The sequence below is a fragment of the Camellia sinensis genome, chromosome 9, assembly GCF_055761805.1.
Source record: "Camellia sinensis isolate YWXY chromosome 9, ASM5576180v1, whole genome shotgun sequence".
Lineage (NCBI taxonomy): Eukaryota > Viridiplantae > Streptophyta > Magnoliopsida > Ericales > Theaceae > Camellia > Camellia sinensis.
This window is the reverse complement of record NC_138969.1, coordinates 105,489,548-105,561,636: the sequence shown is the minus strand read 5'-3', so window position 1 is coordinate 105,561,636 and position 72,089 is coordinate 105,489,548. Positions and strand designations below refer to the sequence as shown.

Genomic DNA, 72,089 nt, shown 5'->3' with positions numbered 1-72,089 from the left:
CTGCCATGCCATTGTTGCCTCTGTTTGCACTGTCATATACCTCTGAGGACTGTGAAAATCCTGGAGATGCCTCTGAATTGCTCCCTGAGCATTGTGAGATGCCACCGGCCAAGGCATAAGATCACCGGCCATTGATAAATGGTCATCGACCAATTGTTGAGCCATCGGCTAATTATTTTTGGTCGGTCGATACTGTAGGTAGCCGGTCGGCCAAATCTTCCTGTAGAAACCTGTTTTGACAGCAGCAGAGGACAAACAAGGCATGACATAGAATTTCCAAGCAAATGTGCACATGTCCACTCTCCCTATCATGTTATTGACTCAAGGGAGTGTGGCCCTTGGTCCTCGGGCCACCAATCAACCAAGCTAGTTAGGATGCTTGAACTAAGGCATATCAACCAAGCCCCGCAAGGCCAAGATGACTAAAAATAGACTTAGGGCAGACCAAAATAAGACTAGAACATGCATGGAACATGGTCAAAACATGCCAAGAAATGGGCCCAAAACAAAGGGCATTCAAAGCCACAAGGAGGGCACTCTACTACAACCACCCCAACCGCTCATGGCATGGACTAGACAACCAAAAACAGAGTTTCAATACATCAAAATGCACCCCAAAACCCACGGATATGGCAGTCCAAAGCCTCAAACACATAGGCATACACCAAGGCCCTAACATGGAGCATAAGATCATATCTCTTCAAGGCATCGAAAGGGTAGCAAATACAAGGATGTAAGCACAAAACATGGACTGGAATGGCATAATAAGTGATTTCAAATCACTAAAATAGCCTAGATAATTCAAGCTAATGACACACACTCAAGGCTCACAAGCCAAAATGCAAAGAGGCTATACCAAACATGGCAAACATGATCAAATCAGCACCCAACAGACCTTAAGCATGATGAAATATGACCAAAAGCTTCATGAAGTCAAGCTAGAACATGCAAGCATGGAGGTCTAAAGGCAAGATGCATTTCTAGGCAAATAAAGGAATACAAGGCAAGTATATTATGCATGCAAGGGGTCAATAAACCAACATAGAACAGAGGTAAAACATGCTAAATATACTCCAAATAACCTTTGAAACAAGACCAAACAAAACTAAGCATGCATGCTACCCTTATGAGCCAAAAACATGAACAAATGAGATACAAAGGGAGAGGGGTGTCCCCCCCTATGAAAGACTTCAAAACCGCTTCTTCGCCGCTGAAAATCCTCTGGATTTCAGTGGTGAGAAGGCCAATGTACAAAAGTATTCAAAGCTCAACCAAAGAAGGCACAAAAGGGGCCAAACAAGGCTTAAGAGGAGGAGGTCAACCCCAAACACAAAAGAGACCTTAATAAAACATCTTAAGCACGAAAAATTAGAGTTTTTATCAGTTATACACAAAGCTTAAAACAACATGCAAAGTAGGTTAAAAGCTAGTGCAAGATTGGGGAATATAAAGCAATAGTGTTTACCCTGGAAGAACACTTCAAGAATAGCAAGTCCAGCTCCCTTTTTCTGATCAAAACGAACTCAAAACTCCAAGAACAAACTCTCAACACCTCCAAAACCAAAGTATGGTGTAATACTAGGTGTCTTAGTGCAAAACTAAGAACAAAACACCCTTTTAAGCCCTCTAACACACACAAATGAAGAGAAAGGGGGAGATATAGAGAGAGAATGGTGTATATATGCTATATAACTCTGATTTGCCGAACCTCTTCAAAGGAGAAGAGATGTCTCCTTTTATAGAGGAAGACAAAGGCCTAAGCTTCTTAAAGATGCTACGGTAAAAGGGTCAACGAGGTCAAGCTTCTAAGAGAAGCTAAGGCAAAAGGTATAAGCTTCTTGAGAAAGCTAAGGCAAAGGGTCAAGCTTCCCCAAGAAGCTTGAGCAAAGGGTGCAAGCTTCTCCAAGAAGCTTGAGCAAAAAAAAGGTGCAAAGGGTGCAACTCCTCCATACACGTGTATGGAGGACAAGTCCTTGCATTACAGCTGGCACAGCTGGCATGCACAATGCTTGAAAAAGGCAAAAAGAAGGTACCGGCCAAAAAAAGAGACAACCGGCCAAATAAATGGTCGGCCGACCACACAAAAAAGCCGATACACCTAAGAGAATACCAACCGACCAAACATTTGGTCAGTAGAAAAAAAAAAACAAGGCCGGTGGCATCATGCCACGGCCAGTGGGTTTCAGGGATGGCTAACAAGCCTCTTCCCACCCTCAGAAGCACAAAACACAAGTCCTTGGTGCAAAACCAAGCACAGAACAGGCAAGTTAAGAGATCCTGAGGCAAGGCGCACGGTCGACGCCTCCGGGAACTCAAAACGAACACGAACATGGATGATCACCGAGCGTTCAAACGATGACGTCCAAGTCTTGAGGACGGTCAAAAATGGGGTGTCTGCACCAGCGTTGGTACTCCCGAAAAACACCCTCCTTACCGGTTCATTTGTTCTGGGAATAATCCCTCTGTTGAACGCACTCTTAATCTGAACCCCCAGTTCATGCAAACTTTTGAAAGTAGATAGTGGAACGACTATCAACTTTTGCAGCATATTAGGCTCAAGATTCTGCACCACTATCCGCACTTGATCCCTCTTAGAAGGGCGATCTATCATCTGTGCCACCTTTGCTCTCCACCTTGCAACAAATTTCACAAAAGGCGCTGTTGGGTTCTGGTGGGTTGCTTCAAGCTCTTGAATGGTCATTTCAACTTGGGTATGGTAAAAATACTGATCGACAAAGGCCACAGCCAACTTTTCCTAGTTTTGCTTCATTGTATTCTCCAACTTGGCGTACCAAGTGGCGGCTACACCCGACAGGGTTCTGCCATATAGAGAGAGTTTCTGCAACGTAGTCAGACGCATCAGTTTCAGGACATCCACGAAAAGTCGGATATGTACCATAGGATCTCCAGACCCATCAAAACAGCCAATATGTGGCTTTCTGAATCTATCTGGGAGCCTTACAGCAGCCTCGGTGTACCCATCCTCAATGTCGTGAATGGAGTTAAGGCCCTATGCCATTTTGACTTGCTTCTCAAGAGTCGCAATTTTCTCCGCGCTCGAATCGAGATCAGTAGCATAAAAAGGATGAAGCCTCTCAGTAGGCTGCACCAGGGGTGTGGAAACTCGAGCTTGAGCCAACCCTTCTTAGGGATCTGGACCATGCAAATCTTCAGCTGGCGGAAGTGGGTCAAAGTTCGGCTGGGGTCCCGAGACTGGATGTGTGGTAGGTGCCCCAAATGGGCATTGCATTTCAGCATTGGTCTCATCCTACATGGTGAGTCCCTGGTTTAATGCTGCTATTATGGCCACAACTTATTCCGATCTCTGTGCCATCATGGTCTGCCGAGTTTGAACAAAGGTGATGCGACTGGTGACTGTCAGATCAGTTGAACCAATGAGCCCCGACTGGCCTTTCTTTGCCTTTCCAGCAGCAAAGGAAACACTGGCTGCCCTTGAATTGAATCTCTGACATGACAAAGTCTATCAACACAAGTCCAATGTACCCGGGGGATATCAGAGCCTTCTGAAGCTATGGTTCCAGGACTACCTTACAAAAGAGAAAACAGACAGCATCTCAGCCTGGTTTCACGAGAACAAATATGAGCATCGTTGAATGACTGTGCTCTCTATTGAATTCTGCCCAAAATTTTACCTATAAACTGATACCCTCAGGCCGATACTTAGACTTGCAACTGATACATACATCCTGTAGAGATACACCCTAACAGCATATATCAAGCAAGTAAGAGCCAAAACACCCCTATGGTAGGGTAGGGTTTCCCTGTCCTATCTTGTCAGGAACTAGGGTTTCACTACGCACGCAGCGGTTTCAAACAACCTACATTCGAGTGAGCAACTTGTCCTAGTTTGGAACAGTCTCTATGGCTTCCGATATGTAACTAGGTCGATTGGTCAAAAAGGATGCCTTGGTAAAAATCCAAGGTTTGTGTTCCCATCGTGGCAGAGCCCGTAACTGGTCAACCTTATGGCATGCTTTTCCAAGCAAACCTCCGGCAAACCATTCAGAAATAGCAGATGGCAAACACTGTGACTTAAGCGCACCTATGCAAATGCAATGCAAAGAAACACATAAGTGTAAACAAAACAACATATCATGAGTTCAAGTCAAGTTCTCTAAATCCCCAGCAGAGTCACCAGAAACTGTAGCTTGACTTTTCCGTGCCCCCTTTCGGAGAGCTTGAATTGGTCCTACAGTTCGAACTCCTGTCACGGTTCAGAATCTAATCTCACAAAGTGCAACGTAAGACTGATAAATCACCAAAGAGTCCAAATCCGGCAATTGGTTTTGAAAAATCAATTTTGAATCAAAAAGCACCAAACATGGACTGCTTTGCCAGATTTCAGAGTCGCCATGTAAATATTTTGTTTTTGGGAAATTTAGGAAACCCTGACTCGCGCCTAAGGCCACGTGTCCGTCAACACCAAAGTTGCCTCGACTTGGGAACTTGGGTGCAAGAGGAGAAGGTCTTGAAACGAGCACCCCCGCTCGCCCGATCAAAGGATCGACCTCTACTACTCATGATATGTTGTTTTGAAAACACATGTGTTCTTATTCTAGTTATTTAGCAAACTTACTACGTGATGCGCACAACATACAAGTATAGAATAGATCGCCTGAATTGGAACAAAACAATTCAATGTTTGTTTTTGAAAATGGTTTGAATTTGCCACCCTCAAGTGGGCTTAGAAATGCGGATTTGCCATCCTCAAGTGGGCTTAAAACATGATTTGCCACTCTCAAGTGGGCTTAAAACGCACATTTTGATGAATTGTTCCAATTCAAGCAATGAAGCCTTCATCCATAGGCATTCATGCAGTTAATCACTTAAGCACATAGCCTCATGGCAAGTATGCTATCATGGCAGTCACTTACACACATGCAAGGATGCTAAAGCATAAACACTTACAGTCTACTCCGAGCCAAAAAAGAGAACTAGTTAGAAACCAATGCATGATCCTCGCTATGTTAAGATGCCTAATGCAACATATGCAAAATGTAACTAAGTAGGCTTGGCTATCTAAGATAGCATATGAATGCGACATTTGATACATGTATTCAAAGAAGTGTATTGAAATACAACGCGGTTTGAATGATGTGCCGAGCCTGGTGCATGAAAGACAAATGAATGATGCAAACATACAAAGTATAAGGTATGCTAATTGAAACATTTCCTAATCTAACCACTGAAAGCGGGTAAATAAAAGGGAGAAAGAAATGAGGTTGGAAGACATGCACACACACACACACACTTATTACAACATTTGCCCTCTCGACGGAGTGTCTGAATAAAATGAAAGCTAACTAGTTACGCTAATTATGCTAACTATTACAAACCAACTAATTAACTAACTATTCTAGCTAATTAATTATTACAAACCAAATTGAATAACTAGCTAATCCAAGCCAATTAGAATATTACAAAGCACTAAGCTAAATTAATTACATCACAGGTAATTAACTACAACTAGCTAACAAAAGCGATAAATGGCCTCGCGGGCGAGGGAGATATGCATGCTCGGTTGCGTCCTCCCAGAAATCCACTGCCTTGCCTCAAGACGCCTCTGTTTGCACTCTTTTGAATCTTTGAAAATTACACCGATTTCCAAATTGCTTCTTTCTGATCTCAAGAACACCTTGAGGGCTGAAATTCCTCCTATTGCTGGAATAGAGCACAGACAGAGGCAAGACAGTGTATTTGCAAGGAAATGTATGCATTTCCATACTCCTTATCATATCTCAAGCTCAAAAGAGTATGGCACTTGACTCTTGAGCCAACAACCAAGCATTTTCAATGCATGGTGGCCAAAGGATCAAGCTTGTGCAAAACTCAATGAATGCCCACATAAGACTCGAAAGACCTCCACCCTATCATGCACAATCAAGGGCGTCGGCGACCGAGAAATGTGACACGTTTCATCACTATGAGTATGAAACGTCCCACATTTCTCATGTTTGGATTAACGTCCGATCCAAACACATTCAATACAGACGACATGCTTATCTTGACCATGTTTTACTTGATTCATTTTGTTTACACATTTTAGATTACCAATTAGTCCCCTAATTGATTAAGTCCAAAAAGTGAGAGTCTTCTAGTTTTGAAAGAGTGAATTAGTGGGATGAAATGGCATGTATTCCAGCACTCAAATGACATGCTAAATGACATCAAAGCATGAAAATGATGCATGCGCTTTATACTCAGAGTCGAAAGCATTGAAGCTAGGAAAGAGCAAAACACTAGAGGCATGCAATACATTGCACAAGTGACCAAACCAACCCCGGATAGAGATTAAATGTGCCAAAACAGAGGCCTAATCATGCTGAAATGGGAGCTCAAAATGCTAGAAGAACATGCACACATGTTGGCCTATGAGCAAGGCATGATACACAACCCTCAAAAGCTATGAAGAAGTGAAGTGTATGAGAGTGTGACTACACTATATACACTAAAATTACATGTCAAATGGTTCCATACCATGCACAACATGTTAAAGGCCCCAAAACTCAAAGCTAGTCAAGGCCCTTTACACTACAACCATATTAAGCAATGCTCAAATGACCTTAACCATTCAAAATAGATCTAAGGTAGGTCAAAATAGTGGCAAAAACATGCTAGACTTGTAGCATAGATGGCAAGAAAAATAAGCTCATGTATTGGGTCACAAACAAAGCATAATGCTCAACTTTTCAAAAGCATTGAAAGAGTGATTTAAGTGGAAGTATGGCAAAGATATAAGCTCTGAAATTACCTACCAAATGATGCCATACCATGCACACATCACAAATATAGCATGCTAAAGGCCTCAAAACACAAGACTAGCAAAGGCACTTGCACCATAGCCATATCAAGCAAGCCCCAAAGGACCAAGATCACTCAAAAAAGTCCTAAGGCTGGTCAAAACAGAGCCAAAAATGTCCTGGAGTAGAGCATACACATGCTAGATCAATAGGCTAAAACACCAAACATGTTAGGCTAGTGAACAAAATTGCACTACAAGTGCAAGGAGCATGCAAGAAGCAACCTAACCAACCCGAAACAGAGTCATGACATGGAAAATGATGGCAAAAAACAAGCTGAAATGGAGCCAAATCAAAGCACAAAGACATGCTACTTTGCAAGGCTACAAGTAGGATTACACTACAAGTATAAGAAGCATGCAAGAGGTGACTAAGAAAGCCTAAAATAGAGTTATGACATGGCAAATAATGGCCAAAAACATGCTGAAATGGAGCCAATTCAAGGCACAAAGAGATGGTATTTTGCAAGGCTACACGTAGGATTACACTACAAGTACAAGAAGCATGCAAGAGGTGACCAAACAGCCAAAAAATAGAGTTTTGGAAGGTCTGAAAAGTCACAAAAAGGAGCCCAAACAAAGCCACTAAGAAGTAGAAACACATGTTTTTTTGATGGGCCATCAACACATGCGAATAAGAGGAGAGGGGGGGACCACCCCACCCCATTTGGGACCTCAAAACCACTTTTCCACCACTGAAATTGCTCTAAGTTTTAGTGGTGAGAAGGCCAAAAAGAGATGGTCCCAAAGGCCTTAAAAGGTGGCACAAAGCAAAGCAAAACAAGCCACCAAAGGGGGTATACCACCCTTAACTCAAACAAAGCCTCAAACAACCTTTTTAAACACTTTAAAACAAAGGTTTTTGTAGTTGAAAACAAAGCCTAAAATAGCATGCAAAGGTGGCTAAAATCGTGTACAAAAATAAGCTTAAAAGAGGGCGATGCTCACCCTTGAAGCATAACACAAGAACAGCCACTTTTCTTGAGCCAAAGCCACCTTTTGGAGCTCAAACAAGGTCCTAAGCTACCTCAGCCCAAATATGATCCACTCTTATTAAGGGTTGACAGGTTGAAGATGGTTGTATGCAAGCCTTCAAGCTCAAATGCTCAAGAGAGAGAGTAAACTAGAGAGAGGTTTTAGAGAGAGAGGCTCCCAAACCTTTTGCTAAATTGTTCTAAAATGTTATAACCCTTGAATATCATAGAGAAGGCTCTCATATATAGCAAAATACAAGCATTTGGTCGAAAATATCTCAAGAGAGACAGTTGGAGCAAGTTGGAGCAAAATATCTGCAAAAATCTGGGCTTTCTGGGCATAAGTGGTCGACCGACCACCTCTTCTGGTTGGTGATCGACCAGCTACTTTTTCTGGTGGGCAAGAATGCCTTCTGGTCGACAAAGGCCATTTGTGGTCGACACACTCCCTTAGTGGTCGGCAGTAAAAACTAGTCTCAGTCTCCGACTTCAACCTGGCATAATTCCTTCATCTGGACTCCTTTTCAGGTCATTCTTATGTCCAAATTGAAGCCCCGGAAGTTAGCTTTCTAATGGTAGCAGCCTTGCATCAAAATTACAAGTGTGCTAAGAGATATCTCTCTTTTAGTGAGGACTGCTCAGTTTCGGTCCAACCGGATTGATGCCCAACTTCCAACAACCATATCTCCCCCATCCGGACTCGGGCTTAGGAGATTCTTGAGTGAAAAATGAAGCCCCAGAAGTCTTATTTCCAACGGTGGTAGCCTCATAGCTGAAATCCAAGTGTACAAATGGATAGGCCTGATTTAGTGAGGGCTGCTCGACTTTCTCTTAACAGTTCATGCCCAACTTCTTCCCCAACTTGGTTTCTTCCCTCTTATCCTCTTTTCTTGAACTCCAAACCCCTAAACAAGGTGTTTTGAAAGAATTTTAAAAGATTTCATCTTTCTTTTATTCATTTCCACTTTGTCCTTGCTCGGTTTACCGAAAAGCACAACATTTAACGAAATGCGAGCGTCGGAACATCGTAGGAACTTTATTTCAAAAACATTTTGAAAGAGAGGGCCTTAAGGTCTAAAAACCATTCAAAATAGTTTTGGTCCAAAATGGGGTGTAAGGTTGGGATTTGACTCTCATCTTGCCAAAGAAATCGAACCTTTGCACTTCATATCTTTCATCACCAAATAAACAATCAGTAGTGCCCAAGTCTTAAGGGCGGTAAAAAATAGGGTGTCTACAGCGCTGCCTCTCGACCCCGCTAGGGCGCTAACCCTTGGACCCCCGCGAGCTGACTGGGCAGCTCGATCCCTGACCTAGTTAGTGAAGTGGCAAAACATAAAAGAATTAACTTCTGATACAACTCTGCAAGGCACAATTCGGGTTGGATTTGCATCTAAAGGTTTGGAGACATTACCTGTTCCAAACACACCGCTACAACCCAATAACCAAAATAAGGGGAATACTGTGACACCCCTGTTCCGTAGTATGTTAATTGGTCCTTAACATGATGTGATTATGTATTTTGATATGATTTTGTGTTCCACTATGTGAAAATATGTGGTTTGAAATTTTATCTGTTCATCGTAGGAATATCTGTTTGAGTAGTCTGTTTTGGAAATTTAATTGAGGGCCTTATCGGCCACGGAACCCGAAATTGACTACGCCATTGTGGTTGGCATAATTTTTAGGGCCTACGGTGAAATTTAATTGAAATTTGATTCTGGTCAATTTAAACTGATTAAATTGATAAATTAAGTACCCCATTATTTTATATTAAAATATTTGTTAGTGGGGCTTGTTTTATATTTGCATTGCACTCCCCTTTAGCTCTCTTAAAACTCAAAATCTGAGTTAGACAATTGAGAGGGAGAGAGAGGCCGGCCATGGAGAGAAAAAGGGAGAGATTTGTGTAATTTGGGCTCAAGACTTGGGAATTTGAAGATCTAGCTCAAGATTTGGCTAGAGCTTGAGTGTTGAAGCTCTTAGGTAAGTGATTTCATGAACTCTTACTTGTAATTTGTAAGTTCAAGGGTTGTTTGTGATCAAGAACATGTAATGAGTTGATTTTTGTTGAGATTGAAGTCTTAGAACTCATGCATGTAAGAAATTACCTTGAAATTGCACGTTTGAGCTTGAAACACATGATTCATGTGGAGTTTTGGGTAAAGCTCATATTGTAGTCACCATTTGTACCATCTAAGTTGAGAATGATGAGCATCTCCCACATGCATGTACAAATCATGGGAGTATAAGTCTTGAATGTTTGAATTTGAGCATGTTGATGATGGGTTTGAGACAATTTGGGACATGCATGTAGATAATTCATGTAATTGAGCTTCCTAATGTTGTAATCTGCATTAGTAGCGTGTTAGCATGTGTAAATGTGTAATTTGAACCATTGCATGCAAGAAATGTAGATGGAAAACTGATTTGGAGCTCAAGAACACGATCTGGGAAACCCAGATTTTTGAGGTCCGCTCGAGCGGGGTAATGGCCGCTCGAGCGGGAAAATCGTGCTCCCAGCATTTTTACAGAGTTGGATGCCCGCTCGAGCGGGACATTTCACGCTCGAGCGTGGATTTTTGTAGACAGACCTTCAGCTCGAGCGCATCTTTTGTGCAACCAGTACCTTGCAGGCCTTAAGGGTCCGCTCGAGCGGAGAATCTTACGCTCGAGCGGGGACCCTGTTTTCTGGAATTTTGTTCATGCATTCTGTGATTCGTTTTCCATTCTCTTTCACTTGTAAGCATTCTTAGGCATGTGTTAAGCATTGTAAATGAGTTAATGAGATAAGAACAAAGCCTAAAGAGGAATATGTGAATTAAAGAACGGATTGAACTGTTAGTGACCCTTTTGTATTCATGAAATGTGTAGGGTCAAGCTCCAGGGCGCATCCACAAGCCGATCACTGTGAGTAATATCAATATTTGAAAACTTGTCAATGTCCAATTGTTATTCCCCTATAAATATTACGAGTCGTTAATTGGGATTGTGGACAAAAGTTTGACATGAATGAGTGGGCCAAAGGCCGTTTGACATGAATGAATGGGCCAAAGGCCGTTTGACATGAATGAGTGGGCCAAAGGCCGTTTGACATGAATGAATGGGCCAAAGGCCGTTTGACATGAATGAATGGGCCAAAGGCCGTTTGACATGAATGAGTGGGCCAAAGGCCGTTTGACATGAATGAATGGGCCAAAGGCCGTTTGACATGAATGAGTGGGCCAAAGGCCGTTTGACATGAATGAATGGGCCAAAGGCCGTTTGACATGAATGAATGGGCCAAAGGCCGTTTGACATGAATGAATGGGCCAAGGGCCGTTTTGCCATGAATGGAAACCCGGATGGGCCAAAGGCCAGAATGTTTGGAACTACAGTTACTTGACTTGCATTTCGTATAGTTATATATATTTTGCTGTTAAACAGAAGTATGAATTGGGCCCAAGGCCGTTTGGAGCATGTTGTTCTACATATTGTTATGTAACTGTTATATTTGATATTATTCACTGGGCTATCGCTCACGCTCATTCATGTATTTGTAGGTGAGCCAAGGGAAGTCCAAACCCAGCCCCAGTGAAGTCTGCTAGGAACAACAGGAGTTTTGGGAGAGTCAGCCTTGTGCCTCGCGCATGAGACCATCCTTGCCCTTTTACTATGTACCTATGTTTTGTCTTGTTGGCAAGGACCTAGTGCATGTCTGTACATAGTCTGTTATAGGTTGACTCGTTTTGGACGATCCTGTCTGTAATGAATTTTGTGAAACTGTACTTTTGATGTGAGTTATTAACGTATCTGAGTATGGTTTGTTTGATGTGCATATAAGCACGGCTCTATGGACAAAGTTTTTAATTTTGCTTCCGTTTGGCCCCCATTAACTCTGTTAAAATACGTTTAGAACAGTTTGAGGCCGTAGGTAATCTCATGATTACTGGCCGGTTACGTCCTTAACCCACGGGGGCGGGTTCGGGTCGTGACAGAGTGGTATCAGAGCACGAGTTAATAACTCACACACTTGTCCAAAAAGAGCAATAAGCGTCTAGATGAGATCTAGGATGCATTCATGTGATAAATACGAGTTTGGAAGCATTGATTGTATACTTAAATGTTTTGTTATGAATAATTATATGTGTAAGTCGTGAACTACTTGCATTACGAATTATCTGGAAATATGTGCTCCTTAGTGTATGTGTACTTGTGTACCTTTGGTATGGAATATAATGCAAGTTTAATCAGATGGTGAGAACCAGAGGTGATGAGTTAGAGGAATCCTCTGCTGCCAGACTGGACAGAATGGAAAGACTGATTCAGGAAATGGCAGAAGCTTTGAGACAGCAACAGGAGTGGCAACAACAGTGGCAGCAACCACATCCGCCACCTCCACCTCCGGCACCACCTGTGCCAGATAATCAAAATGATGATCGGATAATCGCTCTCACCAAGGAATTCAAGAAAATGAAACCACCACAGTTCCATGGTGGACTAGATCCCTTAAAAGCCGAAGCTTGGGTGCTTGGGATTGAAAAACTGTTTGAGGTGTTTCCGTGCTCGGATACACAGAAAGTGCTTCTAGCCACCTTTATGCTAGAAGATGAAGCGAGAAGATGGTGGATGTTGATGAGGGAAAACCACAGAGATATTGATTGGGCGAAATTTTTGGAAATCTTCTATGACAAGTACTTCCCGCAGTGTGTCCGGGACAGGAAAGTGGCAGAGTTCATGGAACTCAAACAAGACAGTATGACTGTAGCTGAGTATGAGGCCAAATTTACTGAGTTGGCCAGGTTTGCACCACACGTAATTGACACTGATTATAAGAAGGCAAGGCATTTTGAAGGTGGGCTCCGAAGTGACATCCTAGAGCGGGTGAATGTCCTGAAATTGGAGACCTACATTGGGGTGCTTGACCGGGCCATCATATCAGAGGCTAATATAGCTAGACAAGCTAAGCCAACAACCGAATGGAGAGGCAACAAAAGACAAGGCTTCTTTTTGAAGAAGAAATTTCTGAAAAAGCAAAACACAGGCTCCTCAACTACCTCAAGTTCTTCCCGAGACACGACTCCCATGTGCAACACTTGTGGCAAAAGGCACCGTGGAGTTTGTTACCGTGCATCGGGAGCCTGTTTTAAGTGTGGGAAACAAGGGCATATAGCCCGAGATTGTAATCAGAATAGTGGGAAGATAGCTGCTAGCTCCACTGCATCGATCCCGAAGCCGGGAAACACTTTGAGATCTGCTACTACTGGGGATACAGTGAGACAAGGGAGAGTCTTTGTACTCGTTCCGGGTGATACACGGAATGCCAATGCCGTTGTCTCAGGTACTATCTCGATATGTAATCAGGATGCTTTTGTGTTAATTGATTCTGGATCAACGCATTCATTTGTGACATATGCATTTGCATCTAGACTGAAAAGACCCCTAGAATTGTTGCCATATTTGTTATGTGTGTCTGCTCCATCGGGGGAATCTGTGTTATGTGACTATATATATCGGTTTTGTGACATGCATATTGAGGATGCTACCCTGTATGTAGATTTGTTGCCCTTAAACTTTAGACACTTTGATGTAATTTTGGGCATGGACTGGTTGACCAAATACTGTGCCACTATAGATTGTGTGACAAAGAGGGTTGTATTTAAACCACCAGAACAGAAAGAAATTGTGTTTGTGGGAAATGGGGTAGTACCTCCACCATATTTGATATCTGCAATGAAAGCATGTAAATTGATCAGGAAGGGATGCCAGGGTTATTTGTGTTATGTATTGACTGAACAATCCGTGAATGTTGAATTGAATGATATTCCCATCGTTAGAGAATTCCCAGATGTGTTTCCAAATGAATTACCAGGGGAATTGGTAGACAGGGAGATAGAGTTTACTATTGAAACTGTGCCAGGCACCCAACCTATTTCTAAAACTCCCTACAGGATGGCTACAGCCGAAATGAAAGAATTAAAAGAACAGTTGCAAGACCTTCTTGATAAAGGGTTTATCCGGCCCAGTACTTCGCCTTGGGGCGCACCAGTGTTATTTGTAAAGAAAAAGGATGGTACCTTACGCCTATGTATTGATTACCGGGAATTGAACAAGGTAACGATAAAGAATAAATATCCCTTACCCCGTATTGATGACTTATTTGACCAGTTGCAGGGATCACAGGTGTTTTCTAAGATTGATTTGAGATCCGGGTATCATCAGCTGAAGGTTAAGGCAGAAGATGTTGAGAAAACCGCATTCAGAACGAGGTATGGTCATTTTGAGTTTCTTGTTATGCCATTTGGAGTGACTAATGCTCCGGCAGCATTTATGGACTTAATGAATAGAATTTTTAAAACCTACCTTGATGAGTTTGTTGTTGTCTTCATCGATGATATTTTAATATACTCTAAAGAAAGACTTGAACACGAGCATCATTTGAGGACTGTTTTACAAATACTTCGGGAAAGAAAACTATTTGCTAAGTTAAAGAAATGTGAGTTTTGGTTGGATGAGGTTATTTTTTTAGGGCACGTGGTCAACAAGGAAGGAATTTCAGTGGACCCGCAGAAAATAGAAGCAATTGTGAATTGGCCTACACCAACTAATGTGACAGAAGTTCGCAGTTTCATGGGCTTAGCTGGGTACTACAGAAGGTTTGTAAAGGACTTTTCGAAATTAGCTGTGCCTCTTACCCAATTGACACGTAAAGGACAACCATTTGAGTGGAATAGTGAAAGAGAATCAGCCTTTCATGAATTGAAGACAAGATTGACCACTGCACCAATTTTGACACTACCATCAGGTACGAAAAATTTTGTGATTTTCAGTGACGCATCTTATAAGGGTTTGGGTTGTGTGTTAATGCAGAACGGAAAGGTTATTGCTTACGCCTCCCGACAGTTGAGGCCACATGAGAAGAATTATCCAACCCATGACCTAGAATTGGCCGCAGTTGTTTTTGCTTTGAAAATCTGGCGGCATTATTTGTATGGGGCAAAGTGTGAAGTCTACACAGATCATAAAAGCCTAAAATACTTCTTCACGCAGAAAGAGTTGAATATGCGTCAGAGAAGATGGCTGGAATTGATAAAAGATTACGACCTAGAAATTCAGTATCACCCCGGAAAAGCTAATACAGTGGCTGATGCCTTGAGCAGGAAATCAACAGGGAGTATGGCTTGCTTGCTTACTGAACAAAGGGAGATTTTGCAAGACTTTGAAAAGTCGGAAATTGAAGTGGTAGTGTGTGAACAGGGCGGATTGATAGCCGCTATTATAGCCGAGCCGGCAATTGTTGATGAAATCAAGCAAAAACAGAAAGAGGATGAGTTCCTCAGAAAGGTAATTGATGAATTTGAAGTCAGCCCAAAAGCAGAGTTCAGTATCGAGAATGGAATGTTGAAATTTCGAAACCGAATATGTGTTCCAGTTATTCCGGAGCTAAAGAAGAGGGTCTTAGATGAAGCCCACAGATCCGTATTTGCTATGCATCCGGGTAACAATAAAATGTATCGGGATTTGAAACAAACCTATTGGTGGCCTAAAATGAAGAAAGAGATTGCAGAACATGTGTCCAAGTGCCTTCAGTGTCAGCAAGTTAAGGCTGAACATCAGAAACCAGGCGGTCTACTTCAACCTCTCCCCATTCCTGAGTGGAAGTGGGAACATGTGACTATGGATTTCGTTGTTGGCCTACCTCGGACTTCCCGCGGTATGGATTCTGTTTGGGTTGTAGTTGATAGACTGACTAAATCTGCACATTTTCTGCCTGTCAAAACTACATTTACTGCTTACAGGTTGGCTACTATTTATGTTGATGAAATTGTCCGCTTACATGGAGTTCCAGTAACCATCGTGTCGGATAGAGATCCGAAGTTTGTATCTAGATTGTGGAAGAGTTTGCAGGAAGCTATGGGAACAGAACTAAGGTTCAGCACTGCATTCCACCCACAGACAGATGGGCAGTCAGAACGAACAATACAGACTTTGGAAGATATGCTTCGCATGTGTGCTTTGGATTTTCAGGGGAGTTGGGAAGATTACCTGCCACTTGCAGAATTTGCCTATAATAATAGCTTCCACTCCAGCATCGGTATGGCACCATACGAGGCTTTGTATGGTAGGAGGTGTAGATCACCTATTTGTTGGACAGAGGTCGGGGACAGAGCTTTGCTCGGGCCTGAAATTGTACAAGACACCTCTGAAAAGATCAAGACTATTCGGCAAAGGCTCAAAACAGCTCAAGATCGACAGAAGAGTTATGCAGATGTCCGGAGGAGACCTCTTGAGTATGAGGTCGGCGACCATGTGTTCATCCGTGTTTCTCCAATGAAAGGCCAAGTCAGGTTTGGGAAAAAGGGCAAGTTGACGCCCCGTTATATTGGGCCGTTTCAAATTTTGGAGAAACTTGGTCCAGTTGCTTATAGAGTTGCTTTGCCACCGGGATTTGAGCAAATCCACAATGTGTTTCATGTGTCAATGTTGAGGGGTTACCTCCGAGACCCGTTGCATGTGATTGATTATCACCGGATTGCTATTGATGAAAATATGGAATATGCTGAATGGCCGGAAAGAATTGTTGACCGACAAGTGAAAGAATTGAGAAACAAATCCATTCCAATGGTGAAAGTGGAATGGAAGGAACACTATGGGACAGATGCTACATGGGAAAAAGAGGAGGAAATGCGTCTACGCTATCCACATTTGTTTCCCGACGAAGGTAAGTTAAGTTTGGAGGACCAAACTTCCTAAAGGGGGGAAGACTGTGACACCCCTGTTCCGTAGTATGTTAATTGGTCCTTAACATGATGTGATTATGTATTTTGATATGATTTTGTGTTCCACTATGTGAAAATATGTGGTTTGAAATTTTATCTGTTCATCGTAGGAATATCTGTTTGAGTAGTCTGTTTTGGAAATTTAATTGAGGGCCTTATCGGCCACGGAACCCGAAATTGACTACGCCATTGTGGTTGGCATAATTTTTAGGGCCTACGGTGAAATTTAATTGAAATTTGATTCTGGTCAATTTAAACTGATTAAATTGATAAATTAAGTACCCCATTATTTTATATTAAAATATTTGTTAGTGGGGCTTGTTTTATATTTGCATTGCACTCCCCTTTAGCTCTCTTAAAACTCAAAATCTGAGTTAGACAATTGAGAGGGAGAGAGAGGCCGGCCATGGAGAGAAAAAGGGAGAGATTTGTGTAATTTGGGCTCAAGACTTGGGAATTTGAAGATCTAGCTCAAGATTTGGCTAGAGCTTGAGTGTTGAAGCTCTTAGGTAAGTGATTTCATGAACTCTTACTTGTAATTTGTAAGTTCAAGGGTTGTTTGTGATCAAGAACATGTAATGAGTTGATTTTTGTTGAGATTGAAGTCTTAGAACTCATGCATGTAAGAAATTACCTTGAAATTGCACGTTTGAGCTTGAAACACATGATTCATGTGGAGTTTTGGGTAAAGCTCATATTGTAGTCACCATTTGTACCATCTAAGTTGAGAATGATGAGCATCTCCCACATGCATGTACAAATCATGGGAGTATAAGTCTTGAATGTTTGAATTTGAGCATGTTGATGATGGGTTTGAGACAATTTGGGACATGCATGTAGATAATTCATGTAATTGAGCTTCCTAATGTTGTAATCTGCATTAGTAGCGTGTTAGCATGTGTAAATGTGTAATTTGAACCATTGCATGCAAGAAATGTAGATGGAAAACTGATTTGGAGCTCAAGAACACGATCTGGGAAACCCAGATTTTTGAGGTCCGCTCGAGCGGGGTAATGGCCGCTCGAGCGGGAAAATCGTGCTCCCAGCATTTTTACAGAGTTGGATGCCCGATCGAGCGGGACATTTCACGCTCGAGCGTGGATTTTTGTAGACGGACCTTCAGCTCGAGCGCATCTTTTGTGCAACCAGTACCTTGCAGGTCTTAAGGGTCCGCTCGAGCGGAGAATCTTACGCTCGAGCGGGGACCCTGTTTTCTGGAATTTTGTTCATGCATTCTGTGATTCGTTTTCCGTTCTCTTTCACTTGTAAGCATTCTTAGGCATGTGTTAAGCATTGTAAATGAGTTAATGAGATAAGAACAAAGCCTAAAGAGGAATATGTGAATTAAAGAACGGATTGAACTGTTAGTGACCCTTTTGTATTCATGAAATGTGTAGGGTCAAGCTCCAGGGCGCATCCACAAGCCGATCACTGTGAGTAATATCAATATTTGAAAACTTGTCAATGTCCAATTGTTATTCCCCTATAAATATTACGAGTCGTTAATTGGGATTGTGGACAAAAGTTTGACATGAATGAGTGGGCCAAAGGCCGTTTGACATGAATGAATGGGCCAAAGGCCGTTTGACATGAATGAGTGGGCCAAAGGCCGTTTGACATGAATGAATGGGCCAAAGGCCGTTTGACATGAATGAATGGGCCAAAGGCCGTTTGACATGAATGAGTGGGCCAAAGGCCGTTTGACATGAATGAATGGGCCAAAGGCCGTTTGACATGAATGAGTGGGCCAAAGGCCGTTTGACATGAATGAATGGGCCAAAGGCCGTTTGACATGAATGAATGGGCCAAAGGCCGTTTGACATGAATGAATGGGCCAAGGGCCGTTTTGCCATGAATGGAAACCCGGATGGGCCAAAGGCCAGAATGTTTGGAACTACAGTTACTTGACTTGCATTTCGTATAGTTATATATATTTTGCTGTTAAACAGAAGTATGAATTGGGCCCAAGGCCGTTTGGAGCATGTTGTTCTACATATTGTTATGTAACTGTTATATTTGATATTATTCACTGGGCTATCGCTCACGCTCATTCATGTATTTGTAGGTGAGCCAAGGGAAGTCCAAACCCAGCCCCAGTGAAGTCTGCTAGGAACAACAGGAGTTTTGGGAGAGTCAGCCTTGTGCCTCGCGCATGAGACCATCCTTGCCCTTTTACTATGTACCTATGTTTTGTCTTGTTGGCAAGGACCTAGTGCATGTCTGTACATAGTCTGTTATAGGTTGACTCGTTTTGGACGATCCTGTCTGTAATGAATTTTGTGAAACTGTACTTTTGATGTGAGTTATTAACGTATCTGAGTATGGTTTGTTTGATGTGCATATAAGCACGGCTCTATGGACAAAGTTTTTAATTTTGCTTCCGTTTGGCCCCCATTAACTCTGTTAAAATACGTTTAGAACAGTTTGAGGCCGTAGGTAATCTCATGATTACTGGCCGGTTACGTCCTTAACCCACGGGGGCGGGTTCGGGTCGTGACAAATACGGAGAAACTAAGATACGTAACACCGTTCAAAACCATACCAACCTGAACCCGGAACACCACAAAGAGATGGGTCAACACCAGGATCGCTACAACCCCCCCTTAAAGAATTTTGTCCCTAAAATTTCAAATCAAACTACCCAAACAAAGGGGTTTCTAGCGATCAAAACCACGCTATTTCATTTTCAAATCACAATACTAACTCTCAACCAAATTCCACCATTTCCACCATGGTTATCTCATTAACAACAACCTCCCAAATATGCATAAACATGAAATTTCCCAAAAAGAAATGGCAACTCTCAACAACCTTATGCTTAAAACAACAACGCACATATCAACATGCGGTTAACAACTTTAAATACGTTTCCCTCAACACTAGGGAATCTTAAAAAGAAAAGCAACTTAAGCATTTTCAAACAAATCTGGATATTTGAAGCGGACTTCCGCCTCCTGTTCCCACGTCGCTTCTTCAACCCCATGGTGTCTCCACAACACCTTTATCAACGGCATAGTTTTGTCCCGTAGCACTTGCTCCCGGGTATCTAATATTTGAACTGGTCGTTCTTTGTAAGAGACATCCTCATCTACCTCTAAGTCAACCCAATCAAGCACATGAGAAGGGTCAAGTTCATACTTCCTAAGCATAGCTACATGAAATACGTTGTGAACTCCCGAAAGTTGTGGCGGTAAAGCTAACTGGTATGCCACTTCCCCAATTCACTCTAAGATCTCAAAAGGCCCAATGAACCTTGGAGATAATTTACCACTCTTACCAAATCTCATCAAACCCCACCTTGGTGAGATTTTTAGAAACACATGGTCAGAACTTCAAAAGATAAAGGTCGTCTTCTCTTATCGGCATAACTTTTTTGTTGGCTTTGGGCCGTAGCTAACCTTTTTTGAATGAGAAAAACTTTCTCGGTTGTCTCTCTAACAATTTTTGGACCCAATAATGGTGCATCACCCACTTCGGCCCAACAAACCAGTGATCTACAAGGTCGGCCATACAAGGCCTCAAATGGTGCCATCCCAATACTGGCTTGGTAAGTATTATTGTAAGCAAACTCAATCAATGGTAAGTGCCTTTCCCAAGGCCCCTTAAAATCAAGGACACAAGCTCTAAGCACGTCCTCCAAAATCTGAATGGTACGTTTGGACTGTCCATCGTTTTGAGGATGATAAGCGGTGCTAAGAGTCAACTTAGTTCCCAACGCCTCTTGAAGGCTTTGCCATAATCGGGCAGTAAAACGAGGATCCCTATCCGACACAATAGTCACAGGGACTCCATGAAGTCAAACTGTCTCTCTAATGTACAACTCTGCCAAGCATTCAACTGAGTCATTGGTGCACATCGGAATGAAATGGGTAAACTTAGTCAACCTATCAACAATCACCCAAATGGCGTCATTGCCTCATTGTGTTTGAGGAAGCCCAACTACAAAATCCATGGTAACATGCTCCTATTTTCGTTCGGCTATCGGTTAGGGTTGTAACAAACCCGCTGGTTTTTGGTGATCGGCCTTCACTTGTTGACAAGTAAGGCACTTTGATACAAATAAAGTGACATCTCACTTCATACCCCTCCACCAAAATTGACGACTAAGATCATGGTACATTTTGGTGCCTCTCGGATGTACCACAAGGCGTGAGTGATGAAATTCCCGGAGTACTTCCTCTCTACAAGATTCCGGTACAAACAAATGGTCTAGGTAACGTACACTCAGATCCGAGTGAACATTCAAACCTTTCTCTTCCTTCCCATTGAAAATTTTAACCCAGATAGACTTTACTTCACGGTCCCCTTGTTGTGTCTCTATGACCTTACTAATCAAGGTAGGTTGAGCAGTCAAAGTAAACAAGGTAGCACTCTAGCTGGACTCACTCAAGTGAAAATCAAACTTGCTAATTTCACCTAGCATAACCCATTCCTGAATGGCCACACTTGCCAAACTACTCACAGATTTCCGACTCAAAGCATTGGCCACCACATTAGCCTTCCCTGGATGATAGTGTAACTCCAAGTCATAATCCTCCATAAATTCCATCCACCTCTGTTGTCGTAAATTCAAGTCTTTTTGAGAAAACAAATACTTTATACTCTTATGATCGGAGAAAACCTCAAACTTCTCACTATACAAGTAGTGCCTCCAAATTTTCGAAGCAAAAATCACCGCTGCTAATTCTAGATCATGGGTGGGGTAATTTTTCTCATGAGTTTTCAATTGTTGTGAACCGTAGGCCACAACTTTTCCCTCTTCAATCAAGACACAACCAAGTCCATCCCCGGACGCATCACAATAGACAGTGTAATTCAAACCCCTTTCCGGAATTATCAAAACCGGTGCGGTAGTCAATCTAGTCTTAAGCTCTTGGAATGACTTTTCACACGCCTCGCTCCACACAAATTTGATACCCTTTCTAGTCAACCTCGTCAAAGGTGCAGCTAGTCTAGAGAAGTCCCTTACAAAATGTCGATAATACCTCGCTAAACCCAAGAAACTCCGGATTTCAAAAATATTCTTAGATTGTTGCCAATCCTGTACGTCATCTATCTTTGAGGAGTCCATAGTTCCTCCCTCTCTAAACATTACATGCCCCAAAAACTTCACCTTAGTTAACCAAAACTCACATTTCTCAAATTTGGCATACAATTGGTGCTCACTAAGTAAAGCCAACACCACCTGTAAGCGAGTCGCGTGTTCCTCCTCAGAGGTTGAATAAATCAATATGTCGTCCACAAAGACGACCACAAAACGGTCCAAGTATTCCCAAAAAATTATGTTCATCAAATCCATAAAGGAAGCAGGCGCGTTGGTTAACCCAAAAGGCATTACAAGGAATTCATAGTGGCCATAACACGTACGAAAGGCCGTTTTCTGAATGTCCTCCTCCCGGACTCTCAACTGATGGTACCCTGACCTCAAATCTATTTTTGAGAAGCAATGAGACCCTCTAAGTTGGTCAAACAAATCATCTATTCTGGGTAGAGGATACTTGTTCTTAACTATAACTCTATTCAACTTGCGGTAATCAATACACAACTGCAACAATCCACCATTCTTCTTCGCAAAGAGAGCTGGTGCTCCCCAAGGTGATGTACTAGGACGAATGAAGCCCTTATTTAAAAGCTCTTGGAGTTGAATCTTCAACTTATGTAATTCAGCAGGTGCAAATCTATACGGTGACATGGAAATTGGTGCCGTGCCAGGCACTAATTCAATGGAGAACTTGATCTCCCGTTGAGGTGGTAAACTAGTAAGATCTTCTAAAAAGACATTTGGGTATTCACAAACTACCCTTAGTAACTCAACACGAGCTCCGTCACTCTTACTATCCAAGAGAGTTGCAAGAAGGCCACTAAGTTTGCTCCTACTACGAGGGTCAACAACTGGCGACAAGGATCTATCAACTCGGTTCCCTAGAAAATAGAAACGATCTCCACTCGAAGTGCACACCGTAACTCTCTGACAGCAACAATCAATCACAGCTTGGTAAGAACACAACCAGTTCATGCCTAAAATGACAACAAAACTCAACATATCTAGCAGCACAAAAGCAAACGGAAGTTGACGCCTGGCAACTTCTATTTCACAATCACGACAACCCCAGTCTAAATCAACTGTACCCCCAACAGGTGGCTTTATTGTGAGTGGAGGCACTAACCGTGCTACCTCTAACCCCAATGCAGAAGCAAATGTAGTAGATATAAATGAATGAGATGCACCCATGTCTATCAATACATTAGCCAAAGAATTACACACAATAAAAATACCTCTCACAGCTGAGGATTCTGACAACGGCTCTGGCATGGTAACAACATACACGCGCCGCTGTGGCCCCTGATTAACTTGCTCCCCTCTTGGAGCATAGGCCTATTGTACTGATTGAGCCGAAGCAGCTCCCTGATTAACTTACAAAGCTTGGACTGATTGAGCCTGCTGGTGGCTCTGAGTCTGCCTCAACCCTGATACGCCAGATGCACCTCCCAACTGTGGGCAAGTTCTCTTCATATGCCCCGGCTGACCACATTGATAACAATTAAATCCTTGACCTTTATTCTGAGACTGAGACTGACTTTGAGATTGGTTATGTGGTGGTAATATTAACTGCCCTCCTCCTTTCTGTGGGCATGAGAACGCTTTGTGACCCGGTTGGCCACACTTGAAACATGAGAAGCTACTCGATGCACTTTTTTTCGAACCCGCACTAGGTAAAGGAAAAGTGGATCTAGACTGCTGTGGTTGGGACTGGGATGGATAGGTGTTCTTTCTCTTCTTGTTTTGCCTATAGTCTTCTTGAGACTCTTGGCCCCTAGACCTCGAACTCCGAAGCCTCTCCTCCTCGGCTTGTATGGAAATTTCTACGTATTTTTCTGTCTCCACAAGACGGTCATATTCTTAAATCATATTTCCGGCAAGCTTGAACATAATTTTTGTTTTCAATTTCTTTTCAAATTCAATGCAACGGCGCTCTTCCGTTGCCACCAACTCTGGTGCAAATCTAGACAAAGTAGAGAAGACCCCCTCAAACTTGGCCATGGGCATGTTGAGTTGTTTGAGGTCTTTAAACTCTTGCCTCAATCTCTCTCTAGCAGTGGGAGGTATGTACTTATCTTGGAAAGCAACTGCAAAGGCTTCCCATGTCGGCTCCACTCTACCTTTGGCATATTTCCACCATTGACCTATGTCTCCCTTATGGTTGTAACTCGCTAGAGTCACTCTTAGTTCACTATCTTCGATGTGAAGCATCTCAAATGTCTTCACAGTTTGTTCGAGCCACTCATCTGCTTTCTTGGGCTTGGGACCACCATGGAACTCATCAGTTAGGCCCGCAAGAACTCGCTATTAAGGAAACTCGCCCTTGACTCTGCGGTGTTCTCTCGGGCTTGATTCTCTACCCTCAACAAGTTCAGGCCCCGTTTGTTTTGGGGTGTAGAAGTGGGAATGTGATTAGGATAGACGTGGGGTCCATTTAATGCCCCGTTTGTTTGGAGATTTGAACAATGGATTGATAAGCCGAACGGCTTAGGATAGGCCTTGCTAACAGGTTTCATAGTCTGCTCCAACACTTGGTATTGAAAAATAGACTGTTGGTATTAGGAGAGAAATTTACTTGTTTACCCTTTTCTCTTCTCTTCTCTTCTCTTCTCTCTCTCTCTCTTTGTCTCTCTCTCTCTCTCTCTCTCTCTGCTCTCTGCTCTCCTATCATATATACATATATATGAATATTTCATTCGGTTTTCTCACCAACCAAACAGAAGTGCAGACAAATTGCAAATTAAATCAGCAAAATTGAAGAGTGATGCTCCGATCTTCAACTAAATTAGACAAAAGATATACAAATCAACTACGACAACATGGGTGAACTCATAGGAGTGATGCTCCAATCACCATTAACTCCAATCAGACAGAAGAGTGATGCTACGATCAAACAAATGAGTGATGCTTTGATCGCCATTGACTCTCTCTCCCTCTCTCTCTCTCTCTCTCTCCCGCTCTCTCTCTCTCTCTATGTCGGCCTTACATGGGTGAACTCACAGACACAGAGTGAGGCAACGTTTTGATAATGTTTTGAATGGTCAAAACCATGGGCTGGTTTTTTGAGAAACCATTGGTTGGTTTCTTTAATAATAATAATATTATTATTAAAAAATAGAAATAGATTAATTATATAATTTTAATTATAATAATAAAAATGGGTTTTTAATAATAATAATAATAAAAAAGATTAACAGTTGAATTTTTTATTATTTTTAATTATATGATTTTAATTATAATTTTTGAATAATTTAATTAGGTAATGCATTTATTAGTTGATATAAGCTTAAATTTAATACTAACACAACAAGGGTATTTGTGTAATTTTACATGATTAATCCCATTCATATCTCTCAAAACAAACATGAACTATTACTAATCAACTGGTTATCAAACAAACACATTTTTCTTAATCCCCTCGCTAACAGTCCTCTCACTAACAATCCTCTCACTAATAGTCCCCTCACTATTAATCCCTTACTATCAATCCCTTCTATTCTACTTCTGAAAACAAACAGACCCTCACAGACTCTCTTAAAGCCCCTGCCATTTCTCAAGCTAGGGCCCCCATTGTGGTTTGACTCGCTCAATCCCCGACCTAGTCAGCGAAGTGGCAAAACATAAAAGAATTAACTTCTGATACAACTCTGCAAGGCACAATTCGGATTGGATTCGCATCTAAAGGTTTGGAGACATTACCTGTTCCAAACACACCGCTACAACCCTATAACCAAAATAAGGGGAATACAGGGAAACTAAGATACGTAACATCGTTCAAAACCATACCAACCCGAACCCGGAACACCACAAAGAGACAGGTCAAAACCAAGATCGCTACATGATCCAAGAATGCCATCTAGGTGCATGATAAAAGTGTATAGAATGTTCATTCATAATAAAATACATCATAGCTTGTAAACATATTCAAAGTTTGCATTGAAAACATAATCGATTGAACATAGCGTTACCAAATCACTACTTACAAATGGCTCGGTTAAACAAGATGTTTCCTTCTTCCAAAGCTTGACCTACACTAAACAATAGCAAGATATTGAAACACTTACGTAACTTGCATACACATAACAAATCGGTTGTTTAAACTTAATTAAATGTTTTTCTTAAATTCTCTCAGCATTTGTAGCATTGTTCTAAGTCGAATTCAAGTCTTATCTAAGTGTCAAATGAATACAAGAAGTGTCCTAGGTGAAAGAGGGTTACAAAACAAAAGCATAGGCAAAACAGGGTCTTTTAACATGTGACCAAAATCGCATGTGCAGGAGGGCTAGGGCAGGTGCGGGCCGCACATGCCTTTTTTTCAGTCTCAGATTTGTGTTTTGGTGAAGTAGGCCACAGGTGCGGGAAGCCTAGCCGCACGTGCAGTTCTGGGTTTTAGCAACAAGTTCAAAAATTCAACACTTCTAAACTTCATTCCTTGCATGTTTCTGAGTTGGGGTCTATAAAAACTAATCATAAACCTTGCAAAATTATTGATAAACATGAGATTGTTTTCCAAATCAAAAGCATCAAGACTTGGTTTAAATTCAAGAATCAAAGATCAAACTTTTGAAATTTAACAAGAATTGAGAAAAAAATTATCTTTTCATAACTCAATCTTTTCTTCCTTTCTAAACATGATTTTTTTGGGGTGGATATTATTTTTTTTTGGGTGGATCTAAACATGATTTTAAACCTTGAAACTTATGAAAATCAAAGGACAAATAGGGATGAATGTTCAAACACGTCAAGAACACCAAAAATTAAATCAAAAGGATGATTCCCTAAGTTTTATATCCAATTCTTCAACCAAACTCAACTTCCTCCATTGTTTTCCAAAATTCTTCATTCTTAAACCAATTATTCTTTTCCAAAATTCTTCATTCTTAAACATATTTAATCCTCGTTTCTTCTTGAGTTTAGATGTTAGGGATGATTACTATAAGATTTTGACTAGAAATCTTACCTTAGATTTGCTAAAAGGTGAGTTTTGATGGAGTTTTTGGGCTCCTATTCTTTTTCTCTCTTCTTTCACTTTTCTTCTTCTTCTTTCTAGATCTTTCACAACTTTCCCAACAAATTTCTCCCCTTTTCCCTTTTGTTTTATTGGTTTGGTGTAGGACAAACATATATATGACAAAAGGTAAGTTAATTCACTTACTTAAACTAACTTAATCTATGTTAAGACTAATTAAACAAGGTTTAATCCTAATTTTTCTTAACTTAATTAATCTAAACTAAGGTTCACTAATCCTACTTAATTAGTACTAATCCAAATTAGCAAAACAACAAATAAAACCAAATGAACAAGTGCATTAAACTAAATTAACACTAAGGCACATCCTATCATTCTCAGAATTCTCATTTAAAACACCCCCTAACTTGAAGCATGTAATAAGAAATTTTCTATGCTTAGGTTTCCAAATTAACTTCTTCTCTTATATGTCCTATCAAACTCTAGGTCAAGCAAGTACGCATTTAACATAAGATTATGATATGCATTATGCATGAGATGTTGGTTATCATATCTATGATCATCACGAATCCTCCATATTTTTTTTTATAATTATGGAAAACCATCATCTCATCCTTTCCATGATGAGGATGGTGGATTTAGCTTCTTTTCATTCCTTTTTTTTTTCATTACTTGATTGCTTCTATGATCATCATGTAGTGTTTTGTATTGCTTGGTGATTTTTGAAACTAATCTACCCATTCCTTGATTATCTTCATGATAGGGAGGGTAGATTTTATTTTATTCATTCATTTGCTACTCTTTCTCTCATCCTTTGGTGATTGAGACTGAGATTCTCTATTCTTGTTCACTTGGGAGCTTCCATAGCTTCGGTGGATTTTATCATCTTATTATTCATGGTAATTAAGGAGGAATCCATCATGCCTAGCTTCTAGTGGCATTTTAAGACAATTAGTGCTTGTTTATTTATCCCTATGTTAGAGAAGCACTTTGGCTCACTTTCTTTTCCACCATTTTATTTCTTTTCTTCTTTTACTTGGAAAACTTTCTATTTTAATTTGGTAGCCTTGTTAGTATAGATAGTTGCTATCACTCTTGTAATTTTTGCTTTCTTTTAGTTTAGATGCATGTATATTCATCTCATCTCTCTCTATCCCTTTTATTTGAAGCTTTCCATATTCTTGGCATCATATTTTCTTTATTCATCATATTTTTTCATGCCTTGCATCCATTTTTCATGTATAAGACTTGGCTCATTATATTTAGTGTTTTCTCCATCTCTTATGTGATTATGTGTGCTACCCCATGCTTTGAGATGGTTCATATGTCATGTGTTAGTAGCCAAGTCTTTAGTTGCATTTTTGTATGTATTGCATTAGTTTCTTTGCATATAGGGTCATGCCTATTTTCTAGCCCTTTTTGCTTGGCTTAGTGTGGATTAGTACTAGGTGAGCTTCTTTCATCTTTGCATCCCGATTGTGTGTTTTCTTTACTATGTCTAGCATCCTACCATGTGGCTACTTGCTTATTTGATATATCTTTATGATTTCCGAAGGATGGTGGTTATTTCGCTTAAGTTGAGATGATCTTGATTTCTAGCATGTGAGCTCATCTTTTCTTTGAGTTGCACATTTTCAAACTCTTTCACATGAATGAGATCAAAGCATTCCAAAAGGTGATTTAGTCTATACTTATTTTGCTTCACATAGTAATTTTAGCATTAATAATTAGAATATGAGCATATTATGGTAATGAATCTCATATCTAGAACTAGTAGAGATTGATCTTTGATCGTGTGAGCGGGCCATGACCTTCGCCCCTCATACCTAAGTTCCCGAGCTGAGACACTTTGGTTGTGATGGACAGTGGCCTTTGGGATGAGTCATGGGTTTCCTAGTTTTTCCAAAAGATTAGGTGGCAACTCTGAGTCATGTGATGTAGTCCATTTTTTGCATTTATTTTGATTAGTGGATTTTCTATAGATTTGTTAGATTTGGGTGGTAGCACCAATCGATAAGCCACCGTTCCTACTTTGCCTAAGGTCTCGAAGGGTCTAATGTAACGAGGAGCTAGTTTGCTTTTCTTTCCAAAACAGATTGTCCTTCATCATGGCTTGACCTTTAAAAATACATGATCACCCACCTCAAATGCCGACAACCTTTTTCTTTGATCAACGTACCTCTTTTGTCTACTCTAAGCTATCTTTAGTCTTTGCGCATAAGCTTTACTTTCTCCGTTATCTCTTGAACAAAGTGGGGTCCCAACAGAGTGGTCTTTCTTACTTCCATCTAGCAACCTGGTGATCTACATGGTGGTTTGTACAGAGCTTTGCATGGCGCCATGCCTATACTGGCCTAAAAACTATTGTTGTATGCAAATTCGACTAGGGGTAAATTTGTTTCCCAACTTTTTGAGGTCCATGACACAGGCTCGTAACATATCCTCTATGGTCTAAATGGTCTTCTTTGATTGTCCATCAGTCTAGGGGTGGAAGGTCATACTGAAACATAGCTTCATACCCATGGCCTTTTGTAGGTGTAGACAGCCCGGAACCCCGCTCCGCACGCGAGGGCGCGAATCATGGTTCATAGCTACTACAGTTCGGACTCAATGCCACGGTTCTTAATCTGATCTTGCAAAGTGCAATGCGAGATTGATAAATCACCAAAGAGTCCAAATCCGGTAAATCGTTTTGAAAAATTGATTTTTAGAAAGAAGTGCCAAACATTGACTATTTTGCCAGATACAGAGTCGCCACCTAAATATTTTATTTTTGGAAAATTTAGGAAACCCTGACTCGTGCCTAAGGCCACGTGTCCGTCATCACCAAAGTTGCCTCGGCTCGGGAACTTGGGTACGAGAGGGGAAGGTCATGCAATGAGCACCCCCGCTCGCCCGATCAAAGATCAACCTTTACTAACTTGATATCTTGTTGTTGAAAACACATGTGCTCTTATTCCGGTTATTAACCTAGAATTACTATGTGATGCGCACAGCATACAAGTATAGACTGGATCGCCTAAGTTGGAACAAAACATCTCATGTTTATTTTTGAAAGCGGTTTGCCACCCGCAAGTAGGCTAAAATGCGGATTTTTCCACCCTCAAGTGGGCTTAGAAAACATGGTGATTTGCCACTCTCAAGTGGGCTTAAAACTCGCAATCAATGAATTGTTCCAATTCAAGTAATCTAACTTTCACCCACAGGCATTCAAGCAGTTATATCACATAAGCAGTTAGCCTCATGGCAAGCATACTATCATGGCAGTTACTCACACACATGTAAGGATGCTAAAGCATAAACACTTACCGAGTACTCCGAGCCAAAACAAAATCTATGTTAGAAATCAATGCATGATCCTAGCTGTGACAAGAATGCCTAATGCAACACATACAAAATGCAACTAAGATAGGCTCGGCTATTCTAAAATGTCATGTGAAATGCAATTTGATACATGTATTCAAACAGGAATTGAAATACAATGCAGTTAGCATGATGCGCCGAGCTCGGTGCATGCAAGACAGATGAATGGATGCAAACATGCGAGCATAATGATGCTAATTGAAACATGCCCTAAAACTAACCATCGTAAGCTGGTAAATAAAAGGGAGAAAGAAATGGGGGTTGGAAGACATGCATGACACACACGCACACTTATTTACAACAGTTGTGCCCTCTTGACGGAGGGTCTGAATGAGTAATACAAAACCAACTAGCTAATCTGAGCTAATCAAGTTAAATTAGTTATTACACAGCAGGATGAATAACAAGCTACAACTAATTATTACACAACCTTAACTAATTAACAAATTAACTAAGTTAGCAATTGAATAAGCATGTAAACTATATGAAATAGGTTGCCACAACATTGCCTTGGATGACGAAGGATGCGTGCCCGGTCACCTCGTGCGAAAATCCATCGCGATGCCCCGATTTGCCTCTGTTTGCAACTGGTCTCCGATTCGGATGGTGGTGCTGGTGGGGGTGGTGCAGAGGCTGCTCAGCCGAAGAGGATGAAGAGAGCCTCCCGATCTTGAGCCCGACAGCACTGATGCAGATGTTCCTGCTTTATTTTCCTTTTTACATGTAGTTGTAGCACATTGTACAACGTTAGGCAGTTTTATTTTCTTTAAAACTTGTACCCTGTCATAAAATGTTGTAAAAGGAAGCTATGATGGAATGGAACAGCTTTTTATTCAAAAGGTGTTGTATTTTGTATTCTTAGCATCACATCGCATCATTTTGCACAAAAAGAGATTGAATGGAAATTGAGCATTGTACATTGCCAAGTCAGGTAATGAGCCAACATAGCAAATTAAACAGCCTAACTCACTAAGAAACAACAAGACCTTAGTAAGTTTACAACTCGATAAGTAAATCTTGACAACTTGATAAACAAAGAGCAACAACTCGATAAGTAAAATTTAGCAACTTGATAAGCAAAACTTAACAACTCGATAAGCAAAACTCAACAACTCGATAAACAAAGAACAAAAACTTGATAAGCAAATGCATTTTGAACAAACGGAGCGACAGGACGCACCCGAAACAGAGGTAACCTCGGACGTTCAGCATTCCCAAAACATGGAAAGGCTAGGAGCTCTCTTTTAGAGCTAGGAAAAGGCTGAAAACCAGTTTTTCTCCATGGCCGACCACCAAAAGTGGCTGGCCGACCAGTTTTTGTTCTGCAAACCAGTTATATGGTTGGCTGACCAGAAAATCTTCCTGGCCGACTAGAAAAAGTGGTCGGCTGACTAGTTGGCCTGGTGACCTCCAGATTTTTGACACTTGTCCTCCTAACAGTGCCTTATCCTCCATAAAGGTTCTAGCTTCGTGGTTCTCTCATTCCATCTCAATTTTGCATCAAAATAGAGGCATTTCTCGTCAAAAATCTCACAACTTGGATTGCTACCTTAGACGGCTTGGAAAAGTTGAACCTCCGGGGCTTCGGCATAAATACACTATTCACGCTGAGTCGCACCCCGCTGCACTTTCCATTTCTCCATGCCGCGACAAGGTTCTGGAATCCGGTAACACATGTCTTTAGCTTTGGCGGGCAAGAAATGTGTCCTACCTTCGAAGACTTCCAAGCTTTGATGGAATCCGAGCGCAACGAAGAAATCTTGCCCCAGCTTCGCTTCGGCCACATCCAAGCCTTAGGACGAATGTGTGGGCTTACTATGCATGACGGTCGGTCATTGATTTATGACGGAATGCTGGACATTCTGAGTTTGATTCGTCGGTTTTCTGATGCCGGTGACCACGGCGACCATCATTGGCAGGGCTTTCGGCGACATGTGCTTTGCTTGTGCATGCTGTCCCATTTCTTGCTTGCCCCAGGCTCCCGAGGGTTTAGCACTCGTTTGATTGAAGTTACCCAAGGCTTAAAAGAGGGCAAGAGCTGCAGTGCCATGACACTGGCCTAGACATTGATGGGCTTGGACACTTTCCATCACCGGGAGACGACCAGATTCGCGGGGAGTCCAATATTGCTGCAGGTAATGTTTCCCACCCTGTCTCACATATATATTGCTCACATCACTCGGCCCTCAGGCTCAATTTTTCTCTCAAAACCCTTTTCTCACTTTTCTCTCATCGTATATCTCTCTATTCTTTAATCTCTTATTTTTCGTCCCTCCCCAGGTGTGGTTGATGGACAAGTTGAGAGTGGTGGACTCCTGCCTGGCATACTCAACTTGCAGCTATTTTTTTCGACGACGTCTAGTCGATGCCCTTGATGAGGGATGGTGGTTCAATTGGATGTGCAGTTTGTCCGCAGGCTATATTGCTTGGCGGTGTCCTTGGCTCAATCTACCGGCGATGAGCTACAGCATGTCTCGGCAGACAGAGATTCAGCTGATCGGCTTGACACACTACGTGTTCTACTTTCCTTTCTGGTTCCGGTGCCAGTTTGGCCATGATCAGATTTGCCCAGAGGAGGGGATAGAGTACCCAACTACATTTCCTGTTCGAGGCACGCAGCTTGCTCGGTATGCCACGACATGGAGGACTAGAGAGCTTCTGGCCCCCGCTCCCACTTTCAGTTACACCCTCAATGAAGAGGCACAGGTGGGGCCTACTTTGGCATCAGAGGCTTCGACCAGCTCTAGGAGGGGGCTCAGGGACACCTGACTTATCTAAGCCCGAATTTATTGCTTTATCAGTACTTTCAAGTTTTCTTCATGAATGTAAGAATAAAAGCAACTTCAATTTGTACTCAAGAGTAGGAGAACTCTGTATTGAAATCAATGAAATTAAAGGTTGTGGGTACTGAAAATTTTTCGTTTGGTCCAAAAATAGTCTAAGTCGTAAAAAGATTAATTTGAGCAAAATCAACTTTTTTTTAAAGCTTTTCAAAACCATTTTCGCTATGGATCACAACTGGACACGCCTGAAATATGTCACTGAGATGCACAACCCCGGATTCCAGCAATTGGAAAGTTGCCCCTAGTCTGAATAGCACTGCACTGGAGATCACAATCGAGCTCTTGAATGCAGAATAGACAAAGATGACCAAACATGATCACATGGACAAAGTTGATCGGGGAAGGGATTATGGCTGGACTTTAGGATGAAGTTGCCTACGTATCCCAAACATGGGAATCAAGCCTTACGTTGTTCGGCTCGGGTTCACTCGTGTATTAACACTCTCCTTTTGCACTCTAACTTTTTCCAAGGCCGCCCTTTGTGGGTTTTCAACCTTGCGAGCTCAATTTTTATTATTTCAATTTTTTTTTTATGCTCTAACTTTTGCCTAGGTCGCCCTTTCGGGTTTTTGGCCTAGCGAGCCACTCAAGGATAGTATTTCTTCAACGTGTCCATGTTGATCAACTGTAAGAACTCTAGGCCATCTAGGTCTATCAGAACGACAGCTCCACCTGACCAGATAGACTTGATGATGTAAGGACTAGTCCAATTGGGTCTGAACTTGCCCCTAGGGTCCTGAATAGGAGCTCGGTTGTCTTTGAGCACTGGATCCCCTTCCTTCAAATTCCTGGACTTAACTTTCTTGTTGAAAGCCCTAGCAATTCTGCGTTGATAACCCTGAACATGGTACAGTGCTTTCAGCCTTCTCTCATCGAATAGTATGAGTCTTTCGAACCTGCTCTGCTGCCAATCTGCCTCAACTATCTGACACTCAGCCAGTACCTCGTAATGATGGAACCTCAACTTCGATACAGACGACAGCCTCCATCCCATAAACCAAGGAATACGGAGTTGCCCCAGTAGAAGTTCGAATTGAAGTCCGGTAGCCCCACAGAGCAAATGACAACTTATCTGGCCAGTCCCGGTAGGTTTCCACCATCTTCTGCAGTATGTGCTTGATGTTCTTATTGGCGGCCTCAATAGCTCTGTTGGTTTGCGGCCGATATGTAGATGACTTGTGAAATGCCACGTTATACTTATCCAATAGGTCGATTACCTCCTTCTTGAAGTGGGAACCATTATCTGAAATGATCTCATTCGGGACCCCATAACGACAGATGATGTTGTTCCTGATGAACTTCGTAACATGTGAAGCCTTCAACACCGCATAAGATTGGGCCTCAACCCACTTTGTGAAATAGTCTATTGCGACCAGAATGAGCTCATGCCCATTAGACCCCTTCGGAGTGACAACCCCGATCACATCAATCCTCCAGACTGAAAATGGCCATGGCGAAGTCATATTGTACAGCTTCGATGGCAGAATGTTCATGCAGTTTGCATGGATCTGACATTTGTGGCATCGCCGGACAAAACCAATACAATCCTCCTCTATGGTGGACCAGTAGTAACCCTGTCTCAGGATTTCCTGGGCTAGCATCACCCCGTTCGTGTGTGCTCTGCATTCTCCTCCATTGATGGCCTCCATCAGGCGTTTTGATTCTTCAGCATCAACACACAGCTTATGCATCCCCAGATGACCTCTCTTATACAGTTTTCCTCCGCAGATGATGAACTGAGCAGCCATTCTTCGGATTGCCCTCTTGTCTTTGGCATTTGCCCCTGGTGGATATGCTTCTTTCTCCAAGAAGTTCCAGACATCGTAATACCAGGGGTTCTCATCTTGAACCTCATCTATGGCAGCAATCAGCTCGAAGGCCGGCACAAATTTCTTGTCAATGATGATCGGACGCATCCGGACTCCAAAAGGGATGTCTATCATAGAAGATAGAATTGCCAATGAATCTGCAAACCTAATGTTTTCTCCTAACAGATGAGCGAAGTTCAGTTTCTCAAACCGAGGAATCAGCAAGTCCAAGGTCTGGTGGGAAATTCTCATCTTTTCTTCTTTGACTTTCCAATCTCCTTTAGCTTGAGATACAACAAGGTTCGAGTCCCCGATGACGTCCAACCGTTTTGCCCCTAGTTCTAGGGTGGCTTCTAAACCAGCAATGCATGCTTCATACTCTGCTTCATTGTTCGAGACTTTTAATCGGAGTTTAAATGCTAGAGGGATACGGGAATTGTCGGGTGCTATTAGCAACACCCCTATCCCATACCCGTATTGGTTTGACGCTCTGTCAAAGTACATCGTCCAAGTCTCTTCTTCGACATACAGAATGGCCTCGTCTGGGAACAGATACTCAACTGCTTCATCCCCTTCAATTGGGTGGTCAGGTAGGAACTCTGCTACCGCTCTCCCTTTCACTGACTTGCGTGTCATGTACTTCAGATCAAATTCGGAAAGCAGAAACAACCAACGAGCTAGCCTACCCGTAAGTGCCGGTTTCTCGAAGAGTTATTTGATGGGATCTAATCTCGAAACCAGTATTACAAAGTGAGCTAACAGATAATGCCTCAGCTTCCTGGTAGCCCATACCAAGGACAGACAAGTCTTCTCCAGCGGAGTGTAGCGGGTCTCATAATCCAACATCTTTTTGCTCAGGTAGTAGATAGCTTTCTCCACTTTGCCCTTAGACTCATGTACGAGCATGCAGCCCATTGTAGTTTCAGTCACTGAAAGATACAAAATCAATGGTTTCCCTGGCTCATGCCGTGACAACATAAGTGGGTTTTGTAAATATTGCTTAATTTGTTCAAAAGCAGCTTGGCATCGGCCGTCCCATTGGAACTTTTTTCCTTTCTTCAAGAGACCAAAAAGTGGTTCACAAGTCAAGGTTAATTTTGTGATAAACCGTCTTATGAATTGCACTTTACCCAGAAAGCCTCGCCCCTCCTTTTCAGTCCTTGGTGGTGGCATTTCTAAGATGGCATTGATTTTGGAAGGGTCGACTTCAATACCTCTTTGTGTAATCAAGAACCCTAACATCTTCCCTGCTGTAACACCGAATGTACACTTCTAAGGATTCAGCCCTAACTGAAATTCTCTGATCCTTTGGAAGAACTTTTACAAGGCGGTGCAGTGGCCCTCTCTTTCATTGGGCTTGACAATCATGTCATCCACATACACCTCCACTTCTTTATGGATCATGTCGTGTAGTATCGCGGTCGCAACCCATTTATATGTAGCTCCAGCATTCTTCAACCCAAATGGCATCACCCTATAACAATATGTCCCCCACATAGTGGTGAAAGCAGTCTTCTCCCGATCTTCAGGTGCCATCAATATCTAATTATAGCCTGAGAATCCATCCATGAACGAGAGCAGTGCATGCCCAGCAGTGAAATCCACTAATTCGTCGATATGCGGCAAAAGAAAGTCGTCCTTCGGACTGGCTTTGTTCAGATCCCTGAAATCCACACATACCTGAATCCTGCCATCCTTCTTCGGCACTGGAACTATGTTGGCTAGCCAAGTTGGGTACTCAGATACCAGCAGAAACCCTGCGTCAATTTGCTTGGTGACCTCTTCTTTAATCTTCAGAGCCTAGTCCAGGAGGATCCTTCTGAGTTTCTGTTTAACGGGTCGGGCCTTTGGGTCAAGAGGGATCCGGTGCTGTACAATCTCAGGATCGATTTCAGGCATGTCTTCGTAGGACCATGCGAAAACATCTTTGAAATCTTTTAATAAAGTGACTAAGCGCTCGCGCTCCTTTGAAGACAACGTGGACCAGATCTAGACCAGCCGCGGGTCCTTCTCAGTACCAACGTTAATTTGGGTGATTTCATCAACCAAGGGTTTAACAAACCTCTCCTGCTCTTGATCAAGCAAATATTGCAAAGCCAAAGGAATTTCTTCCTCATCGTTTTCATCAAAATTTTGAAAATCCTGATTCATGCAATAAATTAAGGGCACAGAAAAGTAATCAAAGGCCACAGTGTAGACACCCCATTTTTGACCGACCTTAAGACTCAGATGTCACTGATTGAGCGCTTGGTGATGTTGCATAATGTGCTCGTTCAGAAGTTTCAGAGTTGCGGCCGTGAGCCCTGCCTCCGGACTTCCGAACCCTCTTCTGTGCCTTGTCTCGGTTTGCGAACCAGACTCGGTTTTCTCTGTTTCTTTTCCTGAGGGGAGGGAGAGGTCCCGTAGACCATCTCTCAATGTCCGCAGGCTACATTTCGTGGCCGTAGGCCATTTTGCCCATTTCGGAGTCCGGTTTCCGGTTTTTCGGGACCGTTGGCCGTGTGCCTCGGTTCGGGACCGCCTAACCACCTCCGTTTGTTCTAATTTTTGGCATACTCCTTATTTGCTCCATTTTGAGGGACACTAGGGTCTGAGAAACCCACTTCGTGGCCGAATGCCACTTTCGGTGCTTAACAGCCCATTTTCGGGACCTCGAACTGCGCGTTTTGGTCCCCGAGCATTCGTTTTGCAACGGTTTTTGTTCATTTTTGGCAGGTACCTCTGTTTTATCACCGGAGAGGTCACTGAAGGGTGGGAGGCCAGCAATTGTTGCAGCAACCAGTTATACATCCTCCGACGCCCTCCGGCGCCCGTTTTCGCACTTCCGGGCTAATGTTGAACACCTTGGGCCCATTTTCTCGAACTTTGAACCACATATTTGTGATGTACACACATGGGAGGACCCTAAAAAATGGTGGCTGGCCATTAATATTACTTGACCCTTTTGACCCCCTCCTTCCGGGCTAATGTTGAACCCCTTGGACCAATTTTCTCGAACTTTGAACCACATATTTGTGATGTACACACATGAGAGGACCCTAAAAGTTGGTGGCCGGCCAGTAATTCCACCTGACCCTTTTGAACCTCTCTTTCCGAGCTAATGTTGAACCCCTTGGACCCACTTTCTTGGACTTTTAACCACAGGGTTGTGTTGTACACAGATAGGAGGACACCATCAATTGGTGGCCGGCCACTAAATCTGATTGACCCTTTTGACCCCTAGCCGGCCGGCTAGGGGGTGTGGCCGGCCGGCCACCTGCAGCAAAAGTAATAGGCCGGCCGAGCTCCTTGCACTGTGCACTTTACAGCTGTGGAGCTTTATCCCCCAGAAAAGATCTTTATCTGGGGGATATTTTGTGGGGGAAAGTTTGTCTCCTTTTCCCCCACCTTTACACCCCCTTTTTGGCCCTTATAACAAGCAAGCTATATCATTTGTTGGGGTTAGAAAATTTGCTCTTCAAGCTTCCATACACAAAGCCATTTCTATACCTCTCATTTCCTTGAAAATTCCTAAGTCCCTAAGCACCATTTCTTCTACACCACCAAGCTCTACCACCACCACCTCATTTCCAGCAACAAGGAAGGCTTCTCAAAGGCTAAAGGAGCTGCAAATTGATCCAAGAAGCAACAAAAGCTTTGATCTTCAAGGGTGAGTAACATTTCTCCTCTTTGACCCTTTTTCTTGATCCATTTGTAAGCCCCACTTGTTTTTTGTTTCAAGCTCCGGCCCTAACTGAAAGGGGCCCTCTTTTGAGCTCATTTTCACTTTTCATTAAGGGCTCAACCCTGTTTGAGCCCTCCATGATGCACTTGCTTCATTGATCCTCTTATATGTCATAATCTTGCATGCTATTTTTGGCCCATGAGTAATCTGTTTTTGAGCATGTTGTAAACTGATATTAGGCTTATTTTGAGCCCCTCTTCAACATTGAAGAAGGGCTCAACACCATTTGGGACTTCCATGTTGTACTTACCTTTATACTCCTCTTTTCTTCCCCATTCTTGCATGCAATGGCAGCCTACCATGTTTTTGTTTTTGGCCATTTTACAGTTCTGAAAAAGTGCTTATTTTGGTCCATTCTTCATATTTCATTTAGGTCCTTTCATGTTTTGGGACCTCCATATGCCACTTCATGTTATATCTCTCTTTTATTCCCCATTCTTGCATGCAATGGCAGCCTACCATGCTTTTGTTTTTGGCCTTTTTACAGTTCTGGAAATAGTCCTATTTTGGCCCATTCTACATATTTTATTAAGGGTCTTTGGCTTTTTGGTGATTATTTTGCATACCTCATGTTATAGCACCTTTTGAGCCTCAATCTTGTGCTTTTTTTTAGCATGTTTGTATACTGATTTTGGGGCTGCCATATACCATAAATATTCATATTTTTGGTCCCTCTTCAGTGTTGTAGAAGGGAATTTTTCAGTTTGGATTTTGCTTATATCACTTGCTTCATTACCCCTCTCTTGGCCCCTATTCTTGCATGCCATTTTTTCCATATCTATGCTTGCTGTTTGGCCATGTTTATAACTGTGAAAATGCCTTTTTTGGGACTGTCTAGCTTCTGTCCTTGCATTGCATGTCCATATTGTGCATGTTTGGCATAGCTATAGGCCATTTCGGGGGCCTAAATTCGCATTTCGGGACAATTCCATGCATTTGGTATCATTTCGCCTCATTTCGGGACTGTTTTCCCCCATATTTTAGTGCTGAAATTCCATTAGAATGATTGCATCATCATTTCATGTCATTGCATCGCATTCTGCCATCGCCTCGGTTTGCGTGCCCGTGTGCACGCATTTCGAGGCACCTCTTTTTTCATTCATCGGCATCCTATGTGAGTGTGGCTGAGGCTCACTCATGTTGGTATAAGTCCATATCACATTTCCATATCATTTACATTGCATTTTGCCATCGCCTCGGTTTGCGTACCCGTGTGCACGCATTTCGAGGCACGTCTTTTTTCATTCACCGGCATCCTATGTGAGTGTGGCTGAGGCTCACTCATGTTGGTATAAGCCCATATCACATTTCTATATCATTTACATCGCATTCTGCCATCGCCTCGGTTTGCGTGCCCGTGTGCACGCATTTCGAGGCACCTCTTTTTTCATTCATCGGCATCCTATGTGAGTGTGGCTGAGGCTCACTCATGTTGGTATAAGCCCACATCATCATTTCGTGCCATTGCATCGCATTTCCGTCATTGCCTCGGTTTGCGTGCCCGTGTGCACGCATTTTGAGGCACTTCATTTTTATCCGTCGGCATCCTATGTGAGTGTGGCTGAGGCTCACTCATGTTGGTATAAGCCCATATCACATTTTCATGTCATTCGCATTGTGTATGCCATTGTCTCGGTTTGCGTGCCCGTGTGCATGCATTTCGAGGCATCTCTTTTTCATAGCATAGTGCATACTAGGTTGTATCTTAGATCACATTCTGTCATTTTCTCGGTTCGTGTGCCCGTGTGCACGCACTTCGAGGCATCTCATTTTCATAGCATAGTGCATACTAGGTTGTATCTTAGATCACATTCTGTCATTTTCTCGGTTTGTGTGCCTGCGTGCACGCATTTCGAGGCATGTCATTCCGTAGCATTGTGTATGTTAGGATTATATCTTAGTTGCATTTCATGCATATCATGCATATTGCATCGTGTTCGGGATAGGAGTTAGCCCGGGCACGGGAAACGATGTGCATTTCGTACTCCGAGTGACGGAATGTGTCTCAATTCCCTAGTCACCGACACTCCGGATTATCCATGATGGAGTTAGGTTTTAGCTGTAGTTTCATGTGCATTCATTCTATATTGAGTTGTGCATTTCGACTCCTCGGCCATCATGCCTCGGTATGCGTGATTGGTGGCACGAGGATCGAGGCATGCATATATCTGTGCAAATACATTGCTATGCCCCTTTCCTGCTCTCTGTTGCAGCAAAACGAAGAATCAGCAACCTTTTGGGGCTTGGCACGCATTTCAATAACAGGTGTAAACAGAGGCTAATTGGGGCATTCCGGTGGATTTCCGCGCAAGACAACCCGGACATGCATCATCCATCAGAAGCAAGGCAGTCCCTAGCTTGCATGCCAGTTTTACAGCTTTCTTAGTTAATTTGTTAATTAATTAGGAATTTGTACATTATTCGGACTGTAATATTTTGGACTGTAATATTCTTTTATTCGGGACTGTATATTTATTCGGACCCTCCGAGTGAGGGCACAACTGTAATAAGTGTGCGTGAGTGTGATGTATGTCTTCCAACCCCACGTCTTTCTCCCTTTTATTTATACGCTTATGATGGTTAGATTAGGGCATATTTAAATTAGCATACAGTATGACAGCATGTTTGCATTCATTCATCTGTATTGCATGCACCGGGCTCGGCACATCATACTAACTGCATTGTACTTTCAATTTCAAAGTTGAATACATGATAGTTGTAACATTTCATATACCATGTTTAGAATAGCCGAGCCTGCTATAATTGCATTTTGCATGTGTTGCATTAGGCATTTCTGTATAGTTAGGATCATGCATGATTTCTAATGAATTCCTATTTTGGAATTCCTATTTTGGCTTGGAGTACTCGGTAAGCTTTATGCTTTAGCATCCTTGCATGCGTGTGAGTGACTGCCATGAATAGCATGCTTACCACGAGGCTATGTGCTTATCTGATATAACTGCCTGAATGCCTGTGGGTGAAGGTTGGGTTACTTAAATTGGAATAAATCATCAAATGTTTTAAAACCTACTTGCGAGTAGCAAACCATTTTCAAAAACGAACATGAAATGTTTTGTTCCAATTCAGGCGATCCAGTCTATACTTGTATGCTGTGCACATCACATAGTAACCTAGGCTAATAACCGGAATAAGAACTCACAATGTTTTTAAAAAATTGATATCATGGTTAGTAGAGGCCGGTCTATGACCGGGCGAGCGGGGGTGCTCACGAAGTGACCTTCCCCAATCGTACCCAAGTTCCCGAGCCGAGGCAACTTTGGTGATGACGGACACGTGGCCTTTTGGCACCGAGTCAGGGTTTCCTAAATTTCCCAAAATAAAATATTTAGGTGGCGACTCTGTATCTGGCAAAGCAGTCCATGTTTGGCACTTCTTTCAAAAAAATCTGTTTTCTCAAAAAACGATTTGCCGGATTTGGACTCTTTGGTTCAGACTTAGAACCGTGACTAACGAAAAGTCGAGTCCGAGCTGTGGCGAGGTCCCTCGCGGGCTTGTTACACACAGCCGCATCATTCTCATTAAGTACTTCCAAGTTGCCTGCCTCCTCTGTTACAACAGACTCAAAGGAAAAAGAAAAAGATGACCTAGACAGAACTGTGGCATCCGGGTTATCACTCCCAAGAATACCGAACTCAGACTCAGACGAGCTGGAACCTGATTCCCACCCTACGGACTCGGTGGAATCAGATTCCGGTTCACTACCTGACCCGGTTTTGCTCGATAAGAATCCTTCCTCGTATTGCCAGACGAGGGAAGGTGCAATGGATGCATCCAAAATATTTGAAGATGGGCTTGCAGCCGTTTCATTCCCGATCATGAACACTGAGAGGTCATTCCCCAAGCACTCATGTATGATCGGAGGATCTGAAAGTAGGCAAGCCAATGTTACCCCCATTTCAATCTCCGCTTCCTTGGAAACCTTCTCTTTACACTGCTTAGCCTGAGCAATTGGGTCTGTTTGCTCCTCGGCAACGTCATCCCCAGACAATTGTAAGTCAAAGAATATCTCAAAACCTGACAGGCGCCTTTTCTCTGCATTTAGCCATGGCTCTGGGAAGCCGCAGAACGGGAAGTCCTCCCCCTCCCGGACAAAACGTCCGTTCAGGGCACCCTGGATCGGTCGATGCATCAACCCAAAATGCCTTTCGGTCTGCTTAGCACTGGCCCTTCCGGCCATTTCTTTGCCTTTCCTCACCCAGTCCTCCTTGGTAGGAAGATAACCTAGACCAAAGGTATGTGGATTATGCGGCACTCTGGTCGATGCTGCAACGCCTTTTCGGCCACTGCGCCCTAATCCCATCCCGGGGATATGCTGTAACTTGTTCATGAGATACAATGATTGTGCACTGACATAGAGCCCCTTATCAATGGCCAGACTGTTCTGTACAACCCGGGCCTCGGCTAGGGTGAACCCTGATAGGAACACATCCTCCGTGCCATGTTCGATCTCTAGTACTGGTATAGACACCTCTGGAGGCGGATGGATTGACGAATTCCCAAAAACAATGGCCACCCCTATCCCGTGGGGGTATTTCAACATCTGATGGAGGGTGGAAGAGACTGCCTTCACCTGGTGCAGCCACGGCCGCCCTAAGAGTAGATTAAAGGTTACGGGAACGTCCAAGACATGGATGTCAATATCGTGTTGTCTTGGACCGACCTTAGTCAGAACCTGCACAGTCCCCATCACTTCCCTGCTAGTGTTGTCGTATGCCCGAATCACCTAGGCAGTAGGTGCGAAGTCCTCGGGCTTCAATCCAATTGCATATGTCGTCCTTGACGGACATACGTTGATGGCGGATCCTGTATCGACAAGAACAACTGGTACCCATTTGTCTCTACACTCCACAGAGATGTGGAGTGGTTTGTTATGATTTGCGCCCTTCGGTGGCAGTTCCTTGTCGGAAAAGGTCAACATCGGGGAAGCCCCTCCCGGAAAAACCAAACCTACTAGCTGCTCAGGCGTGGTGTCTATTGAGAGTTTGGCTTTGTCCATTGCAGATAGGACAGCTTGTCTATGAACTCGAGAAGCCATAAGCAGTCCCCAGATGGAGATGTCTGCCTGTATCTTTTTCAACTGTTTCAACACAGCCTCTTCTTCAAGTAGCTTTTCTTTCTGCTTCTCCACCTCCTTATCTTTTCCAGACGCCTCTGGTTGATCTAGGTGTGGGGGTTTGAAATACCGCCCGCTCCTAGTCACGTGGTCAACTTCGCCAATATACCAAGTATCATCCGACTGGTTATTCCCCCAGTCCTCATCAGTGTGGGCAAGACATAGGTCATCGTCTTCCCACCACATGCCATCAGCAGCCGGCAGACACCTATCCGGCTTCGTTACAACTATCCCTGTACTCACAGCACCTTCCATCCATGTGCTCGTAGCATGCTCTGTTCTTGTGCACACAGCACGTTCAGCCCCCACAGGGGCTTTGGCCTTTCTAGCTCTCTTAGAATCCTTGATCCCTTCCCGTTCAAAATGTTTCAGTGCAGCCTGCTTTTTAACATTTCCTGTATTCAAAATGCCCAAATCCCGAGCAAAATTCTTGGCACCGGCGCTCTGCGGGGATGCATTCTGATTCCCGGCCCTTCCGGCCACAGTTGATGTCCTTGTCCCAGACGGGCCCTGTTCTGGCTGAGATTCTTCAACAATATCTAGTTGGTCATCAAGCCACCCTGTAGCCTTTGCTAACCCATCAAAATCAAACCAGTTGACTGTCATGTCTCCTGGATCTTGTTCGTTGAAAAACTGAAGGTTAGCAATGTCCTCTTCCAGATCCGTTAAGTCATCTAGCCTCTGATCAAATCCATCCTCCCGTGCTACACAAATCTCTGCCCCCACTGGCAATTCCACATTCGGCCTAGTTTGGCCTACTGGTGTAATGTAACCTCTCGGGTCATTCATGACGCTCTCAGACCCCTCAGGCTCTGTAGAATCATTCTTATTTGCCTCAACAGTCGTCCCACTTCTATCTTCGATAGCCACCACCACCATTTTAGGTTGGGTTTGGGAGATGTCCAACATGCACAAGTTAGTGCTGTCAGGAATGAACACCTCCGGCTTCGGTAGGTGAGAAGAGGTGATATATATGCTAGGGTCGTATGACACAACCCCAGTTTGGATAAGATTGATGTGTTTGGCAGGTGGAGCTTGGTTATGTGGTGGGAGAGGGTTGGTTGTGACATTCGGTTTCTCCGAAGGCACGATCACCCTATTGTCAATGAGATCCTGAATCTCATGACGCAATCGAAAGCACCGGTCGGTGTCATGACCATGCTGTTGGTGAAAGACGCAGTACTTAGTTGGGTTATGGGAGGGGGGAAGTGTTTCTAGCAATGGCCGCGGCTCCAGGGGCATTAAGTGCCCTTTCTTAATTAAAACCCCCAGAGCTTTGGACAGGGGCATGTATAGTGGAGTGAAGGTTCTTTGGCGTCGAGGTAGGTACTTGGTTGTTTGTGAGTTACTTCCGGACGTGCCGGTGAATGGTGTAGCTGTAAGGGTTCTTGGGGTGGTGGTGGTGACCATGCTCACATCTGAAGCTCTGGCAGCTGCAATACTGCTTGTGCCTGCATTCGTATTGCGGTTGAAAGTCCTCCTAGGCTGCTCTCTGTCACTGTCAATCAGACCCTGCTTTAAAACATCCTCGATCTGCACCCCAATCTCATGTAGATCCACAAAAGTGGGGAGAGGGAGGACGATCATTTTCTGCATGAGCTTGGGCTGGAGGTTGCGCGCAACCATCCATATCTGATCTTTGTCCACAGGCCTGATGGCCATCATCGAGGCCTTCGCCCTCCAGCGGGTCACAAAATCGGAGAAACTCTCCTTCGGCTCCTGCCTAGTCGTCTCGAGATCACGGGTTGTAATCTCGATCTATGTATTGTAAGAGTATTGAGCTACGAAGGCCTCAGCCATCTCCTCCCAGTTCCTCTTAACGGAGTCCTCTAGTTTTGCATACCAAATAGTCACTACACCCGACAGGGTCCGACCAAACAGAGAAAGCTTCTGTAATTTGAAGAGGCCCATCAGCCTTAAAATATTTGAAAACAGCAGTAGGTGCACCATGGGATCTCTAGACCCATCGAATCGGTCAATATGTGGCATCTTAAATCGGTCCGACAACGTCACGGCCGAGTCGGTGTACCCATCCTCAATATTTGGAATGGACTTCACACCCTGAGATTTCTTGAACAACTTTTCAAGCTTGCTCACTTTTAACATTGTAGGGTCCACCTCGAACTCAAAGGGTGAATCCGATAGGTTGGTCTGTGCTTTGGATAGCTGGGGTAGGATTGGGGGCAGAGCCGGCCCTGTTGGAATGTCTGTATCTTCCTGGACATTAGCTGTCTCCCCGAGTATTGGCACTCTTAGCGGGGGAGGAGCTTGGTGTGAAGCAGATGCTCCAGTTTGTTGTTGTAGCCTGGCAATTAACTCTGCCTGTTGGGCCATGACCTCGGCCTATTGTATGGCAAATTCTGCTTGACGGGCAGCGTCTTGCTGCATGGTTCTCATACTTTCTTGGAGTTGACACACCATCTCCTCCATTCCTACCATACTGCCCTGATCTAATTGAACTGCCGGTATATCTGTCTCTGCAGTAGACTCGGAAATCTCAACCTGACTACTCAAGGACCACTGATCTGGTAACCGCGGTATCGATACATTGTGCCTTACTGACCTCCGTCTAGCAACCGGGGGTAAAGAGTGGAACACTGGTTGTCCGTCTATCAGATCCTCAGATCGATGGAGTCTGCGACCTCTAACCCAGAGTGCTCGGGGGATATCTGCCTGGTCGGAATCAATGGTGCCAAACTACCTTGCAAAAAGATAAATAAAGCAATAATAAGGAAACAAAGAACAGAAAAACGGACAGCACAACAGCTTAAATAAAGACAACACACAGTTGGCAAACACAAGCTGAATGAACCGTTCTCAACCACTGGTCCCTGTTCCCAAAATCACTGGCTCAAATTTGAATCTGATACCCACAGATATAACTGATTCTCAAAACACTTATGCCCGCAGGCCTGATGCCCAGACTTGCAAATTGATACATGCATTCCTATAGAGCCACACTCTAAAAGCACATAGCAAGCAAGTGAGAGCCAAAACACCCCTATGTTGGGATAGGATTTCCCTGTCCTATTTTGTTAGGAGCTAGGGTTTCACTATGCACACAGCAGTTTCAAATAACCTATAATTGGGTAAGCAACCTATCTTAGTTTGGGATAGTCACTATGGATTCCGATATGCACTAGGTCGAATGGTCAAAAGGGTGCCCCGATAAAAACCACGGTTTCTGTTCCCATCGTGGCAGAGCCCGTAACCGGTCAGCCTTATGGCACGCTTCTCAAAGCGAGCCTCTGGAAAACCGTTCAGGAATAACAGACAGCAAACACTGTGTCCTAGGCACACCAATGCACATGCAATGCAAAGAAACACATACGTGTAATCAAAACAAGATATCATAAGTTCGAGTCAGGTTCTTTAAATCCCCAACAGAGTCGCCAGAAACTGTAGACTGTCCGGAACTCTGCTCCGCGCGCGAGGGCGCGAATCGTGGTTCATAACTACTACTGTTCGGACTCAATGCCACGGTTCTTAATCTGATCTTGCAAAGTGCAATGTGAGATTGATAAATCACCAAAGAGTCCAAATCCGGTAAATCGTTTTGAAAAACTGATTTTTAGAAAGAAGTGCCAAACATTGACTGTTTTGCCAGATACAGAGTCGCCACCTAAATATTTTATTTTTGGAAAATTTAGGAAACCCAGACTCGTGCCTAAGGCCACGTGTCCGTCATCACCAAAGTTGCCTCGGCTCGGGAACTTGGGTACGAGAGGGGACCGGTTGTGGGCTCTGCCAGTATGGGAACACAAACCCCGATTTTACCGGGGCACCCTCTTTGACCATTCGACCTAGTGCATATTCGGATCCATAGCGACCATTCCAAACTAGGACAGGTTGCTTACCCGTTTATAGGTTATTTGAAACCGCTGCGTGCGTAGTGCAACCTTAGCTCCTGACAAAATAGGACAGGGAAACCCTCCCCCAACATAGGGGTGTTTTGGCCCTCACTTATCTGTTATGTGCTTTAGAGTGCGTCTCTACAGGAATGCATGTATCAGTATATGAGTTTGGGTATCAAGCCTGCGGGCATCAGTTCAGTATTGACAGCATCAAGCCTACGGGCATCAGTTCAGTATTGTCAGCATCAGGCCTGCGGGCATCAGTTCAGTATTATGGGTATCAGGCCTGCGGGCATCAGCCAGTATTTGAGAATTAGTTATCTGCGGATATCAGATTCTGTTTTAGGAGACAGTGATACAGGGATAATAATCAGTGTTTGAGGACAGTGTGTTATTCAGCTTATTGACTATGTGTTGATTATGCCCGGCTGTGTGTCATGCATTTTATTTTAAGCTGTTGTGCTGTCCATTTATCTGTTTATTTATTTCCTTTTCGCTTTATTTATCTTTTGCTAGGTCAGTTTTAGCACAATTGCTTCCAACCCAGCAGGCATTCCCCAAGCACTTTGGACACGAGGTCATCGACTCCATCGATCTGAGGATCTAATCGACGGACAGCTAGTGTTCCATTCTCTACCCCCTGTTACCAGAAGAAAGCAGAAAAATCGCAGTGTATCTGAACAGAGAGCACCAGAACAGTGGTTTCCCCCATCAGTGGACAGTCAGATTGAGATCCCCATTGAGACAGATCTGTCGGTAGTTCAGATAGATCAAAACAGTATGACGGCACCAACAGGAGTTGAGGAAATGATGCGCCAAATGCAGGAAACCATGCGGGCCATGCAGCAGGATGCCGTTCGCCGAGATGAACTCGCTAAGCAGCAGGCCGAGATTATGACCCAGCAGGCTGAGCTAATTACCAGGCTGCAACAACAGAATACAACATCTGCTTCACACCAAATCCCTCCTCCGGCAGGGGCTCCATTACCTGAGCAGACACCTGTTGTTCGGAACGCTCCTCCAAACACCCAGAATACTGTGCCGACTATCCAAAATCTGCAAGAGGACACAAATCTTCCAACAGGGCCAGCTCCGCCCCCGCTTCCACCACAACTGTCCAAGGTCCATACACCCAATCACCCAGACTCTCCCTTCGAGGTCGAGGTTGATCATACAGCTCTGAAATTGAGCAAACTTGAGAAACTCTTTAAGAAATCCCAAGGGGTCAAGGCTATGCCGGATATCGAAGATGGATATACCGAGGAGGCCGTAACACTCCCCGATAGGTTCAAAATGCCACAAATCGACCGCTTTGATGGGACCAGCGACCCCATGGTCCATATCCGATTGTTTGCAGACATCTTGCGGCCAATGGGCCTAACACGACCACAGAAGCTTTCTTTATTCGGCCGAACCTTGTCGGGTGTGGCCTCCCATTGGTACGCAAAGTTACAAGATGAGGTGAAGAAGAATTGGGATGAAATGGCTGAGGCCTTTGTCGCGCAATATTCATACAACACTCAGATCGAGATCACAACCCGTGATCTCGAAACGACGAGGCAAGAGCCCAAGGAAACTTTCTCGGACTTTGTGATCCGATGGAGGGCAAAAGCGTCAATGATGACTTTAAGGCCCACTAACAAAGATCAAATCCGGATGATTGTGCGCAATCTCCACCCAAAGTTGATGCAGAGAATGATTGTAGTCCCCTTCCCTACTTTCGCAGATTTACATGAGATGGGGGTGCAAATCGAAGACGCAATGAAACAAGGTCTGTTTGACCACGACAGGGAACAACCGAGGAGGACCTTCAACCGTAACAACAATGCGGGCCCGAGTGGCGCTGCAAATACGAGAGCCTCGGAAGTTAGTATGGTCACCACCACTCCCCCTCCCCCTCCAAGGCCCATGACTGCCACACCCTTCTCCGGCGCGTCCGGAAGCAACACACAAACCAACAGATTCCAACCGCGAGGCCAAAGAACCTTTACCTCACTATATATGCCCCTGACCAAAGTTCTGGGAATATTGATGAGAAAAAATCATTTAAAACCCCTGGAGCCAAAGCCATTACCGAATCCACTCGCCCCCTCTTATGACCCAGCAAAGTACTGCGCATATCACCAACAACACGGTCACGACACCGACCGTTGTTACAGATTGCGTCATGAGATCCAAGATCTTATTGACAAACAGGTGATCGCGCCTCCTAATAAACCCAATGTCACAACCAACCCTCTCCCACCACATAACCAACCTCCCCCTCCCAAAAGAATTAATTTTATCCAGACTGGGGTCGCATCTTACGATCCTAGCATCTATATTACACCCACCCACCTACCCAAGCCGGAGGTGCTCCTCCCCGATTGCACTGACTTCTTGTGCATGGTGGACATCTCTAAAACCCAACTAGAACCGATGGTGGTGACCGTCGAAGATAGGGCAGGGCAGATTTTGGGAGAGAATGAGATTGTTGAATCTGAGACTGGACAGAGTTTTGCTGGGGGAGCCTATGATCCAAGCAAGTACATCCTATCAACGAGCCGAATTGGGCTAAGTATAGAATTGCCAGAGACAGGAGAGCTATGCATGATCCGGGGGGATGGATCTGGGCTATGGGCAGATGATCTGACAGCCGTAGAGGAGGACTTTGCCAACCTGCAATTTCTCGATGACCAGGAACTGGGGGATGCGTCAATCAATTGGTACGATTATGAGGGATCAGCGGAGGCCACTGGATGGCTCGAGGATCAACCAGATGCAGTGGGGGAAGCCCAACCAGAACAGAGCCCGGCAGGGGCGGAAGTATCAGTTGTGGCCGGAATGGCCGAAAGTCAAGTTGTATCGCCGGAGAGCGCCGGTGCTAAGAATTCCGCTCGAGACATGGGCATTACGGATACGGGAATTATTGAACAAACAGCTGTACTGATGCAGTTGGAACGAGAAAAGTTTGAGGAGGCTGAGAGAATTAGGAAAGCTAAAGGCCCTGAGGGGACTGAAAGTGCTGTGTGCACGAAGATAAAGAATGCTGCGAGCATGTGGACAGGGAATACTGCGAGTGAAACTAAACCGGAGCCAGACAGGTGTCTGTTGGCTGCCGATGGAATGTGGTGGGAAGACGATGACTTATGTCTTGCCCACACGGATGAAGACTGGGGAAATAATCAACCGGATGACACTAGGTACCTCGATGAGGTTGACCACATGACGAGAAGTGGGCGGTATTTCAAACCCCCACACCTGGACCAACCCGAGGCATCCGGGAAGGATAGAGAAGCAGAGAAACAGAAGGAGAAGCAGATTGAGGATGAAGCTGTGTTGAAACAGTTAAAAAAGATACAAGCAGACATCTCCATCTGGGGACTGCTAATGGCATCACGAGTACACAGAGAAGCTGTCTTATCTACTATGGACAAGTCCAAACTCTCCATAGACACCACGCCTGAACAGCTGGTTGGGCTGGTTTTTCCGGGAGGAGGTTCCCCAGCCTTAACCTTTTCAGACAAGGAGCTACCGCCTGAGGGCACAAGTCATAACAAACCTCTCTATATCTCTGTGGAATGTAGAGATAAGTGGATACCGGTGGTACTTGTTGATACCGGGTCTGCAATTAATGTTTGCCCGACCAGAACGGCATATGCAATCGGGTTGAAGCCCGCGGACTTCGTCCCAACTACCCAAGTGATCAGAGCATACGACAATACCAGCAGAGAAGTGATGGGGACTGTTAAAATTCAAACCAAGGTTGGTCCAGGACAACACAGTATCGAATTTCATATCTTGGACGTTCCCGCAACCTTTAACCTACTTTTGGGGCGACCGTGGTTGCACCAGGTCAAAGCAGTCTCTTCCACTCTACATCAGATGCTAAAGTACCCCCACGGGAAAGGGGTAGCGATCGTTTTCGAGAATTCATCAATCCATCCGCCGCCGGAAGTGTCTACACCTGTCTTGGAGATTGAGCACGGCACGGAGGATGTGTTTTTATCGGGGTTCACTTTGGCCGAGGCTCAAGTGGTGCAGAATGTCATGGCTGTGAATGAGGGCATGTACGTTAGTGCACAATCTATCTACCTCATGAACAAGCTAAAACATACCCCCGGGATGAGATTAGGGAGAAGTGGCCGGAAGGGCGTCTCAGTGTTGGCCGAAGTGCCACACAACCCTCACGCCTTTGGACTGGGTTATCTGCCCACCAAAGAGGACTGGGTGAGAAAAGGAAAAGAAATGGCCAGAAGGGTCAGAGCAAAGAAGGCCGGGAAGCCATTTGAGTTAATGCACAGGCCCATCTGGGGTACCTTAAACGGACGTTTCGTCCGGGAGGGGGAAGATTTTCCATTCTGCGGCTTCCCGGAGCCATGGCTAAACGCGGAGGGGATGCGCGTGCCTGGTTTTGAAATCTTCTTCGACATACAATTATCTGGGGATGACATTACCGAAGCGCAGACAGCCCCACCAACTGAGGTTGAGCAATGTGAAGCAGTGGATCCTAAGGGCACAGAGCTTGAAATGGGGGTAGCACTGGCGAGTCTACTATCAGATCCTCCGATCGGCCAAGAGTGCTTGGGGGATAACTCTTCGGTTTCTGTGATTGGAGATGAAATAGCTGCGGGCTTTCCAGCGCCGATCTTGGATGCATCTATCGCACCTTCTCTCATCTGGCAATATGAAGAAGGCTTTTTATCTAGCAGTTCCGGGTCAGGTAGTGAGCCGGAATCTGATTCTACCGAATCTTATGCGTCGGAATCAGATTCCAGCTCGACTGAGTCTGAGTCCGGTATTCCTGGGGGTGATAACCCGGATGCCACAGTCCTGTCTAGGTCGTCATTTTCATTTTCTTTTGAGTCTGTTGTAACAGAGGAATCTGACGGCTTGGAAATATTTAATGAGAATGATGTGGATGTGGTTTCTGAGTATTTTTCTGTGCCTTTGATTTATTGCTTAAATCAGGATTTTCAAAATTTTGATGAAAACAACGAGGGAGAAATTCCCCCAGTTTTGCAACGATTAATTGATCAAGAGCAGGAAAGATTTGTTAAACCTTTAATGGATGAAATCACTACTGTGAATGTTGGTACTGAGAAGGACCCGCGGCTGGTCCAGATCGGGTCCACGTTGTCTTCAGAGGAGCGCGAGCGCTTAGTCGCTTTATTAAAAGATTTCAAAGATGTTTTCGCGTGGTCCTACGAAGACATGCCTGGAATCGATCCTGAGATTGTACAGCACCGGATCCCTCTTGATCCCGAGGCCCGCCCTGTCAAACAGAAACTCAGAAGGATTCCCCCGGACTGGGCCCTCAAAATTAAGGAAGAGGTCACCAAGCAAATTGACGCAGGGTTCCTGCTGGTATCTGAATACCCAACTTGGTTGGCCAATATTGTTCCGGTGCCAAAGAAGGATGGCAGAATTCGGGTCTGTGTAGACTTCAGAGATTTGAACAGGGCCAGTCCGAAGGACGACTTTCCCTTGCCACACATTGATGAATTGGTGGATTTCACGGCAGGACACGCCTTGCTTTCGTTTATGGATGGTTTCTCAGGCTATAATCAGATAGTAATGGCACCCGAAGACCGGGAGAAGACTGGATTCACTACCCCGTGGGGTACATATTGTTATAGAGTGATGCCATTCGGGTTGAAAAATGCTGGAGCTACGTATCAACGGGCAGCAACTACAATATTGCATGATATGATCCATAAAGAGGTCGAAGTGTATGTGGACGACATGATTGTCAAGTCCAAAGATAGAGAGGGCCACTACACCGCCTTACAAAAATTCTTTCAAAGGATCAAAGAGTTTCGGCTGCGACTGAATCCCTAGAAATGCACGTTTGGTGTTACAGCAGGGAAAATGCTAGGGTTTCTGATTACACAAAGGGGCATCGAGGTCGACCCTTCCAAAATCAAGGCCATCTTAGAAATGCCACCACCAAGGACTGAAAAGGAGGTGCGAGGCTTTCTGGGTAAAGTGCAATTCATAAGACGGTTTATTTCTAAATTAACCTTGACTTGTGAACCACTTTTTGGTCTCCTGAAGAAAGGAAAGAAATTCCAATGGGACGGCCGATGTCAAGCAGCTTTTGAGCAGATCAAAGAGTATCTACAGAACCCACCCGTGTTGTCACCACTAGAGCCGGGGAGACCGTTGATATTGTACCTTTCGGTAACTGAGACTACCATGGGCTGCATGCTCGCGCAGGAGTCAGAAGACAAAGTGGAAAGGGCCATATACTATCTGAGCAAAAAGATGCTGGATTACGAGACCCGCTATACACCGCTGGAGAAGGCTTGTTTGGCCTTGGTATGGGCAACCAGGAAGCTGTGGCACTACCTGTTAGCTCACTCTGTAATGTTGGTTTCGCGTTTAGATCCCATCAAATATCTTTTCGAGAAACTAGCACTTACGGGTAGGCTGGCTCGCTGGCTGCTGTTACTCTCCGAATTTGATTTGAAGTATGTAACGCGCAAGTTAGTAAAAGGGAGAGCGGTAGCGGAGTTCCTTGCCGACCACCCGGTTGTGGGGGATGAAGCGGTTGAGTGTCTATTCCCAGATGAAGCCATTCTGCACGTCGAAGATGAAACTTGGACGATGTACTTTGACGGAGCGTCAAACCAGTATGGGTATGGGATAGGGGTGTTGCTGATAGCGCCTGATGATTCCCGTATCCCTTTAGCATTCAAGCTCCGGTTCAAAGTTTCCAACAATGAAGCAGAGTATGAGGCATGTATTGCTGGCCTGGAAGCAGCCCTAGAACTAGGGGCAAGACGGTTGGACGTCATTGGGGACTCAAACCTTGTTGTGTCTCAAGCAAAAGGAGAATGGAAAGTCAAGGAGGAAAGGATGATAATTTACCACCAAACCTTGGACTTGTTAATTCCTCGATTTGAGAAGATAAATTTCACCCACCTCATAAGAGAGAACAACAGGTTTGCAGATTCACTGGCAACTCTATCTTCTATGATAGACATCCCGTCCGGAGTCCGGATGCGTCCAGTCATTATTGATCAAAAGTTTACGCCAGCATACGAGTCGATTTCCGCCATAGATGAGGTTCAAGACGGCAACCCCTGGTATTACGACATCTGGAACTTCTTGGAAAAAGAGACATATCCACCAGGGGCAAATGCCAAGGATAAGAGGGCCATCAGAAGAATGGCTGCTCAGTTCATTATCTGCGGGGGTAAGCTGTACAAAAGGGGTCATCTGGGAATGCATAAGCTCTGTGTAGAAGCTGAAGAGTCAAAACGCCTGATGGAGGCCATCCATGGGGGGGAGTGCGGTGCACACATAAATGGAGTAATGCTGGCCAGAAAGATCCTCAGACAGGGCTACTACTGGTCAACCATGGAGGAGGATTGTATTAGTTTTGTTCAGCGATGCCACAAGTGTCAAATCCATGCAAATCGCATGAACATCCCGCCGTCAAAGCTGTACAACATGACTTCGCCATGGCCTTTTTCAGTCTGGGGAATTGATGTGATCGGAGCTGTTACCCCGAAGGGGTCAAACGGGCATGAGTTTATCCTAGTAGCGATAGATTATTTCACAAAGTGGGTTGAGGCCCAATCATACGCGGTGTTGAAGGCGTCGCATGTCGCAAAGTTCATCAGAAACAACATCATCTGTCGCTACGGGGTGCCAAACGAGATAATTTCAGATAATGGTTCCCACTTCAAGAAAGAAGTGGTAGACTTGTTGGAGAAATACAATGTGGCTTTCCATAAGTCATCTACATACCGGCCGCAGACCAACGGAGCGGTTGAGGCCGCCAACAAGAATATCAAGCATATACTACAGAAGATGGTGGGAACATATCGGGATTGGCCAGACAAGCTGCCATCTGCTCTGTGGGGCTACAGGACTTCAATCAGAACTTCTACTGGAGCAACTCCATATTCATTGGTCTATGGAATGGAGGCTGTTCTACCCATCGAGATTGAGGTTCCGTCGTTACGAGTATTGGCTGAATGCCAGATAGCCGAAGCAGATTGGCAGCAAAGCAGATTCGAAGAACTCATGCTCTTTGATGAAAGAAGACTGAAAGCACTGTACCACATCCAAGGCTATCAACGTAGAATTGCCCGGGCTTTCAACAAGAAGGTTAAGTCCAGGAATCTGAAAGAAGGAGATTTGGTGCTCAAAGACAACCGAGCTCCCATCCACGACCCAAGGGGCAAGTTCAAACCCAATTGGACTGGTCCTTACATCATCAAAGCTATCTGGTCAGGTGGGGCTGTGGTTCTGATGGATCTAGATGGCTTGGAGTTCTCACAACCGATCAATATGGACAAGTTGAAGAAATACTATCCTTGAGAGGCTCGCTAGGCCGAAAACCCGAAAGGGCGACCTAGGCAAAAGTCAGAGCACAAAAAATTAGAAAATATAAAAACTGAGCTCGCAAGGTTGAAAACCTGCAAAGGGCGGCCTTGGCAAAAGTTAGAGCGCAAAAGGAGAGTGAAAATACTCGAGTGAACCTGAGCCTGAACTACGTAAGGCTTGATTCCCATCTTTGGGATACGTAGGCAGCTTCACATCGAAGTTCAGCCATAAACTTTTCCCCGATCAACTCTGTCCATTTCGATCATCTCAGTCATCTTTATCCATCAGCATTTATCGCGATCTCCGGTACAGTGCTGTTCAAACTAGGGGCAACTTTCCGTTGCCGCGACGATGCAAAGTTACTCAGACTAGGGGCAACTTTCCGTTGCTTTGCAGTGCCGCATTGTTCTTCAGACTAGGGGCAACTTTCCAGTTGCAGGGATCTGGGGTTGTGCATCTCAGTGACAGATCTTCGGCGTGTCCAGTTCTGATCCACATCGAAAATAGTTTTGAAAAGTTTTAATAAAAGTTGACTTTGTTCAAATCAATCTTTTTACGACTAAGACCATTTTTGGACCAAAAGCGGAAAATTTTCAGTACCACAACTTTCAATTTCATTGATTTCAAAATAGAGTTCTCCTGCTCTTGCATTACAATCGAGGTTGCTTTTTTTGGTACATTCATAACGAAAACTTGAAAATGCTAAATAAGCAATAAATTTGGGGCATAGTTGAATCAAGTATCTCTGCGTCCCCTCCCAGAGCTGGACGAAGCATCTGATGCCAAGCTAGGCCCAACCTGTGCCTCCTCATTGAGCCAATCCAAGCACTCATCGGACAAAGTGCAACTGAAAGTTGAAGCAGGGGCCAGGAGCTCTCTAGTCCTCCATGCCGTGGCATATCGGGCAAGCTGTGCACCCCGGACCGGGAAAGCAGCTGGGTACTCAATCCCCTCCGGTGGGCAGGTTTGATCATGACCAAACTGACGCAGGAACCGGAACGGAAAATAAAATACGCAGTGGGTTAGACCAATCAATTGGATCCCAATCAGCCGGGACATACTATAGCTCATTGCCGGGAGGTTGAGCCAAGGGCAACGCCAAGCAATGCCGTCTGTGGACAAATTGCACATCCAATCGAACCACCACCTTTCGTCAAGAGCATTGACTAGGTGCTGCCGAAAGAAGTAGCCTCGAGCTGAATAGGCCGAGCAAGAGTCCACAACCTGCAACTTGTCCATTAACCATACCTAGGGGAGGGATGGAAAATGAGAGAATAAAGAACAGAGAGATGTACGATGAGAGAAAAGTAAGACAAGGGTTTTGTGAGAAAAACCGAGCCTGAGGGTCGAGTGATGTGAGCAAATATATATGTGAGGTCGGGTGGGAAACATTACCTGTAGCAGCAGTGGACTCCCGGCGAACCTAGTCGCCTCCCGGCGATAGACAGAATCTAAGCCCATCAGTGTCTCGGCCAAGGTCATGGCAATACAGCTCTTTCCTTCTCTCAAACCTTGGGCAACTTCAATCAGGCGAATGCTAGCCCCGCCGAAGCCCGAGGAAAGCAGAAAGTGAGACAACAAACATAAGCAGAGGGCGTGTTGCCTGAAACCCTGCCAATAATGGTTGCTGCGGTCACCGGCGTCGGAAAAACGATGGATCAAACTGAGGATGTCCAGTTCCCCACTGCAGATCAGAGATCGAGCGTCATGCGCCGTAAGCCCACACATCCGCCCTAAAGCCTGAGCATGGCCAAAACGGAGCTGGGGCAAGATCACTTCAGAGCATTCAGACTCCATCAAAACCTGAAAATCTTCGAAAGTGGGACACATCTCTTGGCCGCCAAAGCTAAAAACATGCGTCACTGGATTCCAGAACCTTGCCGCGGCATGGAGAAAAGGAAGTTGTAGTGGAGTACGGCTCAGCGTGAATAGTGCATTCAAGCCAAAACCCCGGAAATTCAGCTTTTCCGAGCCATCTAGAGAAGAGATCCAAGATGTGACATTTTTTGCGAGAAACGCCTCCATCTTTGTCTAAAACTAAGATGAAATGAATGTTCCCGAAGTTGAGGCTTTTATAGAAGGAAAAACACTATTCACGGGGACACATGTCAAAAATCAGGTGGCTGCAGGACTAAGTGGCCGGCCGGCCACCTTTTCTGGCTGGCCAGCCATTTACTTTTTACAAAACTGGCCGGCCAGCTGTCTCTCTCCACAAAATTGGCCGGCCGGCTCCCAGGGATGGCCGGCAATGCTGCAGTGTATCTCCTTGGCCCTGTTTTACCCTTCGAGGGAGAGTTCCAAGCATTTCCATGCAACGGGAGAGTCAAAGGCCTTCATCTCCCTCCGTTTCGGATGCGTTCCGGTGCCCAGATTGTCAGAAGTACACTCTGTTGTCGTCTTGTTTATCGAGTTGTTGTTTTGATTATCGAGTTGTTGTTTTGCTTATCGAGTTGTTTGTCGAGTGGACGTGTTTTGTGTTTTTGAGCCATTGTTCTCTGTTTAAACAATCTTTGTTAAAGTCTTGTTTATTTGCGTTGTCAACGTTGTTGCATTTTGCTTATCGAGTTGTAAACTTCCTAAGGTTCTGTTATATCTTAGTAAGTTGAGTTGCTTAGTTTGTTGCGTCGGTTCACTACCTGACTTGGTGATTACACAATGCACATTTCCTTTCAATTTCATTTTTGTGCGAAATAAATGATGCGATACGATGCTAAAAGTTTAAAATACAAACACATTTTCAAAAGCTATTTCATTCCATCATGCTTTACAACAAACAAAGGTACAAGTTTTACAAAAAAATAAAACTGCCTAACAATGTGCAAAGTGCTACAAACTACTAGCAAAAAGAAAAATAAAACAGGAAACAACAGCATCAAAGTCCTCGGGAACGGGAACGAGAAGCACTCCTCATCCTCTTCTGCGGGACAACCTCCGCACCATCATCATCATCTGAGTCAGAGCTGTCATCCTCCGGATCCCCCTCAGCCTCACCTCTGTTCCCCGAACCAAAACCGGAGCCCCCCTCCTCAGCAGATGTCTCTGACTGACGATCGGTAGCCTCCTCCTCCTCCTCAGCATCCTCCTCCTCATCATCAGGCTCCACCTCTACAACGTGAGCCCTGCGTCTGCGGACAGGCCCTCCTTGAGCTCCTCGAAAAGGCCAAGATGGCCCGGCTCCTCGGGAAGGCCGAGATGACCCCGCCCCCTGAAAAGGCCCGGGTGACCCAACTCCCTCAAAAGGCCCAGATGGCCCAGCTCCCCAAGGAGGCCCAGGTGGCCTGGCCTGCGGCTGACCGGACCATGAAGGCATCTGAAAACAAAGAGTTCGATTCAAATACATCAGTCCAAATATATACATCAGATGCATATACAAGCAAAGGCTACGTGAAGTGGGTGCATGTAAATGCAGTGTCCAAGTGGGGTGTGTGTCAGATGTGCTCTACACAAGTAGTCTATCGATGCAGTAGAAATCAGCATGTCATCAGAAGTATGATAAATGCCAGAAAACTGAAGGGTACCTGAATGCCCGCGACAGACAACTGTGCCTCTCTACGCAGGACCATGCCCTCGAGTGTGGCCACCAGTCCAACCACCTCCTCCATGTACCCTCGCGGTGGCTGCAAATATGAGTTCATAATCATCAGTGAACAAAAATGACTAAACATCTGAATGATGAATGAAAAACAGTGGAGCATACCAGCGGTGAGTCAGGATCAATGGCGTATCGATCACTGGGCATCGGAGGCTCTAGCGGGATCGGGGTCGGAGAGATAGCCCCATACTGCCACGCCATCAACTCAGTCGGCATATCTGGCCATCCAGGATGAGGATAAGTCGACGGAACTGGAGGAACCGGTCTACTCCCACCTCTGGATGTACCAGCCCTGCTAGTAGAAGGGGCGTCTGCAGCCCGAGCCCGAGCCTGGCCCGAGGATGACATACCGGCAGGCCTCATCATCGGGATACGAGCTCCCGTCAATAGAGGCATCAAATATATGTGACGGTAAGTGGCGTAGTCCCCCTCCTCAACATATGATAAAGCATCACTACCCAGCATGGCGCCGACTACCTCCGAGTAAGAGAGCCTGTCAGCAGTCCGCATACTGACTGGGGGTACTGCGGGAGGATCTTGAGAAAGATACCCCCATACCTGGCGTAGAAAGCGTTCCCCCAGGAACCATGCCCTGCCAACCGGCCCTTCGAGCAGGACCCTATACTGGGAGATGTCTGACCCTCCGGTATACTGAAGTCGGAGACCATCACCCAGGGACACCCAGGGCTGCCATGTGATCTGCGGATGATAAATGCATAAACCAATCAGAAATCGAGAATATGCAGAGCAAATCAAAGATGAAAATGAAAGGAACTGAAAGTTCTGAGGTACCTCTGAATGCCGCACAGTGTCAAAGTACTGTCGGAAGTAAAGGAGGGTCTCTCGAGGTCTCGGCCGGTGCGGGCCCTCGAACACCAGTGAGTATGGGGTCATGGCAACCCCTGCCACCTCCAACTCTGGGGCTAATGCTGGGAAGTATACATAGATCCACAGCTGAGAAAAGCAGTGCAGAATGTAAGTACGAAATGCTGAGAGCAAAATACAGACTGTAAAAGTGTGCTGTGTGTGCAATGTACAAGTAATGAAGAGCAGAAATGTAAATAAAGAGGACAGAAAAGTACCTCCCAGGCTCTCCAGTAGCCGCCAAGTAAATCGCCCCGCCCGCGGGAGGTCGCGCTCATATAAAAGTAAAGGGTAGCCAGGCCGGCGCCACCCCAGTCATATCGACGGACCTGTGATAGGTCAACTAGAGCGCTCAGCAGATATAACCCGACTGTGTTCCCTCTATCGGCGAACAGGGTAGTCCCGAAGAGGAACATAAGGAAACCACGGGCATACTGCTCTGTCTCCTTGGGAGTCTCAGGCACCATCTCCGCCCGCCGGAAGTGGGAAGAGAACCAAGTGTATCGGACTCTCCCAGAAACCCTGTCAACAGGCGGGCGGGCCCCCAATAAATACATCCAAGCGGCCTCCCACTTGCCCATATCCTCATCATAAGGGATGGACCAACCTCCTATGTCTAAGCCAGTCAACACAGCGAAGTCCAGAGGCGTCATGGTCATGCCCCCGGTAGCAGAGAAATGAAAGGAGTTGGTGGTGTCCCACCATCTCTCTACCAAGGCTTCCATCAGTGTCCTCCTGGCAGGACAACGTGACAACCCGACGCAGAAGGGCCCGAATCCTGCCAAATCTACTAAGTCTCGGACGCCCTCCGGGAGCTCAGCGTACCAGTCCCGCGCGATGGTGGAACCATACCCCCGCACACTGCGGGAACCAACCTCCATTCAGAATGAATACATGTGTCAATAATGAGATGAACTGGGCTGTGTGCCAATGAGATGAAATGGGCTGTGTGCCAATGAGATGAATGGGCTGTGTGCAAATGAGATGAATGGGCTGTGTGCCAATGAGATGAATGGGCTGGGTGCCAATGAAATGAATGGGCTGTGTGCCAATGAGATGAATGGGCTGTATGCCGATGAAGTGAAATAAGCTACATGCAAATTCTAATCTGGGCTGCGTGTTCAGAAAATTTGAAGTTTGGGCTGCGTGTTCAACTTTCTATCAGTGTGGGCTGCGTGTTCACTATTTAATCTGGGCTGCGTGTTCAGAAAATTTGAAGTTTGGGCTGCGTGTTCAACTTTCTATCAGTGTGGGCTGCGTGTTCACTATTTAATCTGGGCTGCGTGTTCAGAAAATTTGAAGTTTGGGCTGCGTGTTCAACTTTCTATCAGTGTGGGCTGCGTGTTCACTATTTAATCTGGGCTGCGTGTTCAGAAAATTTGAAGTTTGGGCTGCGTGTTCAACTTTCTATCAGTGTGGGCTGCGTGTTCACTATTTAACCTGGGCTGTGTGTTCAGAAAATTTGAAGTTTGGGCTGCGTGTTCAACTTTCTATCAGTGTGGGCTGCGTGTTCACTATTTAACCTGGGTTGCGTGTTCAGAAAATTTGAAGTTTGGGCTGCGTGTTCAACTTTCTATCAGTGTGGGCTGCGTGTTCACTATTTAACCTGGGCTGTGTGTTCAGAAAATTTGAAGTTTGGGCTGCGTGTTCAACTTTCTATCAGTGTGGGCTGCGTGTTCACTATTTAACCTGGGCTGCGTGTTCAGAAAATTTGAAGTTTGGGCTGCGTGTTCACTATTTAACCTGGGCTGCGTGTTCAGAAAATTTGAAGTTTGGGCTGCGTGTTCAACTTTCTATCAGTGTGGGCTGCGTGTTCACTATTTAATCTGGGCTGCGTGTTCAGAAAATTTGAAGTTTGGGCTGCGTGTTCAAATTTCAACTAGTGTGGGCTGCGTGTTCGCTACTCTAATCTGGGCTGCGTGTTCAGAAAATTTAAAGTTTGGGCTGCGTGTTCAAATTTCAACTAGTGTGGGCTGCGTGTTCACTATCTAACTGGGCTGCGTGTTCAGAAAATTTAAAGTGTGGGCTGTGTGTTCACTTTTGAATTCGGGCTGTGTGTTCGACAAATCAGTGTTTGAGCCGTGTGTTCGCCTCTTAACTAATGTGTACTGTGCGTTCGCAATTAATTAATGAGCCGAGTGTTCAGAAATTCGAGTGTTGAAACTACATGTTCAGGATGCAAGTAAAGTACTATGTCATAAGCTAAACTGCGTGTTCAAGCATGGCAAAGGTGCAAAATGTAAGAAAAATACAGAAAATGAAGTAAATACCTCTCGAGCCTCATGAGAGAGGTGATGCTCCGGCTCTCGGAGAAGCAGATCCCTGGGTGCTCGCTCGTCAAAGCTAGTAAAGTGACGGAAGACAGCACGCGGAAGGACATGTGCTGGCGGACGGTACCTCCCGGGAATAAAAGGTCGAGTCCTCGGGGGTAGAGTCATGGGATCAAAATCATCTCCGGCACCTGGAAAACCTCCGCCGTGGGGAGAATTACCCGCCATTTTCAGAAGATCTGCAAAGGGAGCAAAAATGAGCAAAATGAGCCAAAATTGGAAAAAGTCAACAAAAGTCAACTCTCGGGAAATAAAAGTCAACAAAAGTCAACTCCCGAGAAAATCTTCCAAATGTTGAGACAAACTTACCTCAAGTGGCGAAAATGCGAAAAGAAGCTTCGAAACCGAAATTTAATCGCTTCAAAGTGCTTGAAACCGAATATTTTTGCGAAAACAATTTGCACGGGGCGTTGGAAAACGCGTATGAAACTCAGATCTGGAGAAGAAAGTGTTGTAGGAGGCAAGAAAGGAAGGGATCTCGGCTGCCTTATATAGGCCCCAAGTCTTGGATTGAAGGAGCATCAAGAAAGGGGGTGAAAAGACCAAACTACCCTCGGATTTGGGCATATGGCCGGCCGGCCCTCTTTTCTGGCCGGCCAGCTATCTGCTTTTTGGAAAACTGGCCGGCCAGCTATTTGCTTTATGGAAAACCGGTTGGCCACCTCCCCTTGGGAAGATAAACGGCCGGCCATGTCCCCCAGATGCCCACCTAGCTCTCTGCAAATTTTGAGGAAGATCGGAGTTCCCGGGACCTGAAAAAGTTCAAGAAAAGTACACTTCCGGTCGCGAAATAGCTCCGCCGGAACTTCGGCTTCGAGTTCTGACATATGTCTCAACATCATTCATCGAAATCAAAGTGTATCCTTTTTGAACGAGTTGTAGCCTTTCCAGGAAGAGGGTCGGAGACCGTAATTAAGTTACCTTCGCCGAAACACGCGTTTCCGTACTCGTTGTTTCATGACAAACGGGCACCCTGATTCATGCTCGTTTCACACACTCATGCACATAACTTGCATTCTCACGAGCATACCTGCATTAACATGCACATTTCTTGATATTGGCATACCTCTATGTTTGAGCATACGTTGTCACGCATGTTCCACTTTTGCATTGCGATGCATTCACTCACCGGCGCTGCGTGTGTCAAACTTTCGGAATCACATTAAATATATGTTGGTAGCATATTGTACTTGTTGCAATTTCTCTCTTTTACAGGCACGATATTGTATGTACGGTTCAATTGAGGCTGGTGCGACCAGACGAATCGCGCAGGTATCGTATCTTCTCCGTGTGAGATGTGGCGGGGATTGAATAATCCTCCGCATTCTGAACTGCATGAAATGTAGTTGTTGCTTTGCATTCTTGCTTAAAACTGTTGCATCTATTTGCGAATACTTGCTTCATTACAGCTTGCTGCATTCGCATGATCATGAGTGATAACCGGCTTCGCGTAGCGTATAAGTCCAATCTTCAAAATCTTCTTCCATTATCATTTGCATTTTGCCCCATGCCTGCGGGCATGCCTGCGGGCGCATCTCTGTTTATCCTGTATGTTTGTCTAAGTCTTTGGCCTTGTCAAAAATGGGTCGTCTCTGGGCTTTGACATTCACTCCCGTCACTTATGACTTCCGAGTTCTGTCAAAGAGGGGCAACTGTAGACACCCCATTTTTGACCGACCTTAAGACTCAGATGTCACTGATTGAGCGCTTGGTGATGTTGCATAATGTGCTCGTTCAGAAGTTTCAGAGTTGCGGCCGTGAGCCCTGCCTCCGGACTTCCGAACCCTCTTCTGTGCCTTGTCTCGGTTTGCGAACCAGACTTGGTTTTTTCTGTTTCTTTTCCTGAAGGGAGGGAGAGGTCCCGTAGACCATCTCTCAATGTCCGCAGGCTACATTTCGTGGCCGTAGGCCATTTTGCCCATTTCGGAGTCCGGTTTCCGATTTTTCGGGACCGTTGGCCGTGTGCCTCGGTTCGGGACCGCCTAACCACCTCCGTTTGTTCTAATTTTTGGCATACTCCTTATTTGCTCCCTTTTGAGGGACACTGGGGTCTGAGAAACCCACTTCGTGGCCGAATGCCACTTTCGGTGCTTAACAGCCCATTTTCAGGACCTCGAACTGCGTGTTTTGGTCCCCGAGCATTCGTTTTGCAACGGTTTTCATTCATTTTTGGCAGGTACCTCTGTTTTATCACCGGAGAGGTCACTGAAGGGTGGGAGGCCAGCAATTGTTGCAGCAACCAGTTATACATCCTCCGACGCCCTCCGGCGCCCGTTTTTCGCACTTCCGGGCTAATGTTGAACACCTTGGGCCCATTTTTTCGAACTTTGAACCACATATTTGTGATGTACACACATGGGAGGACCCTAAAAAATGGTGTCCGGCCATTAATATTACTTGACCCTTTTGACCCCCTCCTTCCGGGCTAATGTTGAACCCCTTGGACCAATTTTCTCGAACTTTGAACCACATATTTGTGATGTACACACATGAGAGGACCCTAAAAGTTGGTGGCCGGCCAGTAATTCCACCTGACCCTTTTGAACCCCTCTTTCCGAGCTAATGTTGAACCCCTTGGACCCACTTTCTTGGACTTTTAACCACAGGGTTGTGTTGTACACAGATAGAAGGACACCATCAGTTGGTGGCCGGCCACTAAATCTGATTGACCCTTTTGACCCCTAGCCGGCCGGCTAGGGGGTGTGGCCGGCCGGCCACCTGCAGCAAAAGTAATAGGCAGGCCGAGCTCCTTGCACTGTGCACTTTACAGCTGTGGAGCTTTATCCCCCAGAAAAGATCTTTATCCGGGGGATATTTTGTGGGGGAAAGTTTGTCTCCTTTTCCCCCACCTTTACACCCCCTTTTTGGCCCTTATAACAAGCAAGCTATATCATTTGTTGGGGTTAGAAAATTTGCTCTTCAAGCTTCCATACACAAAGCCATTTCTATACCTCTCATTTCCTTGAAAATTCCTAAGTCCCTAAGCACCATTTCTTCTACACCACCAAGCTCTACCACCACCACCTCATTTCCAGCAACAAGGAAGGCTTCTCAAAGGCTAAAGGAGCTGCAAATTGATCCAAGAAGAAAGAAAAGCTTTGATCTTCAAGGGTGAGTAACATTTCTCCTCTTTGACCCTTTTTCTTGATCCATTTGTAAGCCCCACTTGCTTTTTGTTTCAAGCTCCGGCCCTAACTGAAAGGGTCCCTCTTTTGAGCTCATTTTCACTTTTCATTAAGGGCTCAACCCTGTTTGAGCCCTCCATGATGCACTTGCTTCATTGATCCTCTTATATGTCATAATCTTGCATGCTATTTTTGGCCCATGAGTAATCTGTTTTTGAGCATGTTGTAAACTGATATTAGGCTTATTTTGAGCCCCTCTTCAACATTGAAGAAGGGCTCAACACCATTTGGGACTTCCATATTGTACTTACCTTTATACTCCTCTTTTCTTCCCCATTCTTGCATGCAATGGAAGCCTACCATGTTTTTGTTTTTGGCCATTTTACAGTTCTGAAAAAGTGCTTATTTTGGTCCATTCTTCATATTTCATTTAGGTCCTTTCATGGTTTGGGACCTCCATATGCCACTTCATGTTATATCTCTCTTTTATTCCCCATTCTTGCATGCAATGGCAGCCTACCATGCTTTTGTTTTTGGCCTTTTTACAGTTCTGGAAATAGTCCTATTTTGGCCCATTCTACATGTTTTATTAAGGGTCTTTGTCTGTTTGGTGATTATTTTGCATACCTCATGTTATAGCACCTTTTGAGCCTCAATCTTGTGCTTTTTTTTAGCATGTTTGTATACTGATTTTGGGGCTGCCATATACCGTAAATATTCATATTTTTGGTCCCTCTTCAGTGTTGTAGAAGGGAATTTTTCAGTTTGGATTTTGCTTATATCACTTGCTTCATTACCCCTCTCTTGGCCCCTATTCTTGCATGCCATTTTTGCCATATCTATGCTTGCTGTTTGGCCATGTTTATAACTGTGAAAATGCCTTTTTTGGGACTGTCTAGCTTCTGTCCTTGCATTGCATGTCCATATTGTGCATGTTTGGCATAGCTATAGGCCATTTCGGGTGCCTAAATTCGCATTTCGGGACAATTCCATGCATTTGGTATCATTTCGCCTCATTTCGGGACTGTTTTCCCCCATATTTTAGTGCTGAAATTCCATTAGAATGATTGCATCATCATTTCATGTCATTGCATCGCATTCTGCCATCGCCTCGGTTTGCGTGCCCGTGTGCACGCATTTCGAGGAACCTCTTTTTTCATTCATCGGCATCCTATGTGAGTGTGGCTGAGGCTCACTCATGTTGGTATAAGTCCATATCACATTTCCATATCATTTACATCGCATTCTGCCATCGCCTCAGTTTGCGTGCCCGTGTGCACGCATTTCGAGGCACATCTTTTTTCATTCACTGGCATCCTATGTGAGTGTGGCTGAGGCTCACTCATGTTGGTATAAGTCCATATCACATTTCCATATCATTTACATCGCATTCTGCCATCGCCTCGGTTTGCGTGCCCTTGTGCACGCATTTCGAGGCACGTCTTTTTTCATTCACCGGCATCGTATGTGAGTGTGGCTGAGGCTCACTCATGTTGGTATAAGCCCATATCACATTTCCATATTATTTACATCGCATTCTGCCATTGCCTCGGTTTGCGTGCCCGTGTGCACGCATTTTGAGGCACCTCTTTTTTCATTCATCGGCATCCTATGTGAGTGTGGCTGAGGCTCACTCATGTTGGTATAGCCCACATCATCATTTCGTGCCATTGCATCGCATTTCCGTCATTGCCTCGGTTTGCGTGCCCGTGTGCACGCATTTCGAGGTACTTCATTTTTATCCGTCGGCATCCTATGTGAGTGTGGCTGAGGCTCACTCATGTTGGTATAAGCCCATATCACATTTTCATGTCATTCGCATTGTGTATGCCATTGCCTCGGTTTGCGTGCCCGTGTGCACGCATTTCGAGGCATCTCTTTTTCATAGCATAGTGCATACTAGGTTGTATCTTAGATCACATTCTGTCATTTTCTCGGTTTGCGTGCCCGTGTGCACGCACTTCGAGGCATCTCATTTTCATAGCATAGTGCATACTAGGTTGTATCTTAGATCACATTCTGTCATTTTCTCGGTTTGCGTGCCTGCGTGCACGCATTTCGAGGCATGTCATTCCGTAGCATTGTGTATGTTAGGATTATATCTTAGTTGCATTTCATGCATATCATGCATATTGCATCGTGTTCGGGATAGGAGTTAGCCCGGGCACGGGAAACGATGTGCATTTCGTACTCCGAGTGACGGAATATGTCTCAATTCCCTAGTCACCGACACTCCGGATTATCCATGATGGAGTTAGGTTTTAGCTGTAGTTTCATGTGCATTCATTCTATATTGAGTTGTGCATTTTGACTCCTCGGCCATCATGCCTCGGTATGCGTGATTGGTGGCACGAGGATCGAGGCATGCATATATCTGTGCAAATACATTGCTATGCCCCTTTCCTGCTCTCTGTTGCAGCAAAACGAAGAATCAGCAACTTTTTGGGGCTTGGCACGCATTTCAATAACAGGTGTAAACAGAGGCTAATTGGGGCATTCCGGTGGATTTCCGCGCAAGACAACCCGGACATGCATCATCCATCAGAAGCAAGGCAGTCCCTGGCTTGCATGCCAGTTTTACAGCTTTCTTAGTTAATTTGTTAATTAATTAGGAATTTGTACATTATTCGGACTGTAATATTTTGGACTGTAATATTCTTTTATTCGGGACTGTATATTTATTCGGACCCTCCGAGTGAGGGCACAACTGTAATAAGTGTGCGTGAGTGTGATGTATGTCTTCCAACCCCACGTCTTTCTCCCTTTTATTTATACGCTTATGATGGTTAGATTAGGGCATTTAAATTAGCATACAGTATGACAGCATGTTTGCATTCATTCATCTGTATTGCATGCACCGGGCTCGGCACATCATACTAACTGCATTGTACTTTCAATTTCAAAGTTGAATACATGATAGTTGTAACATTTCATATACCATGTTTAGAATAGCCGAGCCTGCTATAATTGCATTTTGCATGTGTTGCATTAGGCATTTCTGTATAGTTAGGATCATGCATGATTTCTAATGAATTCCTATTTTGGAATTCCTATTTTGGCTTGGAGTACTCGGTAAGCTTTATGCTTTAGCATCCTTGCATGCGTGTGAGTGACTGCCATGAATAGCATGCTTACCACGAGGCTATGTGCTTATCTGATATAACTGCCTGAATGCCTGTGGGTGAAGGTTGGGTTACTTAAATTGGAATAAATCATCAAATGTTTTAAAACCTACTTGCGAGTAGCAAACCATTTTCAAAAACGAACATGAAATGTTTTGTTCCAATTCAGGCGATCCAGTCTATACTTGTATGCTGTGCACATCACATAGTAACCTAGGCTAATAACCGGAATAAGAACTCACAATGTTTTTAAAAAATTGATATCATGGTTAGTAGAGGCCGGTCTATGACCGGGCGAGCGGGGGTGCTCACGAAGTGACCTTCCCCAATAGTACCCAAGTTCCCGAGCCGAGGCAACTTTGGTGATGACGGACACGTGGCCTTTTGGCACCGAGTCAGGGTTTCCTAAATTTCCCAAAATAAAATATTTAGGTGGCGACTCTGTATCTGGCAAAGCAGTCCATGTTTGGCACTTCTTTCAAAAAAATCTGTTTTCTCAAAAAATGATTTGCCGGATTTGGACTCTTTGGTTCAGACTTAGAACCGTGACTAACGAAAAGTCGAGTCCGAGCTGTGGCGAGGTCCCCCGCGGGCTTGTTACACACAGCCGCATCATTCGCATTAAGTACTTCCAAGTTGCCTGCCTCCTCTGTTACATAGACTCAAAGGAAAAAGAAAAAGATGACATAGACAGAACTGTGGCATCCGGGTTATCACTCCCAAGAATACCGAACTCAGACTCAGACGAGCTGGAACCTGATTCCCACCCTACGGACTCGGTGGAATCAGATTCCGGCTCACTACCTGACCCGGTTTTGCTCGATAAGAATCCTTCCTCGTATTGCCAGACGAAGGAAGGTGCAATGGATGCATCCAAAATATTTGAAGATGGGCTTGCAGCCGTTTCATTCCCGATCATGAACACTGAGAGGTCATTCCCCAAGCACTCATGTATGATCGGAGGATCTGAAAGTAGGCAAGCCAATGTTACCCCCATTTCAATCTCCGCTTCCTTGGAAACCTTCTCTTTACACTGCTTAGCCTGAGCAATTGGGTCTGTTTGCTCCTCGGCAACGTCATCCCCAGACAATTGTAAGTCAAAGAATATCTCAAAACCTGACAGGCGCCTTTTCTCTGCATTTAGCCATGGCTCTGGGAAGCCGCAGAACGGGAAGTCCTCCCCCACCCGGACAAAACGTCCGTTCAGGGCACCCTGGATCGGTCGATGCATCAACCCAAAATGCCTTTCGGTCTGCTTAGCACTGGCCCTTCCGGCCATTTCTTTGCCTTTCCTCACCCAGCCCTCCTTGGTAGGAAGATAACCTAGACCAAAGGTATGTGGATTATGCGGCACTCTGGTCGATGCTGCAACGCCTTTTCGGCCACTGCGCCTTAATCCCATCCCGGGGATATGCTGTAACTTGTTCATGAGATACAATGATTGTGCACTGACATAGAGCCCCTTATCAATGGCCAGACTGTTCTGTACAACCCGGGCCTCGGCTAGGGTGAACCCTAATAGGAACACATCCTCCGTGCCATGTTCGATCTCTAGTACTGGCATAGACACCTCTGGAGGCGGATGGATTGACGAATTCCCCAAAACAATGGCCACCCCTATCCCGTGGGGGTATTTCAACATCTGATGGAGGGTGGAAGAGACTGCCTTCACCTGGTGCAGCCACGGCCGCCCTAAGAGTAGATTAAAGGTTACGGGAACGTCCAAGACATGGATGTCAATATCGTGTTGTCTTGGACCGACCTTAGTCAGAACCTGCACAGTCCCCATCACTTCTTTGCTAGTGTTGTCGTATGCCCGAATCACCTAGGCAGTAGGTACGAAGTCCTCGGGCTTCAATCCAATTGCATATGTCGTCCTTGACGGACATACGTTGATGGCGGATCCTGTATCGACAAGAACAACTGGTACCCATTTGTCTCTACACTCCACAGAGATGTGGAGTGGTTTGTTATGATTTGCGCCCTCCGGTGGCAGTTCCTTGTTGGAAAAGGTCAACATCGGGGAAGCCCCTTGCAGATAGGACAGCTTTGTCCATTGCAGATAGGACAGCTTGTCCCCAGATGGAGATGTCTGCCTGTATCTTTTTCAACTGTTTCAACACAGCCTCTTCTTCAAGTAGCTTTTCTTTCTGCTTCTCCACCTCCTTATCTTTTCCAGACGCCTCTGGTTGATCTAGGTGTGGGGGTTTGAAATACCGCCCGCTCCTAGTCACGTGGTCAACTTCGCCAATATACCAAGTATCATCCGACTGGTTATTCCCCCAGCCCTCATCAGTGTGGGCAAGACATAGGTCATCGTCTTCCCACCACATGCCATCAGCAGCCGGCAGACACCTATCCGGCTTCGTTACAACTATCCCTGTACTCACAGCACCTTCCATCCATGTGCTCGTAGCATGCTCTGTTCTTGTGCACACAGCACGTTCAGCCCCCACAGGGGCTTTGGCCTTTCTAGCTCTCTCAGAATCCTTGATCCCTTCCCGTTCAAAATGTTTCAGTGCAGCCTGCTTTTTAACATTTCCTGTATTCAAAATGCCCAAATCCCGAGCAAAATTCTTGGCACCGGCGCTCTGCGGGGATGCATTCTGATTCCCGGCCCTTCCGGCCACAGTTGATGTCCTTGTCCCGGACGGGCCCTGTTCTGGCTGAGATTCTTCAACAATATGTAGTTGGTCATCAAGCCACCCTGTAGCCTTTTCTGACCCATCAAAATCAAACCAGTTGACTGTCATGTCTCCTGGATCTTGTTCGTTGAAAAACTGAAGGTTAGCAATGTCCTCTTCCAGATCCGTTAAGTCATCTAGCCTCTGATCAAATCCATCCTCCCGTGCTACACAAATCTCTGCCCCCACTGGCAATTCCACATTCGGCCTAGTCTGGCCTACTGGTGTAATGTAACCGCTCGGGTCATTCATGACGCTCTCAGACCCCTCAGGCTCTGTAGAATCATTCTTATTTGCCTCCACAGTCGTCCCACTTCTATCTTCGATAGCCACCACCACCATTTTAGGTTGGGTTTGGGAGATGTCCAACATGCACAAGTTAGTGCTGTCAGGAATGAACACCTCCGGCTTCGGTAGGTGAGAAGAGGTGATATATATGCTAGGGTCGTATGACATAACCCCAGTTTGGATAAGATTGATGTGTTTGGCAGGTGGAGCTTGGTTATGTGGTGGGAGAGGGTTGGTTGTGACATTCGGTTTCTCCGAAGGCACGATCACCCTATTGTCAATGAGATCCTGAATCTCATGACGCAATCGAAAGCACCGGTCGGTGTCATGACCATGCTGTTGGTGAAAGACGCAGTACTTAGTTGGGTTAAGGGAGGGGGGAAGTGTTTCTAGCAATGGCCGCGGCTCCAGGGGCATTAAGTGCCCTTTCTTAATTAAAACCCCCAGAGCTTTGGACAGGGGCATGTATAGTGGAG

General features: G+C 44.7%; 1 protein-coding gene across 1 annotated transcript; it reads right to left on the bottom strand.

Annotated features, from left to right (window-relative positions):
* Window positions 1-20,925: 20,925 nt before the first annotated feature.
* Window positions 20,926-59,665, bottom strand: LOC145799669 (uncharacterized). The gene is made up of 4 exons (XM_082889279.1): window positions 59,306-59,665; window positions 59,127-59,225; window positions 58,498-58,918; window positions 20,926-21,056 (listed from the first exon to the last, which is right to left on the bottom strand). The coding sequence occupies exons 1-4, from the start codon at window positions 59,663-59,665 to the stop codon at window positions 20,926-20,928; spliced, it is 1,011 nt and encodes a 336-aa protein (XP_082745405.1).
* Between the last annotated feature and the right edge of the window lie 12,424 nt (window positions 59,666-72,089).

Coding starts and splice junctions, on each gene's coding strand:
- LOC145799669 (XM_082889279.1), bottom strand. CDS start 59,665: ATGCTGGGTAGTGATGCTTTATCATATGTTGAGGAGGGGGACTACGCC. Junction 58,919..59,126: donor TGTCTGTCGCGGGCATTCAG/GTACCCTTCAGT, acceptor CTTTGTTTTCAG/ATGCCTTCATGGTCCGGTCA. Junction 21,057..58,497: donor GAGGAGTGCTTCTCGTTCCC/GTTCCCGAGGAC, acceptor ACTATCATCCAG/GGAAGGCTAATGTGGTGGCC.